The sequence below is a fragment of the Peromyscus eremicus genome, chromosome 8a, assembly GCF_949786415.1.
Source record: "Peromyscus eremicus chromosome 8a, PerEre_H2_v1, whole genome shotgun sequence".
NCBI lineage: Eukaryota > Metazoa > Chordata > Mammalia > Rodentia > Cricetidae > Peromyscus > Peromyscus eremicus.
Window position 1 is genome coordinate 42,592,954 of NC_081423.1, and position 70,965 is coordinate 42,663,918.

At 45.9% G+C, this 70,965-nt stretch overlaps 2 protein-coding genes and 1 pseudogene across 7 annotated transcripts; 1 reads left to right on the forward strand and 2 right to left on the reverse strand.

Annotated features, from left to right (window-relative positions):
• Nucleotides 1-373: 373 nt before the first annotated feature.
• On the reverse strand, nt 374-9,775 carry LOC131917146 (zinc finger protein 709-like). Its single transcript, XM_059270783.1, has 4 exons — nt 9,555-9,775; nt 3,816-3,942; nt 3,559-3,616; nt 374-2,830 (listed from the first exon to the last, which is right to left on the reverse strand). Exons 1-4 carry the CDS (start codon nt 9,555-9,557, stop codon nt 1,627-1,629), a joined length of 1,392 nt encoding a protein of 463 aa, XP_059126766.1. The 5' UTR covers nt 9,558-9,775; the 3' UTR covers nt 374-1,626.
• A 9,077-nt stretch (nt 9,776-18,852) lies between these two features.
• LOC131916983 (large ribosomal subunit protein eL18-like) lies at nt 18,853-21,292 on the forward strand (annotated as a pseudogene).
• A 6,715-nt stretch (nt 21,293-28,007) lies between these two features.
• Znf496 (zinc finger protein 496) lies at nt 28,008-51,606 on the reverse strand. 6 transcript variants are annotated; one of them, XM_059270779.1, is made up of 11 exons: nt 51,371-51,606; nt 50,971-51,169; nt 49,109-49,211; nt 48,920-49,005; nt 48,344-48,770; nt 47,893-48,070; nt 44,074-44,150; nt 37,428-37,560; nt 36,799-36,912; nt 35,663-35,773; nt 28,008-30,314 (listed from the first exon to the last, which is right to left on the reverse strand). In XM_059270779.1, exons 5-11 carry the CDS (start codon nt 48,731-48,733, stop codon nt 29,566-29,568), a joined length of 1,752 nt encoding a protein of 583 aa, XP_059126762.1. In that variant the 5' UTR covers nt 48,734-48,770; nt 48,920-49,005; nt 49,109-49,211; nt 50,971-51,169; nt 51,371-51,606; the 3' UTR covers nt 28,008-29,565. The 6 variants fall into 6 exon arrangements, with proteins under 6 accessions (XP_059126762.1, XP_059126765.1, XP_059126760.1 ...); XM_059270782.1 differs by lacking the exon at nt 48,920-49,005 and having other exon boundaries at nt 48,344-48,723; nt 51,034-51,169; XM_059270777.1 differs by lacking the exon at nt 48,920-49,005 and having other exon boundaries at nt 51,034-51,169.
• Between the last annotated feature and the right edge of the window lie 19,359 nt (nt 51,607-70,965).

Below are 70,965 nucleotides of genomic sequence, written 5' to 3' on the forward strand. Positions count from 1 at the left end.
CTAGCCTGGTCTACAGATCGAGATCCAAGACAGGCACCAAAACTACACAGAGAAACCCTGTCTGTGAAAACAAAACAAAACAATAAAAGGGGGCGGGGTAGGACTTTCCTTTGTCTGCTGAATTTTTTTTTTTTTTTTTAATATCCCTCAATGTCATGGAACTCACTGTGTAGACCAGGCTGGCCTCAAACTCAGAGACCCTTCTGTGTCTGTCTCCCCAGTTTGGGGATTAAAGGTGTGCACCACCACACCCAGTTGATGCTGAGGATTTTGATAACATCTGGAGTCTCAGGCCATGGAATGCTGATGCTAAATATTGGGGATCCTGGTAACCATGCTCCTGGAGCAAGAAGTAGCTGGGGATGGGGAGTGGTGTGGATAACTGAAATGCTTTATTCTACACATTGATAAGATTCCAATAGCATAACCAATGTAGTATGCTACTATGTAGTAAAATAGCGGTTACATATATTTTAATTACATATCATATGAACTAGTTATATAATATATACTACTCATGTACAAACTATACGTATCCTACAGATACACATATACACATGCATACACTGTATGTACTAAATAATACTATATTATATATTATACCAAGATACACAAATCTCTTTGAATACAATTGTAAAAAGTCTCAACAAAATACTACAAAATTGTATAATATAAAGACACATTCCATGCTTTAACCCAGAAAAGCAATGTTTTCACATTGTAAAGTCAGTGTAATGCATGTCCATCTCCAGTGTGCATTATCACGTATCTTTCCATGAGAAATGAAGTCGGGAGACTTTCTGCATCCCTGACAGTCTTTTTCTAAAACGAGTTCTTTCATATCATTGAATGAAAATGGAAAAATTGAAGGCCTTCTGACATTTCTTACACTCAGCCTTTTCTCCAGAGTTCTTCCATGGTTTTCAAAAAGAACTATAAAAATTGAAAGCCTAACCACATTGCTTAGAGCTACAGGCTTTTTTCCCCCTCTACTTAATGTCTTTTAAGAAAACTGAAAACTTGAATAATTCCCCCACATTCCTATTCATAGTGTTTTATCTGGTACGTATTCTTTCATATAATCTAAAAGAACTGGGGCATCTGAAGCCTTAACCATTTTTCTCACATACACAGGGTTATTATCCAGTGTCAATCTTTCTGTGTCCTTTAAAAGAATCAAGAAAACTTTTTTTCATATTCCTTACAATCACTTTCTGATGACTTGTTGTCCAATGAATATTTTAGTTTCTTTGAAGGCAAATGGGAAAATGTGATATTTACCATATTTATTTGTACTCAAAGTAGGTTTCTCCAGTACAAGTTCATTCATGTTTATAAAGGCAATTTGTAATAGATGATTCTCCATTGCTTTCATCAGTAGGAATACTCTCCAACATGAATTCTTTTATGGTTTTGAGGATACCCAGAAGAAGTGAAGGATTTACCACATTTTTTACATTCACTTTGTTTCTTTCCTGCATGAGTTATTTGATGTGCTCTAAATATCCTGGGACTGTGAAAGGCTTTTGACATACCTCACATTTAAAAGGTCCATTTCCAGTGTATTTATTCAAAAGCCTGTGAGAGAACTTGAGGGTTTACCAGAATTTACATTCATAAGACTATTTAGTAATCAATTTCAACTGGAAGTGAAGACTTTCCCACATTATATTCATAGGGTTTCTCCCCTGTATGAGTTTGTTCATGTTTTCGAATGGAAGTGGACCGACTGAATGCTCTACCACATTGTTTACATTTATAGGGCTTTTCTCCAGTATGAATTCTTTCATGTATTTGAAGAGAACTGGATGCACTAAACCACTTGCCACATTGTTTACATGGATAGGATTTTTCCCCAGTATGAGTTCGCTCATGTTTTCGAATGTAACTGGGACAACTGAATGCTTTACCACATTGCTTACACACAAAGGGTTTTTCCCCATTATGTGTTCTTTCATGTATTTGAAGTGAAGTAGAAGAACTAAACCATTTACTACATTGTTTACATTCATAGGGCTTCTCTCCAGCATGAGATGTTTGATGTCTCCTAAATACACTAGAAAAAGGAAACACTTCCTCACATACATTGCATTTAAAAGGCCCATTGCCAGTGTGCTTTATCATGTGTGTTCGGACACTTGTGAGAGAAAAGAAGGCCTTACCACACTGTTTGCATTCATAGGGCTTCTCCCCAGTATGAGTTCGTTCATGCTTTCGAAAGGAACTGGAACAACTGAAGGCTTTACCACACTGTTTACATTCATAAGGCTTCTCTCCAGTATGAGTTCTTTCATGTTTTCGAAGGGAACTGGAACAACTGAATGTCTTATCACACTGTTTACATTCATAGGGCTTCTCTCCAGTGTGACTTCTTTCATGAATTTGAAGATAACTGGGACAATTGAAGGCTTTTCCACACTGTTTACATTCATAGGGCTTCTCTCCGGTATGAGTTCTTTCATGTTTTCGGATGGAACCAGAACAATTAAAGGCTTTCCCACATTGTTTACATACATAGGGCCTCTCTCCTGTATGAGTTCTCTCATGTTTTCTAAAGGAACTGGAATGACTGAAAGCTTTCCCACATCGTTTACATTCATAAGGCTTCTCTCCTGTATGAGTTCTTAGATGTATTCTAAATTCACTGGGGAAATGAAAGGCTTTCCCACATAGCATACATTTATAAGGTTTACTTCCAGTGTCCATTGTCATATGTCTTTGAATGCTCATAAGAGAAATGAAAGAGTTCCTATATTGTGTAAATTTATATGGCTTCTCTGAATAGTCTTGATTTTCATATAGGTTGTATCCAGAGTCAGTTATGATGTACCTATTAAGGAATGAACAACATATGAAGACTTTTCCAGACAAGTCACATTTACATGGTTTTACGCAACTGTGAACTCTTTTTTTTTTTTTTTTTCCCCAGAATCTTAGCCAGGCAGTGGTAGCACACACTTGGAATGCAGAGGCAGGAGGATCTCTGAGTTTGAAGCTAGCCTGGTCTACAGCAGAAGTCCCAGAACAGCCAGGGCTACACAGCGAAACCTGTCTCCAAATACAAAACAAACAAAAGATTTGGAATTCTCACTGAAAGTTTGCCCACATTGACTTTTACAATCTTTACTTTTACAGAATCTATCATATGTCTTCTGTACAAAAAGAGACAAGCACATCATTGATGGTTTATTACTGATTTTCTATTCAATAATGTCTTAGACCTACATTATAACCAATATCAGAGGAAGTCCAGGTGTCTTGGCATGTCTTAATTATTAGAAAATAAATGGAATAATCTCTCTGAAACATTGCTTCCCCAAATCCAGTATCAAAACAATGATATTCATATAGTTTCTTAGTACTATGTGGAAGTCAACTACCTTGAAAATATAAAACTCTGTTAAACTGAAGAGAGAGAGACAGAGACAGAGAGCACGCAAACAAACTAGTAATAAATGTTTAAAGTTGTGCTTATTTCTTTAGTTTGTTTACCAAAGTTTACATGACATGCTAACGTTCCCTCAAGGAACATCATACCCTTTTGTGAATACAAATTACCTTAGATTTATCTCAGGATTTTTGTCCTCCTCAATGTTCTGGTCTTCCCACCCGTTCTCTAAAATATAGACCGAGGAAAAGCACTATTAATTATGAACTTCAAAAAATTAATAGCAGCTTTGAAGTTCACTGTACACTGAAAATATGCCCATTTATTCATAAAAAAAAATTAGTCCCTTTCCACATTTCAAATTGATAAAAAATTCCTAGGGTTTTTTTTTTTTTTAAATTAAGTAAAGAAATGTTATCATTCTTACCTATATAATTCAGGTTCCTAAAGACTTCTTGCATCACATCTGTGTAGAGATTCTTCTGGGAAGTATCCAGCAAAGCCCACTCTTCCTGGGTGAAGTTTATAGCCACATCGTCAAAGGCCACTGAGTTCTAAAATATCCCACAATGTGTATTGGAGGCTGGGTAAAATTTATACCACTAGGAATCTATACTCTGTGTGTAGATGTTCACATGATTTTGTGATTTCCAAATATTCGTTCCATGATTTGGTCATCTAAAAGTTTATGTACTTAGTTGTTCACATACAGCTGTATTAATATTATAATTCAATTGAAGCACTCAGAAAGCAATAGCAGAGTAAAAACACCCTTCTCATTGGTAAATCCAGGGAGTAAGATATTTCTTGGTTATCCCTAATTTATCATTGTATAGTATATCTCCAATACATGTTACTAATAAACCCTACTGTCTGCTCTACAAAACAATGCTAATATTTGTCCTGTGGGAGTTCTTATTGTTAGAAGTGACTACTCACAAAATTGGACCTTTGCTGGTGTTTATCAGGGACCTCAGGATTGGGAGGAATTCTAAAAACAAGTATTAGAGTAACTAAGAACAATTAGAATCCTGGGTAACTAACTTAGAGGAATTGCAAAATTAATGCAAATTTTCATATGAAATTATTCAGCACTACAAGAATCCTGAGAAAGAACACAGTAAGACTAGGGCTTCTTAATGTCAAAACTTGCCTCTTAAAGCAACAGTAATCAAGATCATTATGTAATAACACATAAGTAACGACACAAAGAACATCATTATGTAAATGAACATCCACAGATTCCAGGGAGAATGAGGTCAGGAAAATGGCTGTGGGATGCTCCAAACACACATGCCTCCACAGATACATGAAAGTACAAGCAGAACCATTGAAACAACTTTGTTAAAAATTAAATATTCTCAAAATTCAACCCTGTGAATGTAAACCTATAAAAACGTGCAAATGGCAAGAAAGCCTTGTGTAGCTTCTCATCCTTGGTTTAACCTGTCTCTGATATGCTAACAGTCTTAAGACAACAGCCTAAGTTCCCAGTGCAGGAGCAGAGTGGACCGTATTTTGCATCAAGTAAACAAAAAGCCTACATCTACCTGGAAAAATAAATTGCTGCTTATATCCACAACATGTACATTAACATCTAAATAAACTCTGGGGGAAAAGTCGCAGTGAAAATTTCATTCAGAAGTTATTCAAAAGTACCCAAGTATAATGTGAAATTGAGAAAGCTCCATGCATCCCAAGAAATTTTAAGGACAAAAAAACCCCAACCTGATTATGTGTTAAAGGAATGTCCTCTTACACCCCTTCCCCAAAGAAAAACTGAAAGAGGTGACCTTTTCCTGTTTCTTCTAATTTTTCTGTTTTAGTATACGACATTCACAGAAATATGTCAAAATACTGGTTGAATAAATAATAAAGGACAATAGAACAAACTGACTACACATAAGCAATACAGTCTCTGCAATATTTTGGAAATGGCGGCTGGAGAAATAGCTAAGCACTTCAAAAGCACTTGTGGCTCTTGCAAAGGACCCAGGTTCAATTCCTAGTACCCACATGTCAGCTAACAGTTAACCATCTATAATTCCAGTTCTAGAATTCCTAATGTCCTCTTCTGGCCTCCAAGGGCACTGCATGCATGTGGTACACAAACATACCTGCAGTCAAAAAAAATACCCATTCACATAAAATAAAAGTAATTTTTTGCTGGGCAGTGGTGGTGCACACCCTTTAATCCTAGCACTTGGGAGGTAGAGGCAGGTGGAGCTCTGTGGGTTTGAGGCCAGCCAGGTCTACAAAGTGAGTTCCAGGACAGCCAGGACTGTTTACATAGAGAAACCCTGTCTCAAAAAACCAAGCACTCAGGAGACAGAGACAGACAGATCTCTATGAGCTTCAGGCCAACCTGGTCTACATAGTGAGTTCCAGCCAGAAAGGCTACATAGTGAGACCTTGTCTTTAAAAAAATGAAAATTAGAGCCGGGCGGTGGTGGTGCGTGCCTTTAATCCCAACACTGGGGAGGCAGAGGCAGGTGGATCTCTGTGGGTTCGAGGCCAGCCAGGTCTACAAAGTGAGTTCCAGGACAGGCTCTAAAAGCTATACAGAGAAACCCTGTCTCAAATAAATAAATAAATAAATAAATAAATAATAAATAATAAAAACAAAAAAGGAAAGAAAAAATGAAAAATAAAAAATTTAAAAGAAAATGTTTTGGACAGTATTTTCATTACATAAATGGACACAGCCTTCAATAAATAAGAACAGCTAACAGAGAAAGTGGGGAAACTGATTTTCAGTTATCCCATATTATAATTTTCAAATGTCTATTTTTCAGTTAAGGAAAAAAATACCGCCGGGCGGTGGTGGCGCACGCCTTTAATCCCAGCACTCGGGAGGCAGAGCCAGGCGGATCTCTGTGAGTTCGAGGCCAGCCTGGGCTACCAAGTGAGTCCCAGGAAAGGCGCAAAGCTACACAGAGAAACCCTGTCTCGAAAAACCAAAAAAAAAAAAAAAAAAATACCAAGTACAGAGAAACAATGGGAAAAAATTTGAGACAAACTATCTTTGATAAACATTTGACACTACAGTCAATAAATGCTATACTCACTAAATAAGACTTTTTAAATAATCAGCTGTCTTTAATACATGTAACATAAAATAAGATGTCAAATTACATAGGGAACACTTCTGGAATTTGAAATGCAAAATGGAGAAATTCATAATTACAGTTAAAAACACCAAAATACTCCTTATCAGTAATTGACAGATCCAGTAGCCAGAAAAAGCAGTAATAGTAATATTGTTATTGAACAACATCAACCAGAAGGATTTCATTGATATTTCTAGAACACTTCAGTCCACAGCAAAACTAAATGGTAGATCACATTCTGAGTGATCAAACATACCCTAACAAGCAAGTACATAAAGTATATTCTAAAAATACGTAAGCATTAAATAGAAATCAGTAACAAATACAGTAAGAAAGCCTCTAAACTGGAAATAAAATCACAAAGTACAAAATCACATGTGAATCAGATAGTCATCTGAAGGAACCTGAATAGTTCAAGGAAAAGAAACTTAAGTTCGTCATATGAAAATCTGTGGAATATAGTACAGGAAAAGTTTAAAGCATCAAATCTATACATTCTTGAAGATTTAAAGTCAATCACTTAACCTTTCACTTTGAAGAGTAAGGTAGCCTGTATCAACCCAGAGAAACTGAGGAGGCAACAATGGATTTGTAATGAAGTAATCAATGAGGGGCTGGAGCAATGGCTGAGCAGTGAAGAGTGTATACTATTCTTGTAAGTTCGATTTCTAGCACACCAGAGAGCTCAGAACCACCTGTAACTCCAGTTCAGGAGGATCTAATACCTTCTGGCCTCCACAGGCACTGTACTCATACAGAAACTCACACATACACATAATCAAGAAGTAAAATAAAAGGCTGGGCATGGTAGTGTACACCTTGAACCCCATGGTAAGATCCAGGACAGACATGGCTACATAGTGAGACCATGTCTTAAAATAAAAAAATAAATAAATAAACCAAATGATTGGGCTAGCAAGATGGTTCCGCAGGTAAGACACTTCCTCTAAACCTGATGGTATGAGTTCAATTTCTAACTTCCACAGATGTCTTCTGATCTCCACACCCACACCTTGACATGAGATCTCAGGAATTTTTCTATATATGCTCAGGGGAAGCAAAGAATTAAAAAAAAAAAATCAGTGGAAATGAAACTCTACTTTTTTATGAAATCTGCTTCTTTCTAGCTTCAAGAATAGTTTACTAGGGGAGGGGGACGGGAGGGGGGAGAACAAGGGAATCCGTGGCTGATATGTAGAACTAAATTATATTGTAAAATAAAATAAAATTTAAAAAAAAAAGTTTACTTTGCCAGGGGGTGGGGGGGTGAGGAAGGGGTGGGGGGATGCACACCTCTAATCCCAGCACTCAGAGGCAGACAGATCTCTAAGACTGAGGCCAGCCTGGTCTACAGAGTTCCAGGACAGCCAGGGATGTACAGAGAGACCATGTCTCAGAAAAAACAAACAAAAATTTTTACCGTATTCAGCTCTGAGTACATTTCATACTTAAAGCTGAAGTTCAAATAAATGAACAAATATTTCAGGCTGATGAACATGGGGAAGGGGCAGTTCTGAAGACGACACAGACCTGTCAGGATCAAGTGTCAAGTAAGGCCATTCTCTCAGCCGAGTGCTGCTGAAATACTCAACAGTCCCCCTCCTCGGGAGGCTCCAGACTGTGACCCATGCACACTTACTCTGCACGTCTCTGCCCCACTGCGCTGTAGTGGAGTTGTCTTTCTAATCCCTTGGGAGAAAGTTTCCTCTGTGAACAACTGAGAGACTCAAGAGGGCAGGAAATACTACTCTGCAGACCCTCATTCACCAGCATCTAACTAAACAATGTGTCCTAGGACTCCAACTAAGCTTAGGGGGAGAGAATGTCTCTAAAAATTAACTATTGAGATGGGGACGACTCTGGGAGATTCCTCCAGCCCCAGGGCTTCCAGCTGCTCCCCTGAGAGGTTTCACCCAAGACCTCGGACTGGTGTCTAAGAGGACATAAGGCAGCTCTAAGAAACTTGTCAGCCCCTGGGACCATTACTAAGAGGACATGAAAAACATTGTGTCCAGTTCTACTTATTTAGCAAGGAAAATAAACAGCAATGGTTGTCACTTTTTAATCCTCCTGGACTAGAAGTTGGCATTTGAGAATACTGCGAGTGAAGCCGGCACTTAGAAACTGCTTTGGGGGGCTGCAGCAGAGATGGCTCAGGGGTTAAGAGCATTTGCTGCTCTTGCACAGAACTGGGGTTCAATTTCCAGTAGCCACTTCGGGCAATTCGTAACTGCCTACGTCTTTAGCTCCAGGGAATCTGAGACCCTCCTCCGACCCCACACACCCACCACACACGTGTGCAAACATATACACATGGATGAAAGCCTGACATCTCTGCCTTCACTCTGGGCCTACTACCTCCTGTTTTGGTTCAACCTAAGCATGTAATCTTTCAAGCAGTGTCTGTCTAACCTACTTCATCTTCAAGGCTGAAGGAAGAAGAAACCTCACAGAAGCAGAAGTTATCTCCAGCGAGCCACCTAGTCCCCTAGAGGTCTAAAGTGAGCCGAGACAATGATGGGCGGAGCCACACTTGGGATGAGGCTGCTGTTTAAGCTTTGCTTCTGGTCTGGCCTTCCTCTGTTTAAGCCTGAAGCTCCTGGTGAAGATAAACCGGGACAGCAGATGTCACTGGACCCTTCATCTGTCCCGACGAAATCTCCACTCCCGGCTTTCCCCCACTACCCATCTCTCTAACCGGCATACTGGGACGGGGGGCCAAGACGAGCTGGGGTTTGCCCTACAGACTCTTGAAACAGGAAGGAGCTGGAATTTGGGGGGTTCACTGTGAACCCCGGGAGCAGCCAGACTGACAGAAAGTGGACTGATGCCCTGCTTCCCATGCCTCAGGAAAGCACAACGAGAAGCCAGCGCCCCAAGTCCTGAGGTGGGTCGGCCAGGACGCCGCGGGGGCCGATGGGACGCGCGGGGACCCGCCGCCCAGGCCACTCAGGACCGGGGGACAGCAGCGGGATCGGGCCGCGGGCTCCAGCTACGGAGGCCTTCCCCGAGGCTGGCTCTGGTTGGATGTGGCCAGCGTCGGCCAGAACGCTCACCATTTCCGAATTTCGGGCGTCCCGCGTCGTCTGCACCTCACGGGGACACTAGCTCCAGAGGAGCCACCTTAGACTACGGTGAGCTAAAGACACAGAAGCTGAAGAAACAGAACCCAAGCCAAGACTGAGCAGTGAAAAGAACCAAACACCGCGAGAGTGCAGCAACCTGCCCCGCCCCTCTCCTCCAGCTGCAGCCTGATTGGACAATTCTACTCTAATAGACAGGGCCTAGGACACGCCCCCAAGTCTTGAGTGACAAAGGGTGTATGTAACCCAACCCCTGACTAAACTGGGGGACAGGTCTCCTCTGCACACTAGTGATGGCCCTGCCAGGACACGCTTGCTCTTGACCTATAGAAGGAATAGCCATGAGTTAATAACGTAAATATACACATGCTATTCACAACTGGAAATTACTAATATGACAACGGTTTAAAATTTTTCTTCTAAATACTTTGAGACAGGGTCTCATGTAGCTTGCCTCAAATACAGTTCAGGCCAACCTTGAACCCTCAACGGTTGCTCCATCTTTTGAATGCTAGGATGGCACATGTGCCGCTATGAATGATTATGCAGCACCAGGGACCAGCTGAGGGCTTCTCGCATGCTAGGCATGGACTCTGCCAACCGAGCCACAGCCCTCATTTTAGAAATTTAGATGTTATAATCTTCCTAGTTTGAGGAGTGTGATGGCTAATCTTGGTTGTCAACTTGACACATCAACTAAAACTCAAGCAGCTGGGCATGCCTGCGAGGGAATTTTTCTTGACTGGATCCTTTGAGGTCAGAAGACCTACCCTAAATCTGAGCCACACCTTGGTGGCAGCCTGTATAAAAGGACACGAAATAAGGAAACGTTTGTCTTTTGCCTGCTTGCCCTCAATCTCACTGGCAAGTTCCTCTACCCTGCTGCTGAGGCATTTAGACCCTACTTCTTTGGGATTCCAATGTATACTGAAGACCACTGAGACATCCAGCCTCATGGGTTGCACAGCTATTGGATTCTTGGACTTTCTTTTGGGAGACAGCCATTGTCGAACTTGTCTGTAAACCACAAGCCACTTTAATAAATTATCTATACTATCAGTTCTGTTCCTGGAGAGCAGTGGTTCTCAACCTCCTTAATGTTGCGGCCCTTTAATACAGTTTCTCATGTTGTGCTGAGAAACAATAAATAAACACCACCCCAACAATGAAACTATTTCCTTGCTACTTCATAACTGGAATTTTGCTACTGTTATGAATTATAATGTAAATATCTGATATGCAACCCCAAAGAAGTCTCGACACACAGGTTGAGAATCAGTGTTCTTGAGAACCCTGGCAAATACAAGGAGTTAGCCTAGGCTTTGAAAGGAAGGCCGTCCTTTAAGACTAATAGAAACAATAATAAATAACAATAATAGCTAATAGAAATGAATGAAGGGTCACATCTGTAACTTTAAATTTTCTAGAAACCACATGAGAACATTAAAAGGAACAGATAAAGTTCATGGGTGGTAGTGATGGAGTGTTTGGGAGCAGATCTTCATTCAGGACTCTAAAACAAACCAAAGAAACATAAACAACAAATGGATATGAGTAAAATTCCTATAACATGATTCTGCAGAATATACATACAAGTATATTTTCATTTTTATTAACAAAATACTTATTTATTTGCTGCTAATTTCTTTGAAATTTACTCTGCATTTTAACATTCCTGAACATCGCTGTATCAGCCACATTCCAGGTGTTCAGTAAACCCCATCTTGCCTGGGCAGCCACAGGAAAATACATCTCTCGTGCCTCCCAGTCTCTTCAACACACACACACACACACACACACACACACATACACACATACACACATACACACACAAAATGCCAAGCCTGAACCACCACCCCTTTTGTTTTGTTTTTTCAAGAGAGGATTTCTGTGTATAGCCCCAGCTATCCTGGAAACTTGCTCTGTAGACCAGGCTGGCCTTTGTAGCTGGAGAGCTTCTCTCCAGGTCCCACCAAGCCCCGGCAGTCCAACAGCCCACTTATAAAATAAACACACAGACACTTATATTATTTAAACTGTTTGGCCTAATGGCTCAGTCTTCTAGCTATCTAGTTCTCACATCTTAAATTAACCCATTTCTATAAATCTATACTTTGCCATGTGGCTCGTGGCTTACCGGCATCTTCACATGCTACATGTCATGGCAGCGGCTGGCAGTGTCTCCTCCCACCTTCCTGGTCTCTCAATTCTCCGCTCTGTTAGTCCCGCCTATACTTCCTGCCCAGCCACTGGCCAATCAGTCTTCCATTTATTGACAAATCAGAGCACATACAGACCATCCCACAGCAGGCCTCGACCTCAGAGATGCACCTGCTGCTGCCTCCCAAGTCCTGGGATTAAAGGTGTGCACCACCACTGACCACTCCCCCCACTTGTGTGTCAGAAAAAAGAGAACATCTTTCCCTGCTAACCTTTGTCTTCAGGCAGAGACAAATCCCAAGAAAGCAGAGCATGCAAATGGCAAGTCTCCATTCCCACACTGCATGATGGTGCCCATTCCCTTCCTACTGATCAGACCGCAAAGGAAGGATGATCGGTCAACAGATGGGAGGGAACCTCTGACTATAGATTCATTACAGAACCATTCACAGCTTTGACTTCCAGAGATCAAATAAAGGAAAACAAACTCATTCTCTCTCTCTCTCTCTCTCTCTCTCTCTCTCTCTCTCTCTCTCTCTCTCTCTTTCTGTGTGTATGTGTGTCTCTGTCTCTGTGTGTGGGGGAGAGAGGTGAGAGAGACGGGGCTCGGGGAGTAGCTTAGAAACCATTTTGTGCAACCCAAAAGCCATTTGGTGTGACTTGGAATAATGCGATGCCTAAGCTTGCCCCCAGGCAGCTCTGGTAAGAGCTAGGCTTCAGAAGCAAGCTCCAGACAGGCCACTGGTAGTCCAGGACAAGCCTTGATATTAATGAACTAACTCCAAGATGGCATTGATTTGCTAGTGAACCAGCCCCAAGCTGTGAGCCCTGAGGGCACAAAGCTACTGTCAATGAAATGATACAAAAGCTGGAACTTTGAGTCTAACAGGCCCCCAGACCTTACACAACTGATGAAGAACCACCCTGCCTCCATCTTAGGCTTAAAAGCCATCTTATAGTAAAGACAAACTAAGTTCATTTCTGTTTATGATTAAATCTCTGTTTCTCAAGGATTGAGCAATGTCCCACCTGTAACCTTAACTCCAAATGGTTCTGGACTGCCTATTCCAGGAACGACAATCATGCCTTCATTTCAAAAAGTTGTTTATAACCATCTTGCACCCCTACCTCTGCTTCAAAAGGCTTGTTATAGCTGCCTTGTTATGACTACCTGTTGTTATGTCCGCCTTTGGAACCATGTCTTTGTTTCAGGAGGGACTAACTTGTTATGCTCATGTCCTGCTCCTGTAACCCCGCCTATTTTGCCCACCAAATCCCCCATTTGGAAACCCCCTACCCCTGAGCTCTATAAAAACCTGGTCTTCCTCACATCCAATGCTGACCTCTCAAACCCTGTCTTGGAGGCAGCCTGTGTAAACAAAATTAAAAAAACTTGCTTTAATTAATTGCTTTTTGTGCCTTTTTAAAAGGCAAAGACCGGTGAGACTCAGAGCTGTACGCTTTGAGCAAATTCCCCGTGTAGCCCACCAGCCGGCAAAATAAAGAACTTTCTAGTGGCTTTAAGAGTCCCTGTGTTCTCTGAAGGAGTTACCTCACAACATGGGAATGGTCTCTAGATTCTCACTGCTGGGCTTACCTGACACCACTTCTCTAGCCTGTTTTGATTGGCAAGAGGACTTGAGACTCTGTGTGAGGCCCGGGCCTCAATGGCTGTTGAACTTCTGCACTGTTGCCGGCCCACACAAGCCAGCCTGTCAGCCCTGGCTGTTGGCCTACGCTCTCTCAAGGACCTCCTGGACCTCCTCCATCAATGCCATCCTTCCAGCCTACCACAGCTGAAGGACTTCACAGCTGACGGACTTGACATTTGACATGGGTCGGGCCTGCAAGCTTCTGAAGTGTCCTCACAGAGAAGAGTCCCCTGTGGAACCCTGCAGTAGCAGTTCTGCCCAAACAACTGTTTCCCATTTGGTGAGATGCCTGTTTAACTTTTATATTAACCTGATATTTTAAGGAAGGTTTATGTGAATAAACCTAGCATACTTGAAAGGCAAATTTTGTGTGGACATCCTAATTGCTGAGCGTCTTACAGCCCATAGGCCATGTTCTCTATGAGTTCTCTTTCTCTTTCTCTCCTCCTTCCTTCCCACTCTCCCATCCTCTCTCTCTAAGATATGGTGAATCCCAGGCTGGCCTTGAATCTGCTATGAGCCCAAGAATGACCTCGACCTTTTGATCCTCTGCTGCTGGAACATAGTCCAAGAATGGAGTCCTGGGAGATTTCTGAGGGCTAGTGAGAAAACTCCAAGAAACTAAGACAAGACTCTTGTGACCTCAGTTTCTTCAAAAACACAGGATTGTTCTTGGATTATATTTTCATGCTTCTTATGGGTGTAGCAGATAGGAGTGAATTTACTTCAGGTTATTCATTACAACAGGCTATTGTTAGTAGTTTATATGCCTCTATGGAAAAACATATTTGTGCCAAGTGTGGCTTGCTTATTACATGCGGCTCACCCTCGTGATTGGACAATTTACTCATGTGACTCCTCTTTAACCCTCAGAGTATACATTGTCTGATGCTCTGAATAAAGTTGGTTATTGCATGAGACTTTAGTCTGCCTCATTTCTCGGCTCCATTCTCCCAGGTCGCACTGCCTCTAGAGCAGTAACACTCTGCCTCAACCTCCCAAGTGTTGGGCTCAATACCACCCAGTGTAGGCAATTTTGGTGATTCAACCTAAGACTCTGTTCATGCCAGACAAGTACTTCTCCAAGTGAACCACATCCTCAGCTCCAAACAAAGGCAAGGTTTTTATTATGTTATTGGCTTTGGGACTCACATTCAGGCTTTGATCATCTGTCTCTTGTGAGATGTCAGGTAACTACTGAGTCTAAGCACATGCCAGTATATCTACATGCATTTTTGTATAAGTCAATGCCACCAAACAAGAAATTCATCCTTAAACAAGGGGGAAAGAAAGTAAGTCCGTGCTTGTTGAATCCTGATAGCCTGTCTGTTCTGGGTCAATTAATGATCTCATGATCTAGGTAACCCTGAAACCATTGAAGAGTCAGCTTAAAGCCCTAAAACATTTTGGGCATCTCTGGCCTCTGGCAAGAATGAAGCTACCAAGAGGACCAAAGATCTTCTAGCTTTAGCCCAGAAATAAACTGATTACTTTTCTTTGGAGACTTTTCGGTTTTGTTTCGTTTTGGTTTGGTTTGGTTTTCAAGACAGGGTTTCTCTGTGTGTAGCTTTGGCTGTCCTAGAACTCGCTCTGTAGATCAGGCTGGGCTCAAACTCACAGAGATCTCCCTGCCTCAGCTGGAATTAAAGACATGTGCCACCACTGCCTGGCTTTCTTTGGAGACTTTTCATCCTGAACTGTCTAGACAATTTCTACCTCCTGTTCTCATCATTGTGGGTGACCGGGCCATTGACTGGGACATCCTGCTTCTCTCTATGGCATTTCACCCCTCTGTTCTCATGTAGATGCCCGGTTCTATTTTAAAACAAGCAAACAAACAAACCAGAAGCATTCAAGACTTTGGATCCCACATGCAGAGCTAGCCCACTGCCAAATTCACTGAAGTCCATCAGCCACAGTAAGACTTGTCCTAATCTAAGGTTTGGATGGAAGCAACTGTAAAAGAACATTACCAAAATTCTTGATACAAGGAGCAATGAAGAAATGCTTGGGTCTGCAATCATCATGCATTACTTAAAGATCAGGTTCATGTAGACACTCAAGTCAAGGAACACGCTCATAGTCCTGCAGCTACCCCGAGGATGGGTACTTTTAGAAAATTTTTCAGACAGGGTCTCTTGTAACCCAGCCTCAACGTGAAAGCATTATGTAGCCACTATGACTTTGAACCTCTGGCCTCCTGCCTCTACTTTCCAGTGCTGAGGTTACAAGCTTGAGCGACCATGCCCAGCAGGCAGGATGACCTCAGACAAGTCCCCAGGCCTCAATGGTTCTCAACCTGCCTAACATTGGCAACCTTTAATGCAGTTCTTCATGTTGTGGTGACCCCAATAAAATTATTCATGCTATTTTATAGCTATAATTTGGCTACTGTTACAAATCATAATGTAAACATCTGATAGGCAACCCCTGTGAAAAGACCATTCGTTTCTTCCCCTCCCCCAGAGATTGAGACCCACAGATTGAGACCCACAGGTTGAGAACCACATTGCCTTAGAGGCTGTGGAATGGTGCCCTTCTCCCACAGTACAGCATTATTTTGAGGTTCATGTTTGTTTGAGGTAGGATAGAAGGACAAGGGAAGGGGTTAGAGAGATGGCTCAGTGGTTAAGAGCACTGGCTGCTCTTCCAGAGGACCCAGGTTCAATTCCCAGTACCCACATGACAGCTCACAACTGTCTGTAACTCTAGTTCCAGGGGATCCGATACCCTACACACAATATACTCAGGCAAACACCAATGCACATAAAATAAAAATTTTTAAATAAAAAAAGAAAGACATGGACATTACAGTGATGTGGGAAAGGAAATAGCCTGTTGTCCTGGCATGCTGGCTTGCCTTTTCTGCTGAAAACAAAAAAACAAACAAACAAAACAAAAACAAACAGAAAATTTTAGACACCACTGATGACACCCAAATGGCCTATAAAGACATTATGTGTTTTCCAAAAGGCATCTTGTCAAAAACAATAAATAAATTGTGCTTCTTTGTAACTAGATGATACTTTCCTTTTTTTGTTTGTTTGTTTTTTTGAGACAGGGTTTCTCTGTGTAGCTTTGCGCCTTTCCTGGAACTCACTTGGTAGCCCAGACTGGTCTCAAACTCACAGAGATCCACCTGGCTCTGCCTCCTGAATGCTGAGATTAAAGGCCTGCACCACCACCGCCCGGCCGATGATACTTTCATAAATATATTTCAATAAAGGATATCAAGCAATAAATAAACTGTGTTTACTTAGGGTAAAAAAAAATTGTAACCTTAAGTGTCTACTATTCTTCCCCAAACCTAAAAAACAATACCCCTCATAAATCCACCTTACAACTTTATATGCAAAAGAAATTCTTTAAGCCTTTTTAAAGATTTTTTAAAAGTTTTTAACTATGCGTGTGTGTGTACTACTATGTGCACATGTGTGCAGATGCCCAAAGAGGACCAAACTTTCAACCTCGTGAACTCTCTTCTTACACTGTTAAAGAGAAGAAGGGGCTTCTAACAACCTTTGGAGATGTAAGTAATTGGAAAGATACTTAATTATGACCCTTTCTTTTTCTTTTTCCCCCCCAAGACAGGGTTTCTCTGTGTAGCCCACCGCTGCCCGGCTTAACTGATTCTTGAGACACCCATACCCATGCTTTTGGGTGTGCTTATTTATTCCTAGAGCATCTTTCTGTGTGTTTTTTTTAATCCAGAGAAGCTATTTATTTATTTATTTATTTATTTATTTATTTATTTATTTTATGCATATGGGTGCTTTGTCTGAATGTACCTCTGCACACCTGAAGAGGACATCAGAACTCAGCATAGACAGATGTGCGCTGCCACATGAGTGCTGGGAATTGAACTCAGGACCCCTGGAAGAGCAACCAGTGCCCTTGACTGCTGAGCCCTCTCTCCAGCCTTATATATGTATATATGTACGTATGTGTGTATGTGTGTACACACCACATGTGTGTAGTGCCCAGGGAAGCCAGAAGAGGACTAGTTGTGAGCTGTACATTGTGAGGGCTGAGCTGGGCGGTGGTGCTACACATCTTTAATCCCAGCACTCAGGAGGCAGAGCCCGGCGAATCTCTGTGAATTCGAGGCCAGCCTAGTCTACAAAAATGAGTTCCAGGATAGGCTACAAAGCTACACAGAGAAACCTTATCTTGAAAAAAAACAAAAACAAAAACAAACAAACAAACAAACAAACAAACAATAGTGAGTGCTGAGAACTGATCCCAGGTCCTCTGTGAGAGCAGCAAGTGCTCTTAACCTCTGAGCCATCTCTCCAGCCCCTCTTTCTGCTTTTAATAAATCCAACTGTGCTTCATATTGGCTGTCCCTGAAATCTTTTTCTTCATCAAAACTATGAATCCTGGTTTCATGGTTTTGCCTGGGAGGAAACCTCTGAAAAAAATAAAGTCACAGCTGGGCATGGTGGTGCACACCTTTAATCTCAGGACTTGGGAGGTAGAGGCAGGTAGATCTCTGTGAGTTCAAGATGATCCTGGTCTATAGAGTGAGTTCCCATCCAAAACTACACAGTAAGACCCTAAAAGAGAAGAAAGAGGGAGAGGGAGAGGGAGAGGGAGAGGGAGAGGGAGAGGGAGAGGGAGAGAGAGAGAGAGAGAGAGAGAGAGAGAGAGAGAGAGAGAGAGAGAGGTCTTTCTAGTTAGTAAAGAGAAATATTTTTAGACACTCATAGTGTTTATGTGTTTGAGGTTATCAGTTTTTCTACTTATGTATATTTGAGTTCTTCACTGTTTGTGGTTGACTGAGGGGGCTATGAACATTTTGAAGTACTTTTTTTTTAATTCAATTCCATTTTTGTTTTGTTTTGTTTTGTTTTGTTTTTCGAGACAGGGTTTCTCTGTGTAGCTTTGCGCCTTTCCTGGAACTCACTTGGTAGTCCAGGCTGGCCTCGAACTCACAGAGATCCGCCTGGCTCTGCCTCCCGAGTGCTGGGATTAAAGGCGTGCGCCACCACCGCCCGGCCCAATTCCATTTTTTACTAGCATTTTTTTTTCTTGAGGAGATGTGAAATTACCATCACAGGGCTCAGCAAAGCTCTTAATGCCTGGCTAAGAAGAAATTGTCGATTTCCTTCTGGGAATAGTTTTTTTTTTTTTTCGGGGGGGGGGACACTAAGAACCTTTTCTAGAGAGATGAAAAGCTATTAAACCCCTAAACCAGTCCCATAGTCCCTGCTGAGTCAATGTTTTTCTGAATTTTCCTGTGAATATCACCTTTTCCGGCCCAGTGAACTGGGTATCAAACCCTGCCTCTCTCATACCCTCCCTTCTCGGTAGTGGTCCTTTCTCCTCTACAATCCTCATGAGGACTTCACCCACCTATTAACCAGAGAACGATGACTACCCCGGGACTTCCCTCAGTGGCATTCTAGTCTCAGATGGCTTGGCCTTGGTTGCCTATGCTGCCGCCCATCACATAGAGCATGGGACCCCCACTACAGCAAGGAGGCACATTGTCAAAAAGGTAGGGGAAAGGTAGCCATGTCAGGAATGGTCCCCTGTGATCCTCCACCATCAATCACATGGATCAGCCTCAGTTGTGTGTCTCAGCACCCACTGCAGGGGCAGTGCAACCGCTCCTCCAGAACTCATCTTTTTGTTCTGTTGGTCCCCATTTAGACACTCATTGTGTTATGTGACTTTTCCTTCTCTGCAGATAGACAGACATTTACCCACCCCAAACTGGGAATTGACAACAGATCAATGAAACGATTGCACCATAATTCAACTTGGTGAACCAATGAGTTTATTAAGGCTCCCTATAAGAGTATGGATGAGTCGTTATTTACAGGAGCATGGATGATGCAAGGACAGCTCACTGAACAGCATGTCCTAGCCTAGGTGATGATCCATGAAAGTTGCACAATTTCAGGCAGTTTGACAGGTCAGAGATTCTTCACTCCAGCAGTTCTTACTATTTTTATAGCTGTCTAACCTTGGGGAGGGACCTCGGGATCCTTTTAAGTTTGGGGAGTATCCTCAGACTTGAGGGTATTTACTTCCTGAGCCTTGTAAGTTTTGTTTACTTCCCGAGTCTTTTAAAAATTAGTTTATATTATTTTATTTTATGTGTATAGGTGTTTTGCCTGCATGTATGTCTGTGCACCATGTGCCTGATACCTTTGGAGGCCAGTTGAAAGCACCAGATCCCCTAGAACTGGAATTATAGGTGTTTGTGAGCTGCCATGTGGGTGCTGGGAAATGAGCTCAGGTCCTCAGGTTAAGAGCCATCAGCACTCTTAACCACCAAATCATCTCTTCAATTTGTACTTTCCGACTCTTTAAAATTTTTATTTATTTTATTTTAATGTGTATGGGCATTTGCCTGCATGTCTGTCTGTACACCATATGTGTGCCTGGTGCCCTTGGAGGCCAGAAAAGGCCATCGGATCCAAACTGGAGTTACAGACAGTTGTGAGCTGCTATGTGGGCTCTGGGAATCAAACCTGGGTCCTTGGGATGATCAGCCAGTCCTCTTAACTGCTGAGCCATCTCTCCAGCCCCATATTTCCTCTTAATGAGCCTTTCTCCATGATGGAATATTTTAATTAGAAGGAATTGCCACACAACATGTATAAGAATAAAGTTAAGTATCATATATATTCACAAATATATATGCCTTAGTATATGTTTATTTTTACTCATAAATGTTTTATTTTGCTTAACATCTGAAACTCATACACATTCATGGGGGGAGGTTAGTGTCGTTATTCCCACACATGCATACAGCTTATACTCTGTAAATTTGATCTCTCTTTATCCAGCCTCCCCACAACACATCCTTCTCAATTATTATTTTTATTATATTCTATTTTACAGTCAGGTTGACTTTTTAATCTTTCATATATGAGAGATAGTATGCATGCCACCTTCCCCCATTAATACCTAAAAATTGCAAGTATCGTCTAAAAAAATTTTAAAGTAAGTGTGGAATATTCTTTTACACTGTGTGAATATATGTCACTGTGATGGGTTTAATAAAGAAGCTAAATGGCCAGTAGCTAGGCAGGATTTTCAGGGAGGAGAGAATGCTGAGGAGAAGAAGGGCAGAGTCAGGGGGAAATGCCATGAGACACACAGCAAGCAGTCTGGGAAGTATATAGATGAGGTAAATGAGCCTTGGGGCAGCATAGTGATTAATTGAAATGGGTTAATTTAAGTTATAAGAGCTAGCTAAATACAAGCCTAAGCTATCAGTTGAGCACTTATAATTAATAAGATGTCTCTGTGTGGTTATTTGGGAGCGACTGCAGGGACACAAAGAAATTCCGCCTACAAATAAGTTTTCTGAGCTGGAGGCATCATCATGGGAGTTGATGTAGCCACAAGGATTGAAAGGTTCAGCTCAAGGAGCCCAAGAGCAAGGACATCCTCCTATGGCTGCTAGTGAAGCTCTGGGGGTTTCTAGCCAGACACACACCTTCATCTTCAATCAAGTTACACTGGAAAGGTTATCTAGGAGTCACACTAACTGGCCACCTCTGTCCCTGCCCTGGATGATCCAAAAGATGAAGCGTCTTGGCTGATAAAACAAAACAGTTGTGGTTGTGGGGACAGTCACAGATGATGTGTGGATTCTGGAAGTGCCCAAGCTGAAGGTGTATGCACTGCAGGTGAGCAGCCAGCCAGAAGTCGCATCCTCAAGGCTGGAGGTAAGATCCACCATTGGCCAGCTGGCCTGGAGTCTTCCAAGGGCCGTGGCACCGTGCTCCTATCTGGTCCTCGGAAGGTCTGAGAGGTGTACTGGCACTTTGGCAAGGTCCCAGGAACCACATAAAGCCCCACCAAACCCTATGTCTGCTCCAAGTGCCGGAAGTTTGAGTGTGCCAGAGGCTAAGGGCCAGCCTTGGTTACAAAAACTAACCCTGGATCTTACTGTTATTAAAAAAAGTTTTGGATGTTGCAGGGGGAGGAGAGTAGAATGAAAATAATTCCAAGGTAGCTGGAGAGATGACTCATTGGTTAAGAGCAGTTGTTGCTCTTGTAGAGACCTGGGTTTAATTGGGTTTGAGTCCTGGCACCCACATAATGGTTCACAACCATCCATAACTCCAGTTCCAGGGGATCCAATGACATCTTCTGCCCTCTCCACCAGGTACCAAGCACACAGGTGGTTCATATACATACATACAGTCAAAACACTCACACATAAAATAAAATGCATAAATCCAATTTCTAAATTAATAATAATAATAATAATAATAATAATAATAATAATAATAAAACTCCCAGATGTCCTTGTTATAGGCTAAAGGATGGAGGGAAGGAGATGAAGGAGGTGGGTCAGATTCACACTCTTGGGCTAAACAGAGAAAAGAAAACTGTTCCCTGTAAGGCAGAGGTCTGCCATCATGAGAACTCTACACTCTGCTAGCAAAGACCAGCCAACTGAGAAGCAGCAGCACTTGGCTTTACACCATCCCATTCACACTTTATCCTATCCCAAGACTTTGGTTTACACCATCCCATTCACACTTTATCCTATCCCAAGACTTCGGTTTACACCATCCCATTCACACTTTATCCTATCCCAAGACTTCAGTTTACACCATCCCATTCACACTTTATCCTATCCCAAGACTTCGGTTTACACCATCCCATTCACACTTTATCCTATCTCAAGACTTTGGTTTACACCATCCCATTCACACTTTATCCTATCCCAAGACTTTGGTTTACAACTTCCCATCTACACTTTATCCTATCCCAAGGCTTTGTCCAGTGTCTTGACTCTCTTAACGACAGACAATAGAGACTCACTGTAAGCTGTTTATGTGCTCAACTTTTCCTGATGAAATGTGAACATGCGAACACTTTTCCACGCTGTTGGTGATTACAGAGTAGCTGCAGAACCATTCCCCTCCACCTAGCATTTGTTATAGCTAAGCAAATATGGGTTGTTGTTTTTTAAATTATATCTCCTGGTCTCTAAAACTTTGATTTGACATATTTGCTGTCCTCGGCAAGAGGCCCCACCCTGTTCTGGGAGTTCCAACATAGGACCTGGCCCTCAAAGTAGGGAAAAGGGGGCCCTTTCCCTCAGCAGCAATCATTGCTCCTCAACACAGGACTGTTTGAGACAGCTAGAACCAAGAATACAGCCTCCCCTACCACCCTTCTAAGGCCCTGAAACCAAGTATCAAGATGTTGAGGCTGTCACAGTGAGAAATTATTGGGTAATCTGTTCCGATTTCTGGTTTCTGGATCCATCCATCAGGGACTCACCAGGACTTCCAGGACAAACTGTCCAATTTGGAGGCGGTTGGTTGAGAGAGTTCTTTCAAGTCTGATATCATCATTTTCCATGTTTGACAATTTTTTTTCTTTTCAATCTAGAGTACTGGTTGTTTGAGCTCATGGTGACATCGTGTGGTTGTTTGTGTAACTGCAAGTTGGGTCTTGGCGACTCCCAGTTTGATCAACGGCATTAGTTATGCTAATGAATTGAATTTTTTCCCCCCAGGAGCTAAAGAGATAGCTTAGTGGTTACGAACACACACCTCTTTTGAGGAGAACTTGTAGAAGTAACCGTCTTATTCAATAAGAAACACAGAACCAATGCAGAGAAGAAAGCCAAGAGGTCAGAGCTAAGACCTCTCCAAAGGTCCTACCTCTCCCAAAGAGACCTACTTCCTGTGTGTCTGTCTTTATAAAGACTTTCTGTTCTGCCTTCTCATTGGTTGTAAACCCAACCACATGACCACCTCGTCACTGCCTTTCTGTACAGACCTCCAGGTCTTCTATGGTTGGTATTGAGATTAAAGGCGTGTGTCTCCATGCTGGCTGTATCCTTGAATACATAGAGATCTACCTAGCTCTGCCTACCAAGTGCTGGGATTAAAGGCGTGCACCACCACCGCCCAGCTTCTGCGATGGCTTGCTATTAGCTCTGACCCCTGCACAACTTTATTCATTAACATACAAATCACATTTCAGTACAAATAAAATACCACCATAAGAACTGGAGTTCAGTTTGCAGCACCAGTGTCAGGCCGCTCATACAGACATCTCTAGGTGGATCCAAATCCCTGGGACCTCCTCGGGCATTTACATTCAGGGGCACAGCCCACACACAAACACACATGCATATATATCTAATCTTGCATTTTTCAGTTAAAAATAATTGAAAACAAAAGAGATAAAATTCCCTTTCAGTTTGTGGGGTAGTTTCTAGTTGACTGGAAACCTCCTTAGTCCAGCACAGGTAGTATAAGACATCCGACTGAAGAACATCCCCATCACCTGATTAGATGGAACATCACTGGCTCATCCAGGAAGGGAGAAACCAGTTCTCCCTCATCTTTGACTACCTCAGCTCTCAGAGTTCAGGCCTCTGTGAGAGAAAGAATAGTCTTCTGTCGAAACTTTGTTTTGGTGGTGGTTGTGTTTTTGTTTTTGTTTTTTTTGAGACAGGGTCTCTCTACTCACTATGTAGACCAGGCTGACCTCAAACACACAGAAATTCCCTGCCCCCCTTCCTCCAACAGGGGAAAGGAAACAGAAAAATCCAGAGTTCGATGCTGGAGAAACGGCAGGAGACTGACAGCTACCTAAGGGTCTAATGGACAGTCTTACGTAGTGCCTGAAACAGCACACCCAGGGTGGATACAGAAACACAGCTCTCACCTCAAATGGGAACAACAGTTTATTCTAGAGCTAAATATGAGTAGTCATGGTCCAGAAATAGGTTTAGGTTACCCCAAACTCCATGTTCCAACATGAGAGGAGTTTCATGAATGTTTTTTATAGTAATAGAACAAAGAAAGCAATAGGCACTTTAAAAATACATAGAAGGAAAGGTTAACTAGGTGGTACACAAAGCAGAGGAATCTCAGCTGTGGGCATAGACAGGCCTTAGAGGATGCAATGACACTGAGCCCTTTGATTGGTGGAAAGCTAGGACGTGGCTAAGTTAATAGATTCAATAAGTTTTGTCTTGTTTTCATCATCTGTTAGGACTTTAGGTTCTGCTTTATCTGTTAGTTACAGGATGTTAAGTCCTACACAGTAGGGCGAGGAATGGCTGTTTAGTAGGTCAAAATGGAGGAAGGGGAGAAAGAACTTACGGGATAGTAAAGGGAAGGTTAAGAGGACAGTCAGGTAGAAAAGTAGAGTGTTGAGTGGGGGCTGAGAGGAAGGATAGGATGTTTGAAAATGCCATATGGAGACCTACTATTGTGGTAAGTTTTTTGGTTTCTCTGTATAGCTTTGGAGTCTGTCCTGGAACTCACTCTGTAGCCCAGGCTGGCCTCGAACTCACAGAGATACATCTGGTTCTGTCTCCTGAGTGCTGGGATTAAAAGCGAACGCCACCGCCGCCGCCACCACCACCACCACCGACCGCCTCATTTGTTTTTGTTTTGAGACAGGGTTTCTCTGTGTAGTTCTGGCTGTCCTGGAACTCACTCAAAAACCTTGAACTCAGAGATCTGCCTACCTCTGCCTCCTGAGTGCTGGGATTAAGGGCATGCACCACCACTGCCTGGCTTTGTGTAAGCTTTCTAAAAACATATTTTAAAAAAATTAATTGGGGGGCTGGAGAGATGGCTCGGCAGTTAAGAACACTAGCTGCTCTTCCAGAGGACCAGGGTTCACTTCCCATCATCAACATAGCAATGTACAATCATCTGTAACTCTAGATACATGGGATCCAACACCATCTTCTGACCTCTGTGAGCACCAGGTACATACACAATACACAGACATATACACAGACAAAACACCCAAACCCATAAAAAAGTAAATCAATTTTTTTTTAAAGTTTAATTGAAATTACTCCACCTGGGGGACAATGCTTCTCCCAGAAACTACAAACTATCAAAAAAAACTCAATCCCAGGTGTGGGACATGTCCCTTTAAGTTGCTGGTCAGGGAAGTCTAAGAAACCCCAAAACAATACAGGCTATCGCCACGGCCTTTGCTTGCCCATCGGAACTTGGAAGTATCTCCCTGTTGATGAAGGTCCCAGGCAGAACTTGGAGAAATGGAGCTGGTATCGGACAGGACACCTCCTCTCTGGTGGTCAGCTTCAAGGAACAGTCTTACTCAGCTGTGAATCCGGTGATCTACATTGATGACTTACCCAGCAAGGTATGCTCATGGGTGCAGCAGTGGTACAAACGTCTTGGGCAACCAACAGCTCTCTGGTTAGGTTTAAGGCCCACTCAACAGGAGAGAATTCAAGCCTGGTGTTATAAACCTGCCAAGAACTTGCGGCTAGAGAGAGCATAAATCTTCGGGAAGAACCTACTATGATTATTTTTTTTTTTCTTTTTTTTTTTTTGGTTTTTCGAGACAGGGTTTCTCTGTGTAGCTTTGCGCCTTTCCTGGGACTCACTTGGTAGTCCAGGCTGGCCTCGAACTCACAGAGATCCGCCTGGCTCTGCCTCCCGAGTGCTGGGATTAAAGGCGTGCGCCACCACCGCCCGGCTGATTATTTTGTTGAACTGATAGATCTCTTATCCAACTGGCTCCTACTTATCCTTTTTTTTTTTTAAAAAAAAAAAAAAGATTTATTTATTGATTATGTATACAGTATTCTGTCTGCATGTATGCCTGCAGGCCAGGAAAGGGTGCCAGGTCTCATTACGGATGGCTGTGAGCCACCATGTGGGTGCTGGGAATTGAACTCAGGACCTCTGGAAAAACAGCTAATGCTCTTAACCGCTGAGCCATCTCTCCAGCTCCCCTACTTATCCTTATACCCATAAATTACACTAGCTCACAAGACCCCACTCCCAGAAGCTAAAGCTGCCGGGGCGGGGCAGGGTGCAGGGGCGGGAGGAAAGCTGGTTTTCTTTAGGGGTGGAACTCCTCATAGTTTGTCCACACTCCAGTGGACAGCCTTACATCCACAGGAATTCAAGCAATGCAAACAACACTAATTAGGCTCTCTCTCATACACACACACACACACACACACACACACACACACACACACACACAGGCAAAATACCCATATATGGAAAACAAAATATTTAAAAGTTAAACCTAAAAAGAGGGAGTCTGAGCTGGGTGTGGTGGCCTGTGTCTTTAATCCCAGCACTTGGGAGGCAGAGGCCGAAGGATATCTATGAGTTTGAGGCCAGCTTGGTCCAGGACAGGCAGGAATGTATAGAAAAGACCCTCTCTTAAAGTCCAGGCTTCTCAAGAGAGAGCTCTATCATGGGGAGACTGGATAGCTCATCCTATGAACAAACCCAAAGCAGGCTGACAATCCAGCTACTCAGGAAGTTTAGGAGGCAGTTCACAAGTTCAAAGCCAGCCTGGGCAACTTAGCTGGTAAAAGTGAACACACGGCTAGGGATATACTGATAGGGTAATTGTCTAGCAAGCAGGAGGCCCTGGGTTTAATGGTGGTGGTGGTGGTGTGTGGAGAATAAGTGTCTGGGCTTTGATGGAACTGGCAAGGTGATAGACATTATCCTCCTACTGCCTGATCTCAGTTCTGCTTTTGATTGAGGGGGACCATGGAGCAGAAGTGACTTGGCCCAGATCTACACAAACGTGGGCGTACCTCCTTCTTACCCCCTGTGCCACAATGACAGAGACCTCTGGGCCATTGTTCTCACCTCTTTCCAGGCTAGGGCGAGTTGGGGAGATAAAGAGCAGGAGAACAATGGAGGCTGAGCAGAACCTCTGCTGTGTGGTTGGGAATGGAACCACCTCCCCTAACCCCAGAAACAGTGACTTCCCTTCTCCTAAGGACTCCTAAAGGCCACTTACCTGACTACCACTCACCACTATGGCTACGCTTCTGGGGACTGAGGTCCGTGCCTAGCACATCAGGAAACTGTTTATCAAGCTACATCCACCACCATTTAAAAACTTGTTTGAGACATGGTCTCCCCAGCTTGTGTAGGTGATTGCTTCCAATTCATGAATTGCTGGGATCACAAACCTATGTTGCCATGACCAGCTTCACACTATTTTTAGTGAAGTTGAACACAAATCTCAATTCAGTGAGTTTTTATTATGCACCTGCACCAACTGTGGGAAGCCAAGGAATTGGGGGAGCACGGAAGGAGGCTTCTCAGATGTAGGGTCTCCATCTGCAGCCTTCTATGGGCTACTGTGAGAAGACCCGGAGGAGTAAGTGGCTCTTCTCAGCTGAGGCTACAGACATCAGCAGCCAGAGGGAGACAAAGACCAATGCGGTCCAGTAAGGACGGGATGTTTAGAGGAGGTCTGCCACTGTTCCTCACAGGTAACTCCTACTAACGACTGAGGGGAAACTGTGGGATTTGAGCTGCATCCCCGGGCTTCTAAGACAGGTGAAAGTGACCTTCCAGTTACGGCGATGCCCTGGAAGGCTTTGGACCAGCAAGAGGGCACCCTGGCAGTATCTGCAGTATACCTGGGATATCTCCGTTACTGTCCCCTGTATTTTTTAGCTGATTGTCATATACACAAGGGAACAGCACCACGTTCCCCCTTTAGGTAATTGTGAGCTTCAGGCAAGAGTGCAGGGGTAGACAGGGCGAATACAAAGACCCTGGCCTCCATGTGGAAGTCTCCCCTCCCTTGACCATAAGACCCAGCTTCTCCCTTTCCCCGACACAAGGATAGAAGAGAACTATTTAGAAACTAGGACTTCCGACAGTTTATTTCTTGTTCAAGATGTGACCAAATGGTTTTATTGCATTTACTATTTCTGGGTGATGTACTGAGCAGAAAAAGAAAGCCTCATAATTCTTTGATTGGGTCTGGATTAGAGGCTTTTTGATGTGAAAATCAGGAGAGAGCACCAGAGGCCTTGAATTCATTTTCCCAGGTTTCCTGACAGCTGAGAGCTGGTACAGCCTACAGAACCAGCCTGGCTGCAGCTCTCAAGTCCAGTCAGAGTCACACTGAGGCCAACACCCTCACGGCTGAGCCCAGCCAGTAAGACCACATTTTTGATGGCTTGAGGTCTCCTGCCAGGGGCCAACCCCAGAATGCCAGGCTCTGAACTTAAAGGCCATGGATGAAGATTCTTCCTTGTAGATACCAGCAGCTCTGAGAGCAGACAACTGGGATCAAACCCAGCATTCAAAGATGGCAAGCAAGCTACCTCAAGCTCCAACTGGTTCATCTGAGGCAAAATAACAGCACCACAGAATTATCTGGAGTTTGCCTATGTCCACTCAAACCCCATTGTTGAAGTCCTTACTCCTAGTACCTCAAGATAGGACTTTATTTGGAAATGGCCGCTCCAGATGTAGATGGGGTTCTGCTGCAGCAGACAGGGTGAGCCCCAACCCCAAAACTGGGATCCTTGTACAAAAGGTAAGTTTGGAGACCCGACACACTGGAGATGAAGGCAAAATGGAGAGACATTTGTACAAGCCCAGGGCTGCAGACAAGTGTTAGTGACCATCAGACCCAGGGAGACTCCCTCCTTCCAGCCTCAGAAAGGACCAATCCTGCTGACACCAGACCTCAGCCTTGTGCTGTTAGCAGAGCCTATTTAGTACTAGTTAGAACCACGCTAGGAAACTAAACAAACTGCCTTGGAGTCAACATCCTTGAAGGACACGGCTTCACAGAAGCTTCTGTCGCAGGGTTTGGCTTGCCCGGCAGAGGAGACTTCAGGGGCTGAACTCTCAATTCCCAGACAGAAAGGGGAGGAATCTGAGTGGTGACAGGCAGTTTCCACCACACATTTATGAATGATCTTTGGGGGAAAACGAAGACCTGCTGGGATAGGTGCACACACTTTTAAAATGTGAGCTCCTGATCCCCATATGGTCAGTGGCCTGGCCTAATCAGGCCTCATGACAATCCCCAATAGATCCTAAAGGCCCTCCTGGCCATCTGTGGATCTGTGGGACGCTCTCCTGTACACAATAATCTCAGGCTGACTTCTGAGGACAGCTCCCCACTATCCACACCCCACCCCTAGAAGCCATTGGATTGGGGCAGCCCAGCCCCTTTGAGGGCTGGAGCAAGTGGCTGGAGGTCTCTAAGATGCAGCTCTGGAGGCTGGAGCTGCCTCGCCTCCCTGGGTTTGGCACAGTAGAAAGACTGCTCAGGTGGCTACTTTATCTGGGGAGGAAGAGGCACGGCACCAGAAGTTGAACACTACCTGAGAGCAAAGGGCAGGTGGTTCGGGCTTTGTGCTCGGGCAGGGACTAGCTCACGGGGCCACACCCTGCTCAGTATGAGTTCAGAGCCTGCTTGGAGCGACGCTTCATGTGTATGCGCTCGTGGCGGAGAAGATCGTAATTCTGCCGGAAAGTTTTGACACAGTACCGACACTGGAGGGGATGGGCCTCGCTCTTCAGGTGACAGTGGCTACGGTGTCTCACCAGATGGTCGTGTCGCTGGAAGCTCTTCCCACAGTTCCCGCACTGGAAGCCCAGCTTGGCCTTGCTCTTCTCCACCAGGGCATGGGCACCTGTACCCTCCGTTTCCGACGCGTCCTCCTCACTCTTCTTCACCGGCTGCTGCCTGTCGGGCTGCAAGTGGATCCGTCGGTGGGAGAGCAGGTGGGAGTTGAGGCGGAAGCTCTTCCCGCAGACAGTGCACCTGTAGGGCTTCTGGACCTCATGGGTCTCCAGGTGTCCATCCAGGTCCTCGCTGTCACTGAATAACTCCCCACACACGGAGCACTTGTGTGGCTTCTGCTCCCTGCGGCTGCGCATGTGCCGGATGAAGTTGACCCTCCAGCGGAAGCTCTTCCCACAGCTCGGACACATATAAGACTTTTGTGAGGTCTGTACCTCACCCCCAACCTCAGTGCTGCCCCGGTGGGTCGGGAGACTGTGGGGCTTTTCTGTAGGGCTCCTCAGCTCCTCTGTGCAGTATGGGCTGTGTTGGGAGTCCTCATCCCCAGAACTGGACAGCACGATCTCAATGGTCACCTCCTGGTCCAGGCTGCTCTTTAGGGGTGGTGGGTCACCTCCTGTTACAGGAAACCAGTATGGTCAGTGGAACAGTCCGGACTACTTCCTGCCCCAGCCCTTAGGAACCCTACTCAGAAAGGCTTAAGTGGGGGTCCAGAGACTCTGGGGTTATAATGTTCCTCAGTAACTCCTGAGGGTCTGGCTTCTATGCATGGGCTGCTGGTGTAGCAAGTGTATCTTTCTTTCCGGCTTTCATGAGCCACTGGGACTTCACATTCTAAGAACTGGCACTTATCTGTGTAAACCTTTGACACACCATTTATATGACTTAACTAGGCACCGTGCCAAGGACCCTGGAGGTTCAGGGACCATGTTAGAGTCATGGTGTGCACAGCCCCCTCTGTTCCTAGACTCTAACAAGTGCTGCGTTACTTCTGCTGCACACTCTCCCAGCCACGGGGACATGGCCCACAAGAGCTGTGTTACTTCTGCTGCACTCTCCCAGCCACGGGGATAAGCCTGAGAAAGAAGCATCGTAGCAGGACTTGACCCTTATTTGTTTTACTCTTTGCTCTTTTGGGGGGCCCGCCACCCAGTTTCCAAGTAAATCATATACAGAGGCTTCTTCTTAATTATTTGCCAGGCCTTAGCTTGGCTCGTTTCTAGCCAGTTTCTTAAATTATCTCGTCTATCTTTTGCCTCTGGGCTTTTTACCTTTCACTATTTCTGTATACCTTACATTACTTTTTACTCCACGGCTTGCTGTGCAGCTGGGTGGCTGGCCCCTAGCATCCTCATCTCCTTGTTCTCTTGCTCTTTCTTCTTCCTCCCATTTTTCTCCTTCTATCTATTCTCTGCCTGCCAGGCCCGCCTAGCCTTTCTCCTGCCTCGCTATTGGATGTTCAACTCAACCACCAGGTGTTTTAGACAGCGAAGTAACACAGCTTCACAGTGTTAAACAAATGCAACATAAAAGAATGCAACACATTTTTACATCATTAAACAAATGTTCCACAGCATAAACAAATGTAACACATCTTAAAATAATATTCTACAACACTCACTGTTTCCCAACCTAAGTCTGCTTGACGGAGCTAGAAGCTGGGCTTCAAAGCTCATCTCTCCTCTGGGTTTACAGCTGAGAGGTCTCTTTCTAGCCAGGAGGCTTTTCTAAGCCCATGCAGCCATATCTACATGACTGAAATGACCACAGCTGCTCTGATCTCCAGGTTGCTGGTGAGACAACTCAAATTGAGAAAGACTTTCTATACCTTAGACTGGACAGGTAGGAAGTGCTACTGAGCTGTTTTTTTTTTTTTTTTTTTTTTTTTGGGGGGGGGGGTTGTTTTGTTTTGTTTTTCCCCCAGAGCTGAGGACCAAACCCAGGGCCTCGTGCTAGGCAAGTACTCTACCACTGAGCTAAATCCCCAACCCCCTACTGAGCTCTTATTACTGACAACTTTCTTCTATTAATCACTGCTAGCTTTCAGCGAAAGAAGTGCTACAGTGGATGACAAAGGTCTCTCCTTTATTCACTAGGAGATGAAATTATGACAGTAGGAAGCCATGAACCGACTGTGCCTTCCAAATGCAGTGTTCAAATGCTGAAGTAACCTCCAGGATGGTAGAACGCCACTGTATTTGGAGACAGTTTCTCAACAGGCAAGTTGACATCTATGTAGAACCTAGTAGTTTAAAAAAGAAGCCTGGAGAGGTGGCTTGCTGCTATTCCAGAACCTGATTTGGTTCCAAGCACCAAGGTCAGGTGGCTTACAACCCGGAACTCCAGCTCCAGCGACTCTGATGCCCTTTTCTGGGTTCCACTAGTACCCACATGAATGTACACACACACACACACATACATACACATACACACACAAATAAAAAGTAAAAATAAATCTTTTTTTTTTTTTTTTTGTTTTTTGTTTTGTTTTGTTTTTTCGAGACAGGGTTTCTCTGTGTAGCTTTGCGCCTTTCCTGGAACTCACTTTGGAGACCAGGCTGGCCTCGAACTCACAGAGATCCGCCTGGCTCTGCCTCCCGAGTGCTGGGATTAAAGGCGTGCGCCACCACCGCCCGGCAAAATAAATCTTTTAAGAAAGAAAAATAAGCCAGCCTGATGGGACATCCTGTAATGCCAGCTGCACAGGAGGCTGAGGCAGGAGGATTGAAAGTTTAAGAATCACCAGGGTTACAGAATGAGTTCAAGGCTCACCTGGCTAACTCAGTATGTGAACTTGCCTAGCACACACACGGCTTCACCTTCAATACTCAATACCTCAAGCAGAGAGGGAGATACTTGCAGCAAGGAAGGGACCAGCAGGAGCAAGAGGGTGACGGGAAAAATGTGAGCAGAACACACAGGAAACTCTACCCCACCGCTGGTCTTTAAATCTGAAAAGACAGAGGTAAGGCCCCAACACAACTGGTGTTTCCACAGAAAGGAACCCTGAGGCGGAGAGAAGATCATGGGAGGGGTGGGGTGGTGCAGAGCTGGGAAGAAGCCCACTCGAGTAAGACCTTGATCCTGCACTAGCGGCCTCTGGAACCGAGAAAAACTTTTATGTGGTTAGAGTATGGTCAGTGTGAGGCCAGAGAGATGGCTCTGTGGTTAAACACTGGCTGCTCTTCCAGAGGACCTGGGTTCAATTCCCAACACCAACATGGCTGCTCACAACAATCTGTAACTCATTTCCAGAGAACTGATGCCCTCTTCTGGCCTCTACCAGCACATCCACACACAGCAAAGGAAAAAAAAAAGCTCCATCTGTGTGTGGTAAGCTACTCTGACAGTCTCAGTCTCACAGCTTTTGGTACCAAATGTATGGGGACAGTTGTAAGAAATATTTCAAAATGTGGAAGCTGCTTCGGAACTGGGAAATGGATAGACTGGGAGAGTGTTAAGGTGCATGTTATTGGCAGATGTGAAGAGGTGGCTGGTAGAAACAGGGATGTGTCTCAGATGAAGCCAGAACAAGGTATTGATGTGTAAGGGAAAGGTGATTCTTGCAAAGTGGCAGTAGAACTTGGCTAAACTGTGTGCTAGGTGTTCTGTGACAAACAGAGCTAAGTGATAGCATGGATATTTAGCTCAAGAGATTTCTAAGGAAACTGTTGGAGACACTGTTTTCTTTCTTCCTGCTGCCTAGGCTACTCTCCCTAGGAGTGAATATATCTTTTGCTTAGACCATACTTCTACAAATTTTTGCTTCCTACGATTCTGGACTCAGTTTCCACATAATAGTGTGGTTGGTCTCTGTGTGTGATATCTGTGTGCTGGTGTGATACATCTGTATTGTGGGCAGTCACCTCAATCAGTTGTCAGCATATTAAGAAAGGGTGTGCACTGGAGACCAAGAGACAAGCTGTGTGTTGGCTATGGACAGCAGAGCTGGAGAGCAGAGCTGCCTAGGTCCCAACGATCATAAGTCCCTGCTTTCAACATTCAACATTGAGTTTTATAGTGCTGGACTTTGGTTTTTATTTGAATGTGCCCTGGTTTTTCTGTCTTGCACTAAGAAAGGATGTAACTTATTTTTCATTTTACAAGAGCCCACAGTTAAGAGACTTTGTAATTGCAGAGACTTTGAACCTTTTTTGGGAGGGGGTATTTCAAGAACGTTTCTCTGTGTAGCTCTGGCTGGAATTGAAGGAGTACACCACCACTGCCTGGCGAGACTTTGTACTTTAAAAGAGACTTTGGACATTTTAAGAATACTGAACATTTTTGTTTGTTTGGTTTGGTTTTTGAGATAGGATCTCACTATATAGCCCTGGTTGTCCTGAAACTCACTCTGTAGACCAGGCTGGACTTGAACTCAGAGATCAGCCTGCCTCTGCCTCCCAAGTGCTGGCATTAAAGTTGTATCCTGGCAAAAAGACTGAACTTTTAAAGTGTTTAAATTTTAAAGACTGTAGAACTTTTAAAAGTTGGAATGTTTTGACCTGAACATGGTGGCGCATGCCTTTAATCCTGACACTCAGGCAGTGGCAGGTGGATCTCTGAGTTCAAGGCCTGCCTGGTCTACAGACAGTTCCAGGACAGCCAGGGCTGTTACACAGAGAAACCGCATCTTGAAAATACAAGATCTTGGGGACAAACAAGAAAGGAAAGTTTATGACTTAATAGTGATGTGTTTTGTATATCAAGTTGACAAGGGTTGTTTGGTTAATTTTATGTCACTTTGACACAAGCTAGAGTCATGTGGGAAGAGGGAATCCTAATTTAGAAAATACCTCCATAGGACTGGCCTGTGGGAAAGTCTGTGGAGCATTTTCTTGATTGATGACTGATTTGGGAGGACTCAGCCCACTTTGGGTGGTATTAACTCTAGGCATTCAGTTCTGAGTTGTGTAAGAAAGCAGACTGGGCAAGTCATGGGAGCAAGCCAGTAGGCAGCACTCCTCTATAGCCTCTGTTTCAGTTTCTGCCTCCAGATTCCTGGCCTGACTTCCCTCAATGATAGAGTGTGACCTAAGAGTTATAAGCTGCAATAAACCCTTTCTTCTCCAAGTTCCTTTTGGTCATGGTGTTTTATTATAGCAAGAGATTCTAAGACTAAGGCCTATTGTGTCATTAGCAAAAGAAAACAGGTTTTTGTTTTTGAGACAGGATTTCTCTGTATACCCTTAGCTGTTTTGGAACTCGCTCTGTAGACCAGGCTGGCCTTGAACTCAGAGATCTACCTGCCTCTGCCTCCCAAGTGCTGGGATTAAAGGTCAGAAAACATTTAAAAATGTTGAATACATATGAATGACAAAATGCAGAAAAGAAAAAGACAAAAGTACTGGCAGAGCGAGGTCTCCTCCTGGCTACACAAGGGGAAGCCTAGCACTAATGGCTGAGTGCCCTGCACTGTACGAAGTGGACACACTAGCCCTCCCTTCAAAAACGTCACGAGTAAAAAAACATGTGACTCTAGACAACTGTAGGAAGCCACTGTGAGTGACATGGGGTGTTCAGCAGTGCCTGCGTGTGCTATGGAGAACATCTGATCCCCGAGGATGTCCAAGGACAGAACACTGTAGTCTGCCTCTGAAGGGGTTACGTTTACCATGACAAGACTCTACTGGGAGGGCAGCAGTAGCTTCCGCATTCTAGAACCGCTCTTTCCAACAAGATCATCTTGGAATTCTGGCCACCCATCATCCCGTAAAAACACGCTCACTACGTATAGAGCAGTGCTACATTAGCCCTCGACAATCTACCCAGGAAAGGCAGCCACTATGGGATGGGGAAACAGCAGGACAAAACCAGAACGAGAGGCCGACAACCCCACAGCAGCAGTCAGCAGGAACAGCTTAATTCCTACTGTCCTAAATCAACGCACACACATGCCCATCATCTCCTCTCCCCCACATTCATACCATGCACCACAGGGTCACACACCACACCCAGGCTCCTCACCTGGACTAGGACTTTGAGTGAGCGCCCCCTGCTGGCAGGACTGGAGCTCTGGCACCTGCAGCTCCTCCCATTTCCTTCCTTCTTCTTGGAATGGCTGGAGACTAGGAAGGTCTTTGCAAAGAAAACGGAGAAAGCATTTATCATATATTGGTATCACTACCCAGAAACAACTAAGGAACAGGCAGGCTATGATCTGCAGGTGCTGCTCCCTCCTGGGGCCTGGCATGAAGGGGTCATTCCACTGAGTGAATGAACCCGAAGGCAAATTAGCAAACACCATGAACTTAGGTTCTGAAGCCAGACAGAATTATGTAGGTTCTAGTTCTGCCCATTTAGCTCTGTGGCCATAGACAAGAGCTTGATTGACCCTAAGGTCACTGCCCTCTTCAAAGATAGGCCCTGTACAGATCTTTAGGCCACAGACCTCCACAAATAGGCTGTGGTCATCCTATGAGACAGAGATGGGAGGGCCCTGTGGGCATGGAGGTCCAGTGTTGCTGCTGATTCTATTAAAGGCTTCTTCCCTTCACAGCACAGGCCACACACACACATATATGCAGGCACGCACACACTCTGGGCACACAGACATGTGGTGCAGATGAATCTTAGCCCATCTCTCCCATGGAATTCTCCCAGAATCTGTGTGTGGGAGTAGGGCACAGGCAAGCAGTGTCTAAAGGAGTTGTGCTTTGTGCCCAGTCCTCAGCCATGAGCATCTGACCACTTTTCTGGAGAGCCTTACACAAACACAAGGCTACTACGGACAGCAGAAGACATTTCCCTTCTCTACTAGTCCTGGTTGAGGAACACAGTCTCAACGGACAGCAAAACCCAGACTTCCCACTCTCTACAAGAAGTCAGAGGCGCGCCGGGCGGTGGTGGCGCACGCCTGTAATCCCAGCACTCGGGAGGCAGACAGGCAGATCTCTGTGTGTTCAAGGCCAGCCTGGGCTACAGAGCGAGTTCCAGGAAAGGCACAAAGCTACACAGAGAAACCTTGTCTCAAAAAACCAAAAGAAGTCAGAGGCGAGGCAAGAAACAGAATGCCAAGAGGGGGGCGGGGAGCTGAGGAGGAATACCGGGGATGCTCTGGCTACAACAGTTTTCTACCTTGTTGCCTCAGGATTGTCACTCACCTAAGCAGGAGATCTGGGGTGCGGCGTCTTTACCCTGGAGGTCTGTCATCTCGGTAACCCGTAGCCCGTTCTCCTCTTCAGGTGAGGGCTGAGCTGGCTGAGCTGCAAGGTCGTCTGTTCACAAAGAGGTAGGATACCTTCAACAGTGACCTGCTGTTGCAGGTGACCAGGGCAGGCCCAGTGAGGTAACCCTTGTCCAGCCCAAGAGACTGAGGAGAGACAGCCACTGAGATCTGACATGGACCACTGGGGCTATAGAGGAGAGCAAGGCCAGGAAACTGGGGAAGGGTGAAAGGCAGCATACGACAGAGTAGGCCAGGGCTTAGGACCGTCCCTCTGAGGCCTACTGAATACATGTGAAGGGGCTATTGAAGCAAGAATGATTGGAAGCTGAGGGAAACACTGAAATAATGTCATGTTTGGTTTGTGGGACAGAGCCTAAGAGCCGAATCTACATGTTAGGACAGCCAAGTCACCCACAAGCTCCCTGTGGTCCTGTACAGATAGCTTCCTGTCAAGGTAAGAGGGTAACGAGAACAGATTCAGCCACACAGGTGGTGTCTCTCACTCAGACTGAGGCCCCCCACCCACCTTACATATACTCGGCTGCATGAAGAGCTAGGTCTTACTTGGCGGCATGGAGACCCCGTAGTCTTCCCCAATGATGAATTCTCCATAGAAACCAGTCTGCGCCGGGTCCAAAAGGGACCAGTCTTCTTCTGAGAAGCATAAGATCATGTCCTTAAATGGAGAAACTCGGCTCTGAAAGTACAGAGCAGGGCTGTCAGCTGGGGAGGAGCAGGGCCTTTGTGTATATCAGCTGTGATAACCAGATGCCAGGGTCAGGTGACATATAACACGAGGCATTTATGGCTGATGACTTCAGAGGCCAGAAATCAAGACCGAGGCATAGCAGATGGGCCCTTGGTAGGAGCCTGCTGTTCTTTTTTTGTTTTTTGTTTTGGTTTAAAGACCGAGGCTCCTTACTGGACAGTGGTGGCACAGGCTTTTAATCCCAACACTCAGGAGACAGAAGCAGGTGGATCTTTGTGAGTTCGAAGCCAGCCTGGTCTACGGAGTAAGTTCCAGGACAGCCAGGGCTGTTATACAGAGAAACCCTGTCTTGCAGGAGGTGGCCAGGGGAGAAGACCCAGGGTCCTCACACGGAGGAAGCGACAAAGAAGCTTTCTGGGGTTCAGTATTATTACATTTTCACCATGCCTACCACCTCTAGCCCTCAGGGTTGGTAAAAAGGACAAATGGAATTAAGACTCAGCTAAATTTATGGGAACTTCCAACATTGCTTGGCCCAAAGCCTGACCTTCAGTTATCTGCAATTTCAGATCCACCCCTTTGGGAAACACAGATGTTTGAGCATCCTCCTCTGGGGCCGGAGGCTCTTTAGCTACTGAAAAGGGAAGTCTTGGGTATTGCCAAGAACTCATTAAGGCTGTTAAGGGAAAACCATCTTTTGTGTCCAGGTTGGTGGTTTCATTTACAGCGAACAGATCTTGGAAGAAACTGCTTACAACCTCCTGGAGAGGAGGTTTCAGATGCTTGGTGAGGACATCTGCAGCCGACCTGACAAGGTCACTGGGATGTTGGCACTAGCTCTGAGCTTCTTTCTGAGCTCAGGGAAATGAGCGCTAGCCTGAGAATGACACTTTTGCCCAAGGTCTGAGTAAGTCTTGAGCTGCTAATTCTTTTTTCTTTTAATAATTTTCTTTTAAATCTATTTTGTGTGTGTGTGTGTGTGTGTGTATGACTGTTTTGCCTGTCTGTGTATATCTGTACCATGAGAGTGCTTGGTGCCCTCAGAGGTCAAGAGGCCATTGGATCCCCTGGAGCTGGTTACAGACAGTTGTGAGTCACCACATGGATGCTGGGAACTGGACCTAGGTCTTCTGAAAGAGTGACAAGTGCTCTTAGCCAGGCGGTGGTGGTGCACACCTTTAATCCCAGCACTCGGGAGGCAGAGCCAGGCGGATCTCTGTGAGTTCGAGGCCAGCCTGGTCTACAAAGCGAGTTCCAGGAAAGGCACAAAGCTACACAGAGAAACCCTGTCTCAAAAAACAAACAAACAAAAAAGTGCTCTTAACCTCTGAGCTATCTCTCCAGCCTCTCATGCTGGACCCCCTTTGCTTACTCTATAGTTACTATGCTAATTTTGATCTTGAGATTATTTTTTATTTTGATTGTAATTTTGATTATGCTATATAAAGCCAGTTAGTGCCCTTGTGTTTTAGATTGCAATTTTAAGCCACTAAAAATAACAAAAGGTTTAATTAAAAAAATTTTTTTGGGGGGGAGGAGCAGTTTTCGAGACAGGGTTTCTCTGTGTAGCTTTGGCATCTTTCCTGGAACTCACTTTGTAGCCCAGGCTAGCCTCGAACTCACAGAGATCCTCCTGGCTGGATTAAAGGCATGTGCCACCACCACCTGGCTAATTAAAAAACTTTAAAAGATTTATTTTATGTTGCAAGTTGATCTGCTTGCAATTCTATGCACCATATGCTTGCAGTGCCTGTAGAGGCCAGAAGAGGGCGTCAGGTCCCTGGGTCTGGTGTTAACAGATAGTTGTCGGCTGCCATGAAGGTCCCCTAGAAGAGCAGTCAGTATTAACCACTGAAGCATCTCTCTAGGCTTTTTTTGTTTTGTTTCTTGTTGTTTGGGACAAGTCTCACTGTGTAGAGCTAATTCGCCTGCCTCAGCCTCCCAAGCACTTGGATTAATGGGGTATGCTACCATGCTGGGTTGTTAAGGTTTTGATGGACAGTTATTCTCATTCCTTTTGCCAAGATACAGAAAGTTGGTTGCTCAATCAGAATCTCACCATCTCCAGCAAATGCTAGGTCTGCCACCCACCCACAAAGCTCTCACAGCAGCCGTCCTCAGTACCTCCTCCTTCTCCTCCTCCTCCTCCTCCTCCTCCTCCTCCTCAGGACCACCAGTCAAACCAAGAGATGCAGGCTCCAACCTCACATCTTCTGCCTAGTCCATCAGTAGATCTAGTCAACCCATGCCAAGTGCTCATACTACACTCTCACTAGCCCCCCAAAACCTACCACAGTATGACCAAACAGGCAGACGCTGAACTGAAAACAAAATGCCTCAACAGACTGTCTAAGATGGAAGTCCAGACAGACTGGATGCTGCAATGTGACCTGCAGCTTAATCACCAAGTCAAACAAAACAAGACAAATCTGTGGTGCTTGGGGAGAAGACTGCCACCCATGGGCCCTGAGACAATCCAGGATGAATCACAAGAGACAGTGCACCTGTATCCATACCTGGCTCAGGAAACCAAGCAATTCATTCTCTGTGGGGACTTGATTTGGCCAAAATCTCTCAAGTATTTACCAGGAACAGGAAGCTGCCTTGAGCTCCTCTGGAAGAGCCCTTTTGCAATGATGATGTGCTACTTCTTCCTGCTTGTTGCAAGGGTGGCCTCTTCAATAGATTAAAAAGCCAATAGCAACTGGGTAGCGGCACAGGCTTTCCATCCCAGCACTTGGGAGGCAGAGGCAGGTGGATCTCTGAGTTCAAGGCCAGCCTGGTCTACAGAGTGAGATCCAGGACAGCCAGGACTACACAGAGAAACCCTGTCTCAGAAAACAAACAAACAAAAAAACCCAGTGGCTAGACAAACAAATTGCCTTGTGGTGTATACATTAACAGAGTAAGGAGGTGCACTGGTTGAGTATCTTGCTGTGTGGGCAACAAATTCCCATGTGGAAAATATTAGATAAGAAACTAAGCAGCTCCCCCAGGTCTCATGGACTTACTCATACTTAGTCTGTTAGTACTTTTTTAAGTTAATTACTAAATATTTTCATTGTTCAGAAAAAACAAACTATTATAGGCTTAGCAGATCTATATTGCAGGTCCTTTGACTGTTAAAAATCTCTAAATGCTGAACAGTTTCTCTCTCCCAACTATGTAAATTGGTAGACCAAATTCCAGGCATATGCTTGCTTAAAAAAATTGAACTACCTTCCTACGCCTTTCCAAAAGAAGCCACTTCTAAAAATACAGAACAGGCCTCATGGTGACTGGATATTCTCTGCCCACCTTCCTCTCTCCTACCACTTGTGGTAACTAGGCTAAAGGATACGTCACAGATCTCGTCTACCAACCATCCTCCTCTATAGAACATGACTTCCTAGGAAAAAGCCTTCCCCAAAGAGGATGAGACTGAACACAGATTGCTTAGAGCCCAGGAAAATACAGTAGTCATCTGGGAGGCTTTCTCTCAGAGTCCAGTGGAAAGGGTGGGGGAGGGCTGGAGAGATGGTTCATCAGATAAGAACAGCTGTTGCTTTTACAGAGGACCCGAATTTGATTCCTAGCACCCCCATGGTACACATGCATACATACAAAATACACCTAAAATTAAACAAATAAAAAGAGGAAATGGTAGAAAAAAAATTCTGAGGTGTTCTGAGCCACAGGCCAGAGAATGGAGAGAAGAGGCTGAATCATTTTTAACTCAGTTTCAGGCTAAACCAGCAAAGAAGAAAACAATCTACCCACGTTGCTTTCCTCTGCCCAAGTTCTATCAAGGTCACAGCATTCTGCTTTTGGAAACAACCAGCCAGGTAGTAGCAAGAGTTAAGAGCCAGACAGGGTGGCACCATATCTTCACACCTGTAATCCTGCTAGCACTTAGGAGCCTGAGGCAGAAAGATGGTCCTGAGTGCAGGGCTAGCCTGGCCTACAGTGTAAGAATCTGCCTCAGGAAAAAAAAAAAAAAAAAAAAAGAGGAAAAAACAAGACCTTCGTCTTCATGGACTAGTGTCCTTCCCGTTGAGAGTGTCCGTCCCTGTAGTCTACAAGCAGTTAAGGCTCAGTATGAACCACTTGCTTCCCTCTCTCAAAATCTCAAGATGGAGTTCCTTAGTCTCAGGTCCTAAGGACACTTTCAGGAATGTATCACAGTCCTCCATCTTCGGTTCCCATTTGGAACCATCTGGTTCTTTTAAAACATTAAAACAACTTTTCAGTTTGTTTTATGCATATGAGAACTTTGCCTGTCTGTGTACTACTTGAGCACCTGGTGCCTAAGAAGGCAGAAGAGGGTCCTGAATACCAGGGAACTGGAGTTACAGATGGCTGTGAGCTGCCATGTGGGTGCAGGGAATCAAATCCAGGTCCTCTGGAAGAACAGTCAGTTCCCTTAACTGCAGCTCCACTTCTTAACTGTCAGGGCCTTTCACTGTGTCCTTCTGAGACAGAAGGGACAAGGCAAGTCTCTGAGGGCTATCTGTGTATGCATGTACAAGCACATACATTTGCATAAGTGTGGGTATGAACAGAGAACAAAGATAACCTCAGTTGTTATTCCCATCTACCTTTATAGTTTTTGGTTGTCATTGTTGTTGATAGATAAGGGCCTCACCCTGGCCTGGAACTCACCAAGTGAACGAAAAGAAAAAGGAAAGTACGTGACTGTTCCAAGGTATGGTGGAGGAAAGTTTATTGTAGCTATGTGGGATAGCCAGAGGCAGGGATATCTGGGAGAGTCCAGAGTGGACATGACCATACTGAGCTGAGCCATGTGGGAGGGAAGGAAGAAGGGAGAGAAGGGAACCAGGTACAGCAGCCAGGAGGCCAAAGGTCCAAAAGGGGGAGGGTACCTAAAATGTCTGGATTATACAGGGAAGAGTCTCTGGGGAAGAGCAGCCCAGACCCTGGGCTGGAGAGTTGAGGGTGGAGGGCGGGTATGCTACAATCCATACCCTGTAACAGGTAGGAACTGAGGGATGCTGGGAGAACCAGGGGGGAGGTCCAGCTTAGATATGTTAAATAGGTACCTCAGCATTTGTTGGGGGGGGGGGAGTTGAAACTTAACACCAAGTAGACTATGGGAGCCCAGGGATCCACCTGTTTTGGCCTCCCTGGTACTGAGATTCAGTGAGTACTACTACTGTGCCTGGCTTTTTATGTGGGTTCTGGGGACTGAGCTCAGGTCCTCACGTCAGCAAGATAACTTTACCAACTAAGCAATCTCCCCAGCCCTATCTGGGGCCTTTTTTGTGAAAGCACCAACTTCATTCTTGAGGACTATGAGCTTATGACCTCATGACCATCCCCAAAGCTCTCCCTTTTAACTCAGAACAGAGGGTACCAAACGCTGAGGCCACGGCACAGGAAAGTGATCTATAGAAAGGGAGGAAGACACAAGCTGGGGCTGTGGATGGAACTCCCAGTCCCAGCTAGCCTCACAATCATTATGACTGATGGTAGGCACAGACAAAAACATGTAATTAAAACTCTTAAAAAAAAAAAAGGCATAAAATGACCTTCAGTTTATTTTTAGATGTATATGACACAAATGAATTACATGCATAAACTTGGGTCTTATTCCAAGTTCTCATTTTGTTTGTTTGTTTGCTTGTTTTGTTTTCCAAGACAGGGTTTCTCTGTGTAATAGCTCTGGCTGTCTTGGAACTCACTTTGTAGACCAGGCTGACCTTGAACTCAGAGATTCGCCTGCCTCCCGGGGTGCTGGGCTGCAATGTCACCACCACCCCAGCCCAAGTTCTCATTTTATGTATGCAACTATTTCAACACCTGCCCCAAACTTAAGGGCCCTAAGCATTTTGGAGAGGGGCTGTCACCTATGCATGTCGTCAGTTCTCAACAGTCTTGTGCTGGTGCAGCCCTATGCCCTGTGGAGGACTCCCTGGGGGAAGGTCACACCATAGTGTCTCACAAGGTAGTAGAAAGGGCAATGAGAAGGGAAAAGCTAAGGTCTGCTGAGCACCTCAGTAAATCAAGAAACCAGGTTGGAGAGAAATGCACTCCACCTGTGAGACCAGATCCTGGCTCCACCCTCTCCGAACACCAGCCCCTCCCCCAACACTGAAGCAAGCAAACGTGACCCAGAACACAGACAGGACACCAAGGCTGCCCATGTGACCTACACGTGGTCACATGATGGTGCTGCAACTGCTCTGCGCTCTTCCGGAAATGTAGCTACTATTTGGAAGATCACCTCATTAAAACACTCTCCTTGTGAAGTAAGGGCAGCTTTCTCTCCTCTTCACTGGAGGAATTTCGAAAAGGAGAGAAGTCTACTCCCGGGGCTCTATATGTACACCTGCAGTTTCCTGGAGTGGCCTGGCAAGCAGGCCTTTGAGCTGCACGAACAGCAGAAGCAATGGGCATCTTAAAGCCCAGTCCTGCTCACCTTGGTCCTTGAGCAAGCAGAACTGTCTACAGAACTGTCCTGTGGGGCAGCTCAGAGATGAGCTTTTTTTGGATATCACTCACCGGGGGCAGCTGGCAGGTGGTCACCGGCTGGGCGTCCCTGATACTTGGCTCCTGAACAAGGAAAACATCTTGCGGAACTGGAAGAGATGAAAAAGATGTCCCAGAGGGAGCCAGGCCTAGGCCCCAACACCTCCTGGACTCTGTGCTGCAGATTGTACGAGGAAAGAAAAGCAGAGAGGGACCAACAGCGAGCATTCCTAGTGCTCGGCATAAACCCCACTCTGCCTTAATTTGCAAAATGTGCACTTTGCAAACCACAAGGGTTCCGGTAGTCTTTTCAAATAGACAATGGGGGCTAGCACAGAGAATGCCTGGGTTTAGGATGGCCTGATCAATTAGCTATTCAACTTTCGTAGATTCAGGGACCTGTTTCAGCATCTAAAATACGCCCAAGAGCCAGGTACGGTATTACATGCCGTAATCCCAGCATTTGGAAGGTGGAGGCAGGAGAATCAGCCAGCCTCAACTATTAAGAAACCATGTCTCAAAAAATAAACACAGGGCCAGTGAGATGGCTCAGTGAGTAAGGGTGCTTGCTGCTAACACAATGACTTGAGTTCAATCCCAGGCACCTACATTACAAAGAACCAGTTGTCCCCTGACCATCACATGTATGCCATAGCATGTTTGCACTGATACGGACGCATATTTAAAAAAGCCCAAATGAAGGCTAAAATTGTGGCACTATGGTTCTTTGAAGGTGAGGACCGATGTGGGACCATATACATTTGTAAGCTTGACACCTGCAAAGCTCCACAAGAAAACTGTTATCCAAGTTAGTGAGGATGCAGAAAGAGAACCATTGTGTCATTACTGAAAATGGGAATTAGCACAGCCTTAGTCTTTTGCCTGTTCTCGGGACCCTTTTCCTCCTACTGGGCTGCCTCATCCAGCCTTGACATGAGGGGATGTACCTAGTCTTATCACATCCTGTTATGCCATGTTTGGTTGATATAGCTGGAAGGCCTGCTCTTTTCTGAAGGAAAATGGAAGAGCAGTGGATGAGGGGAAGGAGCTGGGTGGAGGGAAGGAAGGGAAATTGTGGTAGGGATGTATTGTATGACAGAAGAATAAATTAAAAAAAAAAATCTACATATCTAATGTGTAAGAAAGAAAAGAAAAGAAAAGAAAAGAAAAACAGCCAGGTGGTGGTGGCGCATGCTTTTAATCCCAGCACTTGGGAGGCATAGGCAGGCAGATCTCTGAGTTTGAGGCTAGCCTGGTCTACAGAGTGAGTTCCAGGATAGCCAGGGCTACACAGAGAAACCCTGTCTCTCCCCCCTCACCCCCCCTCCACAAAAAAAGGGTGACATCCTATCACTGGTGCAACATGGTGAACCTGGAATGCATATCCTACGAGAAATAAACCAGGCACAGGATGACAAGCACGGCTCAATTTTGCTCATACACAGAATTAAAAATTTTCGTATGGTACAGTGGTGCTACAAGCCCAGCATTTTGTAGGCTGAGATACAAACATCCAAACTCTGAGGCCAACTTGAGTTATACAGTGAGTTCCAGGCTAATGAGATGTGGTCTCAATAAACAGAGTACACAGTGTATTATTTCCAAGCAAGTTCTAGAGTTCTCTGTGGTATCTGGAGGAAGTTTTAATTCTGCAATGCCCACCACCTATCATGGATGGATCTTATTCTACCCAAACAAAGCCTAGCTTTGGGGGAAGAGCTTCACAATTAGAATATGTATCTCTAGCAAATCCTAGTGTTTAATGTTTTCCCAAATGCTGTGCATCAGGAAATCCTGCACCAGTATTGCTCAAGTAAGCAACCCAAAGCCAGAGTGGATGTTATGTTATCTCAGACAACTGGGATCTAGAAGATTCTTCACAGCAGGCCTCTTCCTGAGCATTCCTCCCCTAGGTCTGCTCACCAGCTTGCACAGTACTGTTGATTTGGGGAAATGGCTCTTTCCTTCTATTTCCTGATATATTTAAACTATGTCCCCTGGAAATTTACATGCTCAAATCCTAACCTAGACACCTCAGAATGTGACTGTATATGGAGGAAGGCTCTCCAAAGAATCAATTAAGTTAAAATGAGATCATGTATGTGCATGGGCCCAAATCCAACATAACTGGTATCACTAAAGAGGGGTAGCCAGAAGACAGTTATACAGACGGGAGGTAACAGCAAGAAGGGCTGTCTATCCGCTAAAGGAAGAACCCACGGCTGACCTGTCCTTCAGTTCAGACCTGCTGTGAAAGAATAAACTGCTGTTAGGTAAGTGATCCAGGTGTGTAGAATACTGGTGGGCATCCCTACCAAATCAACACACCAGCCTTCACTTCGAGCCAAGAGAAACCCAAGAGTTCTGATTTGTGCAGAAGTCAGTAAACGTCTGCAGGCAGAAAAATTATGTATATACAATATATATATTATATATATATATATTACACACACATGCACAGTTTTCTTTAAACAAAGACCATTATTGCCAAGTGTGATCAAGCAGGCCTGTAATCGTGACACTCAGGAGGCTGAGGCAGGAGACTCATGAATTTGAGGCCAACCCGAGGAAGGGAAGCAGAAAAACCAAGAGAAAGGAATGAGAGGAGGAAGGAGAGAAGGAAAAAAGAAAAACCAGAGAAGAGCCTTTGCTTTTAGTTTGGGTGAGGACCTGAAGAGTGAACCTGGGAGTTACACACGCTAGGCAGCGCCCTACCAGAGCTGTACCTCCTGCTCACTCAAAAGATTCAATGCCAGGAACAATGGCTGAAAATCACAAGAATGCACCTTTCCCATTATAATTAGAGTAACATGGCAAGGCCACCCAAACACGTATGAAACTTCAAGGTGCCACAACTTTCCAGGGTCATTAGCCCAACTCAACCACCAGTCAGACAAAAAGAATGAACGGTGCATACGTTTTTCTTGTCCTTTAGCGTTTACAGTGTAGAAGGCATCAAAAAACGAGAAACAAAAGAAAGCACACAGAATATGTCTGAGTTATATAAAAATGCTGTGAACGGAGCTAGCACTTAGGAGGTTAAGGTGGGAGGATTGAGTTTCCGGCTAGACTGGGCGACACAGCTAGATCTCAGAAAATAGAACAAAACCGTGATGCTCTCTTTTGTTCACTTGTTTCTTGAGACAGGGCCTCACCTGCACCTCTAACTGGACTGCAACTTGCTATATAGACCACGCCGGTCTCCAACTAAGAGATTCACCTGACTCTTCCTAAGTGCTGGGATTAAAGGTGTGTACCACCAGGCCACTATGCCAATGTTATATAAGAGGGACACAGGGTCCCTAGGCCTTGAGGGGCTTTGGGGAACTGTCACCTTGAGATCAAACCTCAAGGAACCAAGAGGTCACCTACTGTAGCTCAAGGGAACGGTGGCTCTGGCTTTGTGTGCGACACTCCCCCCTCTATAGCTTTGGATGCTTTGAACAGATACCAAAGCCCTGCCACAAGGCACTGAGACCATCTGCAGGAGAGGCCAGCTCTCTCCCGGGGGATCTTAGATTTTCTTACAGCTGCAGGCTAACCCAGGCAAGACAATGTGGTTTTCAGAGGATGGAAGCTAGAGCCGTGCTCAGATGAGGCCACGGTCCTACAGTGACTATATGTCTCCACTGAGAACACTCTCAAAGAAAGAGGACCATATAACATCACACCATCTGCTCAGAGGCCTTCCCTCTGGGAGGACTCAATACCAGGAAGAGACTCTGGGTCAGCTGCTCTGCAAAGTTCAGAGGAGACAGGAGAAAACCGAATGTAAAGAAGCCATTGCCACAGTCAACACCAGAGCACACAGACGGTAACTCAGCTCCCCAACTCACACGACAGGCTACATACTTGGGTCCTCAGTGGGCTGGCCTGGTGGTCTGCTTAGGAGCCCTAGGCCCTGTGCTAGGGCCACAGGCTGGGCATCAGGGTTGCTCTGGGACTCTGCTGACATTCGCTCCTGTTCCAGGTCCTGAGGCCCAGGTCCATCGCCATCTTCAATTACCACCGGGTCTTCACAGTGCTTGAGCTGCAACCCCAGAGAGAGCAGGTCAGGGCCAGGTGGACAGAAGGATGACAGGGCCCTGCCTGTAGGCTCTGCACAGCTCTGCATAGGCCCCTCTCCCTTTCTGGTCCTGCTGGCCACACACAACAGGTAACAATCATCTCAACTTAGACTTCAGAGAGTAATGTTTGCTTTCTTAGGAAGCCAAATACTGCATCTAGACAGAATTTCTCATCTTGAGCTCAGGGGTCTCACAAGGTCAGCAGGGCTCCCCTCTCCCAGATGCCCGGTGCTCACCCACTGCCAGGGTCTCCCTGGCTCCCGTTCCAGAGCCTCTACAGCAGCCACAGCCTGCTCTCCGCTCTCCGGCTCCTGGGCACGCACCCAGCTCTGGATCTCCCATGGCAGGATGGCCAGGAACTGCTCCAGCACCAGTAGCTCCAGGATCTGCTCCTTCGTGTGCCTTTCAAGCCGCAGCCAGCCCCGGCACAGCTCCCAGAGGCGCTGCAGGGCTTCCCGCGGGCCTGCAGCCTCCTGGTAGCGGAACCGGCGGAAGAGGCGTCGAGAGGACTCTGGGCTGGGAGGCTCACCCTGAGGGCTGGGGTTCTCTCCAGGAGGACTCCGCATTTTCCTGGGCTCCTCACTTTCCTTTGGAGCCAAGACTCGTGGGCACAGGGCTGTGGGCATGATGGGATTTGATGGGGGTCAGCGGCAGAAGACGACCCTATTTCCAAACAGAAATCGCTGGCTTCAATGCTCTGGTCTTCTGTGGTTGTTTCTGGGGGGTGGGGGTGACAGACAGAGCCCACGGGAGACTAGCCCTTTGAGGAATCCCCGGGAAATGTATGAAATGTTGGTGTGGCTGGTCCTTACACATGGGGACAGAAAGAAAGATGGCCCTTCCCACCAGCATCATTCCATGTAGATTCCCCTAACTGGTGGCAATGGAGACAGGAAATCTGGGGAGAAAAGTGGTGGCATTTCAACAGGACACTGGTATTTCCAGCATCCCAGGAGTAAACAAGGCCACATGCAGACACGTGAAAGCAGGACTTGTGATACCTTTGTGGACAGGTCCTCTTGGAGGACAGCCCCAGCAGGCCGCAATCTTGAAGCTCTGAAGCCAAAGTCACTGTCTCTGTTCTTGAGATCTTCACAAATTGATCTGAAAGGAAAAAAAAAAAAAAAAAAAGAAGCGAAGGATGAGTCGTCCAAGACCATCGAGGGGGCACTGCCACTCTGCCAAGGACAGATGGGTGGACAGGCGCCCAACAGAGCCTGCACTCTGTGTGTCCGCGGGGGCAAAAAACTTCCAGGCAGAGGAGGAACTCAGAGACAGCCACAGAGGTTTACCAGAGAGAAAGAGCACTGTATTTAAAAAGCCCGTCCCTAGGCCTAGGGGTGCAGCTCAGTGGCAGAGATGCAAGGTCCTAGGTTAGTGCACCAGAACTGCTCCCCTTCCCCAAACATCAGTGCTTTACCACAAGCCTTACACCAAACTGAGTCCAACGTGGGCTGGAGAGACAACTTAGTGGTTAAGAGCGCACACTACTTTTCCCATCATCCACCTCAGTCAAGTTGTTCACAGAGCCCTTTAATTCCACCAACTCCAGGGTCTCTACCACCTTCTTCTGACCCCCAAGGGCACTGCACTCAAGCGCATATACCTGTACACAGATGTCTACTCAGGTGTACACATAATTTGAAAAATAAAATCTTAAAAATAAAAAGATAAAAATTCTAAGAAGTTACTTGTTAGGCATGCGGGTGTGTGCTTAAGTGTGTGTGTGTGTGTGTGTGCTTAAGTGTGTGCGTGTGTGTGTGTGTGTGTGTGTGTGTGTAAAACAATGTAACAACTAGAGAAAAAGAGGCCAAGATTTTGAGGGGGAGGGGACATGGGATGGGCTGGAGGAAAGGGAAGGAGAAAATGATGTAATTACATTTTAGTATCAAAAAGTGTGATTAAAAAAAAAAAGAAAGAAACTACTTGAATCTCATCCGTTCCTATCTCTTGCTCTTTCCAAATCATGCTCAAGGCAGTAGTACACATTGATTTCACAGACCTTCCTGGTCATGAGGGAAGGTCTCTCGTGACCTTCCGATCTCAGGAACTCTTGGCGCCACAGATTGCCACACACACGTGGTGGAGCTCGGGTTCTCTATCCCCACCCTGGACATCACGTACAAAACAGAGCAAACACACCAGGGACACAGCAAAGCATGGTCACTCCACTTGACCCGTGTTCTCTGACCCACACTTCCGAACAAACGGAGACACACAGGGTTCTGCTCTCAGGACTCTGGGAACCCCAGGCAGGGCCGCTGACCCTTCTTCACACCCTCACCTGGAAGAGAGTCCTAGCAGGGCAGCACCACTCTGCAGGAAGACAAGCGATACCAGAAAAGCCACCAAGCAACCGAACACCACCTGGAACCCCAAGTTTCCTGTATTCCTTTGATTTCCGAAGTAAAGACAAACAGACAGCCGGAGCGAAACTCTGAAAGCAACAGGCTGTGAACCGCGACTACTCTCACATCGTTCTCCGGTATTAAGAACCCAATCTGGGCCCCGCCCGCTCTCTTTCCAGCTTCCTCCGCCCACTATCTCCCACCTGCTGGGCCCTGAATGGCTCAGGCCTAACCCCATGGTGGGGTACCCAGTGTCCCACCCTCAGCACTCAGCTCCGCTGTGGGACTGCCCTGAGAGCCCCTAGGCCAGACAGGCGTCTGCCTCTTTGTCACCCTGGCACCTGGCGCGCAGGAGCCTCGGGAGCGGAAGCTTTATGAATGAACTACCGTTAGTGAGGGGAGGGCTCCCCCAGGGGCGGGGCTTGCCCAAAGCAGTTACTGAAGGAGCAGGATCGGAGGGAAGGAATGAGAAGGGTGTTTTAGGCCAGGAGAACTATGGGGTTTCTGTCGCTTACACTCTTCCAGGTTTGCTGGCTCTTCACCTCGAAGCCCGGGACTGCAGGGCAGCAGGTTCTCACCTTCCAGCCCGGTCTCCCTGGTGTCTCCCCCCGAGGCGGCTCCTCTGCATGGGCCAGATTCCGTTCCTGGCCAGGCCAACCCTGTCTCGGGATCATCTAGAGAGCATCAGCTGGGCTTGGGAGCGAAGGGAGACGCCTGAAACACAATCGTATTGCTTCATCCCCGAGGGCACCGATGAGGACGCAGCGCTGGGAGCAAGGATCAGGGCCAGGGCGCGGGAAGTGGAGAACAGGGAACAGGACCCAGGCGCAGGGCTGGGGATCGGAGCGCAGGAAGTGGGGAGCAGGATCCGGGTTCAGGCAGCAGGACATGGGGAACAGACCACGGTATACTCACCGCTGAGCAGCGTCCCGGTTGGCGGGCCGCGCAGGCCGGGCCGCCGCGGAAAGGAAAGGCCGGAGCCCTCCGGCTCCCTCCCCTGGGACACTTCCTGCACCGCTCTAGGACCGAGGAGGTCTCCTCATCTCAGTGGTTCGCTTCCCCGCCTCCCGGCCGAGGTGTACGCGGGGGGTGACATCCGACACCCCCGGCCCGCGCGGCCCGCCCCGCCCCGCTCTGTGCTCGCCCGGCTTGGGCGCGGGGCCCGGGCTTTGGCTTTGTGGGCCTCCGCAGCTCGTTAGGGATGCGCGCGTCCCGACGGGACCCGGGCGCTGGGGGCCAGTTCGCGCGGCCACTAGCCGGGGAGGCCGGCCTGGGGCGCCGCTCTTCCCGGCTCCTCTCTTGTGGGCGCAGGGAAGGGCCGGTCTGGCGGCGCTGGCGGAATGCCAGAATTGGGAGGAGGAGAGATGAGGTGTAGGGGGATTGCTCTGTGGCCACCCGCATCCAGTCTGTGCCGGTGTGGCCCAACCCCTTCCAGCCAAAATTCCATTTCAAAGCCAGCGCTTCCAGAGCCACCCAGGCCAGCAAGGCTGGATGGAGAAAGGCAGACCCGACGATCCACTAGGCACGCCGAAGCATCGGCCAGCGCCTTCGTGGCGAGGAAATCATCCGCTGTGTCTCTGTTTAAGGAAGGCTGTAGCGTTCTGTGTTCTGTGAGCACTAGGACGGTCCTGGTGAGTACGGAGAGAGAGGGCTGCCAATCTTGAGAGTGAGAGTCAGGGAGCTTGTTGCTGGCTTAGTTTAAAGAGGTTGATACATTGCAGAGAGACAGGACAGACTTTTACTTCATCACGGAGAGTGAGAAGCAACCAAGAACTAGGGTATCTGAACCAATTCCTGCTGTATCTGTCCTGTGCTGAATAGAGTCCAAATCCCCCACATCTGTTCTCCGAGGCTGGACAATGGAACCAGACTGTCAAAGGGAAGAGGCAAAGGAAGTTCTGCCCAGAAGTAAGCGACTGTGCTGATTTTTCTAACGATCCTCTTTCAAGGGTACATGAAGGAAGTCGGTTCCCTTAAAGAAGGTGGCTTGATGGAGACAACCCGTCACTGGCAGACTGTTTTTGTCTTGTGGGTCTGTGTACTTCCATTTCCTTTAATAACTGGGATAACCACTTCCGACTAGTAGGTATCGAGTCAAACGTCCAGATTTTGTGACATTAAGAGATGAACCAAGCGGGTGAGTGAATGGTTTGTTCAAGTGCAGCAAATCCGAGCCAGGGTCACCCAGGGCTGGGACTTGAGACCTGTAGATAGCAGTAGGAGCCACCTTCAACTTGTCTAGATTTACAGTTCATGCCAGTCCCTTCTCAGGAACGTCAGCCAGGAGGCACAGCCTAGACTCTAGGTCCTAGAGCAGTCAGAGACCCCCAAGGGTGGCTGCTGGCTACTGGCTGCTGGGGTTCCTGCGCTTCCTTATTGCAGCCCTCAAGCAGGTAAAATGCAGGGCCAAGAGATGGCTGGTACACTTCATGTGGCTTTTTTCCCCCCACACCCCTCCCCTTCAGTTTCTTCTCTTGGTCTTACACCTGTCAGCATTCAGGTCCCGTCTCCCTGTTTGGTAGCTGCCTAGGGCTCTAACTATGCCTTCCTTTTGTGTTTCTTCTGCATTGAGCCCGGCCTGTGGTCTGGGAGTCAGAACACCTGTGTTAAACCATGCCCATCAAGGCCCCATCAGGTGATCTCAGGCCTGCGTCACCTTTCTGGGCTTCAGGTGCCTCACATAGAAGGCAGGTGATGCTGTCTGCTTCATTTTGTGGTCATTCAGGAAATGTGTACTGAGTGTCTACAAGGCATCTGCAGTTTGAAGCTCCCATCCAGATCCCTGGGCACATCTGGACACACCACCGGCCATCGGGAGAGTAAATGATGAGCAAAGCCAGGTGCTGGTTTGCAGAGCTACAAGAAGAATCCAGAGCAGAGCGGCAGCCTCAAGACAGGAGTGCTGAGCAGGGCCTAAGAGTTGTTACCTCACTGGATTGAAGATAGGGTGGATCAGACATCCCTGCAAAGGTGACCTCTGAAATGAAGCTGAGGTGTTGGGGCTCTGGGGCAGCACAGGAGGGCATTGTGCTCTATGACAAGCAGGGTTCTGTGAGGAGTTTTGGGTGAAGTACCCGAGGGCACTCTGCCTGTGAACCCTGCTCTGTTGTCACTGGTACATGCTGTGCCACGATCCCCCATCTCTGTTACCACTAGTCAGTCAGGGTGCCAGCTTCGAAGTGAGGAGGACGTTTATTCTTGCCAAGAATGAGAGAGAAATAGACTCAAAAATCAACTTCTCAACCCTTGGGTGTGGGGATGTTGTGGCTGTGTGATAAATGAGGGAAGCTGAGTGCCAGAGTACAAGCCTCTGATCCTACCACTTGGGAGGCCGAGGCAGGAAGATGGAGAGCTGGAGGCCAGCCTGCACTGTGTTGCATAGATCTGGTAGCAGGCCAGACTAGACTACAAGACCAGACTCTGTCTCAAGCGGGGAGAGTGAAGTTGGGAGGGGGACAACTAATAAAATAGGAATGTTAATTTTTTTCTGGGGTTTCTGGAAAATTTCCAGGAATCTGGGTGTCTGGTTTCATTCCTTTTGTGATTCTTGACAATTATTAACCGCCAGGAGATAGGAGGTATTGTTTATCTTGGAGGTGGGATTATAATGAAGGTAGAGCTTCATTGTGTCCTAAGATAGCTGAGATCTGGCCAGTTTCTGCTGGCCCTCCAGAAGAGGGACTTTGGCCTTTAGATACCCAGCTCTGTGAGAGGGTTGGGAAGAGGTAGGTGTTTAGGTAGGCCACTGAAGCAGGACACGAAGAAAACCCAACTTCAAGAAGCTGGAAGGGCAAGGAAATAATAGATGATGTCAGGACTGGGGCTGTAGCGCAGTTGGTAGAGTCCTTGCCTAGCATGCAGAAGGCGCTGGTTCAGTCTCCAGAACCATATAAATGGACAGGATGATGCACACCTATAATCCCAGCATACAAGAATAGAGACAGGAGAATCAAAATTCAGTCCTCAGCTACATAGCTAATTTGAGGAGTGAGGCCCTGTCTTAAAAGACATGGTATGCAGGGCTCACAGGGGCTCACAGAGACTAAACCCACAATCAGGGAGCCTGTATGGGTCTGACCTAGGCCCTCTGCATATATGTTATGGTTGTGTAGCTTGGTGCTCTTGGGGGTCTCCTAACAATGGGAGCGGGGACTGTTTCTGACTCTTTGCCTGCTTTTGAGACCCCTTTCCTCCTACTGGGTTGCCTTGCCCAGCCTTAACATGAGGGGATGTGCCTGGTCTTACTGCAACTTGATATGCCATGTTTGGTTAATGTCCCTGGAGGCCTGCTCTTTTCTGAAGGGAGAAGGAGGAGTGGATTGGAGGGAGTGGGAGTGAGGGGAGGAGGGACTGGAAGAAGAGGAGCAAGGGGAAACTGGTCAGGATGTGATATATAAGAGACAAATAGCCGGGCGGTGGTGACGCACACCTTTAATCCCAGCACTCAGGAGGCAGAGGCAGGTGGATCTCTGTGAGTTTGAGGCCAGCCTGGTCTACAGAGCGAGATCCAGGACAGGCACCAAAACTACACAGAGAAACCCTGTCTCAAAAAAAGAAAAAAAAAAGACAAATAAAAAAATGTTATGACCAAAGGTACTCATGATCCTATAAGCAACCCTAATAAAACTTACTGGGACACACACACACACACACACACACACACACACACACACACACACACACGAATGAATGAAAGTAGAAGGAAGTTGAAAAAAATAAGGGGATCAGTGAGAGGGGCCAAAGAGGGTGACAGAGGCGGATACAATCAAAATACTTTAGAGATGTATAGAAAGTGACAATGAAATCCTTTTTTATAATTAACATGTTTTTAAAAAGTATTCAAATGCCAGTAAGATAATGTCAGAAAGTGATAGATGCCTTAATGAAAAAAAAAAATAGGAAAAAAGCCAAGAAGATGGAGTTTGCTTGCTCAGACAGACTGAACAATGCTAGGCCAAACTCAATAGCGGATTGTCCCCACACCCCAAACATACTAATTACATACATTAAGTGCTGGACACAGTGTTGCACATCTGTAACCCTATACTCGAGGCTGAAGCAGGAGGAACAGACTTTAAGGATAGCCTGGGACATCAGTGGAAGAGGGACTGAGAATGTACTTCAAGTTGGTACAGTGTTTGTCAGTATGCACCAAGCCCTAGATTAAATCCTTGGCATGGCATAAAACCAAGAATGGTATTACATGACTGTAATCTATCAGTGTGCACCAAGCCCTAGATTAAATCCTTGGCGTGGCATAAAACCAAGAATGGTATTACATGACTGTAATCTAGGCACTTGGGAGCTGGGGCCAGGAGGACCAGGCGCTCAAGGTCGTCTCCTATATAGTGAGTTTGGGGTCAGCTTGAATTAGATATCCTGTCTGAAAAATACAAGTTGATGAGCTGCAGAGTGCATTTTCATGTATACATACCTTGAGTAATCTATATACCCGCCCTCTGCACAGCCTTCCTGGTCTTCAGGAAGCTCTAGTTTTCTTTTAGGTTGACTTATTTATCATTGTTTTGAGACAGTCTTACTGTGTAGCCCTGACTGGCCTAGAACTCACAGATCCACTTGCTTCTGCCTCCTGAGCACTGTGATCAAAAGCATGTGCCACCACATCTGGCTCTTAACTTAAAAAAGTTTGATTGCATTTATTTATTTTTGCAGTGTGGGCAGATGTGTGTGCCAAGGCACACTCTGGAGGTCAGTGGACACCTTGCAGGGATCAAATCTTTCCTTCCACTTGGTGGGTCCTGGGGACCAAACTCAGGTCACTAGCCTTCCTAGTTAGTACCTTTACCCACTGACCCATCTCAGCAGGTCGGTTTATTCTTTCTTTTCTTTTCTTTCTTTTTTTTTTTTTTAACCTTTCATGTATGGGAGAGAAGGGAGGGACCATGCAGCGTGTCTTTTTCTTTCTATGCTACCATTTGATGTCTTCCTGTTCTATCCATTTGGCTGTAAGTAACAGAATTACCATCTTTATGCCTGAATAAAACTCCATTTTGTATATTGACCCTATTTTCTGTATACGTTCAGCTGCAGCTGGCTCGTGTACTGATTCCCTATCTTAGTAGACATGAAAGAAGGGAAATGGCTACTCTGTGTCTCAGATGCTGTCTGATGACATTCTTAGCTTTGGGGCTGTTGGAAGTGAGTGGCCTGTTAATACATCCCAAAAGATTCATGTGGATGCTAGATCAGCATTCATAGGATTCATAGGATGCTAGATCAGATACTGAGGTGGCTAATGAATGGCTATTAAGGGGGCTAAAGATAGCCCAAGATAATTTGGCTTTGGATCTGTAACATTCCAACTCTCCACAGTCAAGGAAGTTTTAAATCAGTTTATCAGCATGGCAGAATCTTCAAAACAGATGTGCCCCCCACCCCTACTGCCATCCCCCCATCCCCAAACTTCTGTTGTACTCTGAGAGGTCAGGGAGGTAAGAGGTTGCTGATGGCTCATTGTTGGGGTCACAGAGGTCCTTGTACTCAAAAAGAAGTGCCAAGAGAGCCAGGAATGGAGGAGATACAAATCAAATTCCTGCGTTCCATCCAGAAAGCTGAGAGTGCATTTTATGAATGACCTGGTGACCTTTTGGCTATCTGTGGAGGCAGCCCTCACCCAAATTCTCCAGATGATTATCCTAGACTCTTCCCTTCCTAGACCATTACCCATCCTTAGGGGAGATGTCACACGTACTTTATGGCCGGCTGACCTCTATGCTACTGGCCAGAGACCACACTAGATGCTAGGCCTTTTAGCTACAGAACTCACTCTCACGGTTACATGTCCTGCGTAAAAGAGTCTCTATGTACTCACACCTTAAGCTTTGTTGTGTACTTGGAACTGGACTGACTGTTGCCTGGAAACCTTTTCCCAAATTGTACTGTGCTTTAAATATGCTGACAATGAACAGTCTGATCCAGGTTGACAAAGTCATTCTGCACTGGGTATTCATTCTCATCTCTTCTGCATAGTTTGTTTCCCTGCCTGACACCTGCAGGGACCCCTTCAGTTGTGGGGAGGGATTCCAGACAATGGACCCCATCATAGAGATCCAAACAAGTAACTTAACCAGATGGGTAAGGGTGAAAAGGACCTGGGTTGTGGGGCCTTGTTTCATAGGCTAGGGTACAGCCCACTAGCAAAAGGTGTGATGACCATTACTTGGAGTGTTTCCTTGTGACTGTGTGAGTTTGTCACTGGCCGTAGGGACAGAGGCACAGTTCTATTCTATCCCTGCTAAAGTCCGAAGGGTTCTCTTTCACCTTAGTGACCTTCACTCAGGTCAAATGGGTTAGTGGCTTCAATAAAGAGACGTTTTAAATGTAGATTTATTTATTTTTATTATGTGTATGAGTGTTTTACCTGCATTTATTTCTGTGTATCAAGTGCATGCAGTGTCTATGGAGGTCACAAGAGGGTGTCAGATTCCCTGAGATTAGAGTTACCGAGAGCTGAGTTGCCATGTGGGTACTTAGGATTGAATTTGGGTCCTCTGGAAGAGCAGCTAATGCTCTTTTTTTTTTTTTTTTTTTTTGGTTTTTTGAGACAGGGTTTCTCTGTGTAGCTTTGCGCCTTTCCTGGGACTCACTTGGTAGCCCAGGCTGGCCTCGAACTCACAGAGATCCGCCTGGCTCTGCCTCCCGAGTGCTGGGATTAAAGGCGTGCGCCACCACCGCCCGGCTTAGCTAATGCTCTTAACCACTGGGATGTCTCTCCAGTTGACCTCCCCATTTTGAGACAGGGTCTCACTATGTAGCTCTGGCTGGCCTGGAACTTACTATGTAGACCAAGCTGATCCAACTGCCTCTGCCTCCTAAGTTCTGGTACTAAAGGTGTGTGTCACCACACCTGGCTTTAATATAGATTTTTTTTTTCAGTTTCTCCAGACACGGTTTCTCTGTGTAACCACCGTGGCTATCTTGGAACTCACTCATGTAGACCAGGTTGGCCTTGAACTCATGGAGATCCGCCTGCCTCTTCCTCCTGAGAGCTAGAATTAAAGACATGTGCTACCACTGCCCAGTTTTTTTTTTTTTAAGATTTATTTATTCATTATATATACAGAAGAGGGCGCCAGATCTCATTACAGATGGTTGTGAGCCACCATGTGGTTGCTGGGAATTGAACTCAGGACCTCTGGAAGAACAGTCAGTGCTCTTAGCCTCTGAGCCATCTCTCCAGCCCCCACTGCCCAGTTTTTAATATAGACCATAATCACAGGGATTATTAGAAAGAAAGATACTGAAAAGTGAGGAAGGAGAGACCCCAATAGTATGAGTGTGGGCTTCTCTTGGAGAGTGGAAATTAGATTTCTTTACAATGAGTATAAGATTTTAGTGGCTCTCACAGGGAGGTGGTGGCACACGCCTTTAATCCCAGCACTCGGGAGGCAGAGGCAGGTGGATCTTTGTGAGTTCGAAGCCAGCCTGGTCTACAGAGTGAGATCCAGGAAAGGCACAAAGCTACACAGAGAAACCCTGTCTCGAAAAACCAAAAAAAAAAAAAAAAAAAAAAAAGAGAGAGAGAGAGAGAGATTTTGGTGGCTCTCAACATCTCTATAGGTTGCTAAGGACCTCCCTCCCCTTTTTAAAAACAAAACAAAACAAAAAAACATTGCTCAGAGTTATAGTTTACAAAAAGGTTAAAATTTAAAGAATTTTCTTCTGTAAAAACAAAGTTTTAGGGGCTGGAAAGATGGCTCAGTGGTTAAGAGCATGTACTACTCTTCCAGAGGATCAGAGTTCAATTCCTAGAACCCACATGAGGTTCTATACCTGATGCTCTACCACCTATAACTCCAATTCTAGGAGATCCAACTCCTCTGGCCTCCATGGGCACCTGCACATACATGCACATACCCACACAACACATGCCCATAATTAAAAATAATAAAATTTAAAAAAAAAAGCTGGAGAGATGATTTATGAGGGATTTTTAGAGTTAAGAAAAGAGTTGATGCTAGTAATTGAAGGTAGATATCATTTTGGTCCTGAGTAAGCAGTTGACTGTCTTTTTTGTTCTTTAAGATTTACTTACCAACTTAAAAAGCCCTCTCTTGGAAAGCATACGCCATTTCTGGAAGTAGTTTTGGCCTTATCAGTGGTTCCCAAAGTTTCCCGACAGGCAGCAAGCAGTCCAGACCTTTTTCACACTTTTCCCGCACATACCCCCATCATTTTTAATTCTGGCCTGCCTCAGGTTGAGGTAGAAGTAGCCTTACCTCCCCGTTCCATTGCAGACGGAGTGCTCACGGCTTGCCTCGGGAAGTTAGGATGATTTAAGAAAGTTACAAAGCAGAAGCGGGGTCCCCTCTGCCCTGTTTGCTGTTTACAGATTGGCACAAGAAAAGTGGAGCTGGCTGGAGGTGAGTGTCACTGGCCATCCCCGTTAGTAGCTGGGGGTGTCAGGCAGGCCAGGGAACCCTTGATGAGGACGAGAGATTCATTCCCAGAGTGGCTGCTTTTAACACCGCACAGCTGGTAGATACCGAGTCTGCCCATAGACCCCAGCAAACAGTTCTCTCTCCAGTCCTTCCTGGTTTCCTCCTTGATAGTTTTGAATGAGTCTCTGCAGAGGAAGAAATCTCGATCTTTGCAGTCCTTCATAAGTGTCAGGGAATGGGAACTGCCCCTTATTTCCTTAAATGAGCTGAATTCTCCAATCTGGAATTTCTGGAAGGGAACTGAGGCTTAGAGAGATTCTGGGGTGTGCTTCTGGGGCTGGGCTAAAAGTATAGCTGTGGGGGAGTGAGCCTAGTATGTATGAGGTTGAGTTAAGCAGATATCCCTCCTGATTTCTGTGTGTGTGTGTGTGTGTGTGTGTGTGTGTGTGTGTTGTGTGTGTGTGTGTGTGTATGTATGTGATGTGATGTGATGTAGGGGGGCCTAGCTTGCTGTGGGTGACACCATCACTAGGCAGGTGGATCTGGCTTCTGCTTCAGTTCCTGTCTCCAGGCTCCTGCCTTAGTTAACTTGATGATGAGCCATAACCTGTAAAATGAAATCAATCTTTTCCCTCCAAGTTGATTTTGCTCATGGTGTCTATCACAACAGAAAAATTAGAACAGATGGTCAGAAGGTTAGCTATGTGGGTGTGTGGTGGGAAGGAGGGAGGGGGTGTCTCATACAGCCAAATAAAACCTTCTGACTTACCAGGTAATGATAGCACACACCTTTATTCCTAGCACTCGAGGCAGAGGCAGGTGGATCACTGAGTTTGAGGCCAGCCTGATCTACAGAGTGAGTTCCAGGACAGCCAGGGCTACACAGAGAAACCCTGTCTCAAAACAAAACAAAAATACCTTCCAACTCTTCTGCTTCTACTTTCCAAGTGCTGGGGTCATAACTGTGTACTACTGGGCCTGTTTTTTTTTTTTTTTTTTTTTTTTTTTTTTTTTTTTTTTTTTTTTTTTTTTTTTTGCATTTTTTAAGAAGGAACTCCAGGCTTCATATGCTAGGCACACACACTGAGCTACATATCCACCCTGGCTTTATATTATTGGTTCTGTTTCTCTGCTGAATAGGAACTAATACGAAGACCCAAGCAGAGGTGTATGTGGGGATTCAACTCACTTAAGGAAATACGGAGCAACTCACATCCTGGACACTTAGGAAGGCCTGCAATGATCAGGATTTCTTCTGCAGAGACCCAATCAAGGAGGGAAAGTGTGGAACCGAGGAAGAACTGAAGGGAGAACCCCATTTGCTGCTGATCTGGGGCACGCAGAGGGCATCCACTGTGCAGTATTACAGCAGCCACTCTGGGAATGAGTTGCTTCCTCATTCAGGGTTCCCTGGCCTGCCTGAGAACAACATACACACAATATATATATATATATATATATATAAAGAGTGAGCAAGGCAGGAGGAGATGTTGGCCTCAGTGGTGAACTCCCTCCAAGTAGAGAGGAAGCTTCAGTCCTTGGATTGCTATCTGGAATATAGGGGGCGCTGCAGGCAGAGTGCACACACCAGGAAGGGGGCTGCAGCCTGCCTGGGACTGGCTAGAGAATGACCTTGAACTGACAGCAATTGTTCTGTCTCTGTTTCCCAAGTGTTGACTACTTTTCACTGTTGTTTTTTAATTTGCTGCTTCTATTAGCAGACAATTAACACTGATAAATTACCCACCATCAAGCTTCCTAATTGAGTCGAAATGGGCTACGATAGGTTCAGGACCACATTATCTGGAGGAATTTATGGGACCAAAATACTTGGTCACGACTCCTAGTTTTGTGTCTCTGCTTTTTTGGTGGCGGTAGGTGAAGAAGAAAATAAAAACGGCAAACTAATGTTATAGAGGATTTACCAATAAACTTGCTCAGAAAATGTTGTTACACACAAGTAAAATTCAGCTGAACGAGCATTGTCTCAGATGGAATTGTAAGGCAAGAAGCACCTGACCAGACTTCTTAGAAATTGTAAAAAATAAGGAAACTAGAGATGTGCTTCTAACAGAATTAGAATTCCGATCCACCAAGGATATGTTCCTTTTGGAATTTGCTCACCAGGGCTGCCTGGTCATTCAGCCCTATTCCTCTTACAGGAAGAACCCAAGTCAGCCAGGCCGTTCAAAGACAATGACCCTGACTAACAGCTGCCTAGAAGAGCATCTCTGGTCCGTCTCAAAGATGGCTGCGATAGGATCTCTGCATGTAAATCTTCCCATTTGCCCAAGTAATGACCCAAACTTGCAGTGGGAACCTTTGAAGCCATCTGCAGGTAAAAGCATGTGTCAGACTACAATGTTATAGCTCAAATTATATAAACAATGGAAGATTTCTGTTTGGGGAGAAGCCTCCTTGAGCAACAGGTAGGTTTATCTCTGGGTGCTTGGAGTGACTTTTTTTTTGTTTTTTGTTTTTGTTTTTCGAGGCAGGGTTTCTCTGTGTAGCTTTGGAGGCTGTGCTGGAACTCACTCTGTAGCCCAGGCTGGCCTCGAACTCTCAGAGATCCGCCTGCCTCTGCCTCCTGAGTGCTGGGATTAAAGGCGTGTGCCACCACCGCCCGGCTTGGAGTGACTTCTCTTGCTGGGAGAAATTAATCCGTCATTTCACAGGGAGGAAGGCTAGACCATGGGACCCTTGGCTTGATGCTGAAAGCATCATTTGCTGTTCCATCTGCATAGCTGGAGTGGCTCTGCTGGTCCTCTGGGCTTTGTAAGCATCTGGGGAACTGAGAAGGGCAGACTCTTGGGAAGACAGACATAGAATACCCCTGCCTTTTATCTCTACACCTTCCTGCTGGTCAGTGACAAAGGCAGGCGGATACAGACGGCATACCGATGTCCTCAAGACAAACTGGCTACCGGTTTCAGTCTTCATGAAAAGATGAGATGTCTTTGAACAGTGTCCATCCTGACTAGTACACTCCGGGATGCTGAGCCACTTCAGTACCAGCAGATGTCATTCCTTCCTCCCTTGTGGCACTAACTGATGTCAGTATAGCTCTGCAGTCCCTCTGAGCCTCCTCAACTCCACCAGAATTTTTCCTAGCAATTATTTGGCGTCAGATTTTCTTGACATGGTCATTAGGAAGGGATTTCCCTGTTGTCCTCTTATTGTGACAACTGGCCCAAGCCACTGATGTCTGTAGGTTACCAGTACTACCAAGGTATCGGGGACTATGGGGGGTCCGGGAAGATTCTACAACCAGCTGATAATTAATCTTTGATGAAAAGAAATGAATCTATGTACACGAAACTCCTTAGTCCATACACTTTATTCTGAGTCAGTTCTCTCTCTACACAGCTTCTATTCTGCTCTCGTGTCTAGTTTCTTTCTTGTCTGATTTCTCTATCTACTATTCCCTCTAAGTTCTATCTTGTCTATTCTCTTGTCTAAATTCTGCCTCATCTAGGTCCTTTTCATCTCGTTCTTACCCAGCTAGTACTTCCCCATCTGACTTTTCCTCATCTTCCATCTCGTCCACGTGTACTCTCCTTATCCCTCTCCACTCTCCGTCTCTCCCTTCTCCACATACCACCTAAGTCTCCCAGGAATCCAGTTATAAACCTGAAGAACCAAAGCATGCCCATTTCAAGCAAGCCCCTCACCCCAGCTTGAAACAGGCCTGAGTTTCAAAATTCTCAGAGCTGCTGACACAGGTCCCAGGACAAAGTCAGGATGTTTGAAGGACTATCACCAGGGTATTTGAAAGCACCTTGACAGGGTTTCTCTGTGTAGCTTTGGTGCCTGTCCTGGAACTCACTTTGTAGACTAGGCTGGCCTTGAACTCACAGAGATCCACTTGGCTCTGCCTCCTGAGTGCTGGGATTAAAGGCGTGCACCACCACCGCCCAGCATATGGCTTTCTTTGTTCAGTTACCATAAAAACATCATCTGATAGAGTGCCCCAGTTTCACAAACAGAATTGCTGTGAGATTACAGTTGACCTTGCTCAATCACTATTGGTCAGTCCAGAAAGGGATGTCTGCCGAGACAGCCTGTCTCCCATGATGCTCTGTCTTGCCTTGGGCAGACAATTTCAGTAAGGGGAGACTACAGATCTACAAGTATCCCCCTGAGGTTGTATCAACTCCCAAGACCCCTACCACCTCCATAAAGGGCCCCAGTTAACCTCTTCCCTACACAGAACCCTTCATTCCCTTTGGGAGAGGCTGCCCCTCGCTGTGTGTGCTAATAAACACATTCTGATCTGTTGAGGTCAGACTCTGGCCTCTTTCTGCCTTCTGTCTCTTTCCCTCAGATAAAATAGATAAGCTCAATAATAGACAAAAATTGTTCTTTAGTTTCAGTAACCTTTAAAGCTGGGTGTGGTGCCACATGCCTCTAGTTCTACACTTGGGAGGCAGAAGCAGGAGAATTGCTGCAGGTTCTAGGCCAGTATGGTTTACGTAGTTCCAGGGTGATGTGTTTAAAAAAAAAACAAAACAAAAAACTCCACAAACAAAATAGAAAGTAGACAGAACCACGTTTCAAAGGAGTATGATTCGATTTCCAGTTTTTGGTTGTCAAGTAAATGAGTAGGTAGAGCAAAAGAGAGGTAAGGTCTCCAGGAGGTTCTCACATATACTTACTTCCTTTGCTGAAGGATGCTCTGAATCTGATCTACAACTCAGTGGGCTCCTGTGCTTTAGGGAGGGGACGGGGTTACCCTCCTTTCCTTTCTCTTCCAGATAGCTTGCTGATTCCAGTGTGCCCTGAAGAGAAGTCTCCTTGGGTCAGTGTTTCTGGATGGTTGCCTGCCCAGCAGAACACTGCTCAGGATGGGTAGAGCAGGTTCCTGTGTGTGCCTTTTTTTTCTTTTGCACTTAATGTTTGCAAGCGTTGCTGAGAACAGGAGACCCTCCCACCTTGCACAATTTTATTCGGAGGCTCTCCAGAGGTTGCCCTTATCAGAAAGCAAGCCTTTCTGTTACCTTTGAAAAGTTCTCTAGGTTTAGAGTGTGAGTCAGCCTGAATAGCCAAGAAAATGGCGAAATTTGTATTTGAAAGTACCCCCAAACAGGCACACATATTTTAAAAGGTGTTCAGAACAATAATGGTATCCAGCAACACCCTGAGAAAAGGGTATATGAGGAATTGGAGTCTTTAATTTAGAATGCTCTGCAAAGTTCCCACTACAGATGGCTCCTCACCCCACCCCAGTGGCTTCCTGAAGTGTTTTCTATCCCTGGCATCTACTAAATGTGTTTCCTAAGGCACACACGATGCCACACACCTATAATCCTGGCTCTGAATGCCATACCAACTTGGGTTGCTTAGTGAGACCCTCTATTTTGTTTAAAGTGTTTTTCTTTTCTTTTGGTTCTTTGAGACAGAGTTTCTCTGTGTAGACTGGCTGTCCTGGAACTCTCTCTGTAGACCAGGCTGGCCTCCAGCTCAGAGATTCACCTGCCCCTGCCTCCCAAGTGCTGGGATTAAAGACTGTTAGTCCCACAGATGTGAAGAGAAAGACCACCAACCCAAATCATGCCAAATTAATCAAAGCAAACAATCAAAGCAAGCTTTTTAAATTCATGTACATAGGCTGTGTCTCCCTAAAGGTGGAGTTCAGGAGATCAGCCTTGGATGGGGGAAGATAAGGGTTTTTATAGCTCAGGAGTTTCCAAATGGGGGATTGGCAGGCAAATAGGTGGGGTTCCAGAGGCAGAACATAAGTATTACAAGTTGGTCATAACAACCTCCTGAAACAAAGACATGGTTGCAAGGTGGGCATAACAAGGAGCAAGGTGGTCGTGGTAGTTTGGATGTAATTGGCTCCCATCACCTCAGACAGTGGCACTAGTGGGAGATGTGGCTTTGTTGGACTAGGTGTGGCCTTGTTGGAGGAAGTGTGTCCCTGTCAGGATGTATTTGACTTCCTGTTGCCTGCAAACCAAGATGTAGTCAGTACCACGTCTGCATACTGCCATGTTCCTTGCCATGATGATAATGGACGGAACCCTGAAACTGTAAGAGAGTAACCCCAGTTAAGTATTTTATAGGAGTTGCTGTGGTCATGGTGTCGCTTCATAGCAATAAAAATCCTAAGTAAGGCAGTGGTGTAATGAGGTGGTCATAATAACCTTTGGGCCGGGCGGTGGTGGCACACGCCTTTAGTCCCAGCACTTGGGAGGCAGAGGCAGGCGGATCTCTGTGAGTTCGAGGCCAGCCTGGTCTCCAAAGCGAGTTCTAGGAAAGGCACAAAACTACACAGAGAAACCCTGTCTCGAAAAACCAAATCATAATCATAATCATAATCATAATCATAATAACCTTTGGAAACAAAGGCATGGTTTCTGTTTCCTGGAACAGGCAGTACAGAACCATTTGTAGTTAAACTTCCATAGCCCAATCTTCCAGAAACAGAGGTTTAATTGTAAACAGGAATGAATCTAGTTTGTCTTTACTTAGGCTTTCAAGCCTAAGATGGAGGAAGGTTGGTTTACCAAGGTGTGGCCCACCCAGCCTAAGTTGCACTTCTTTTTTGTGTTTTATTTTTTACTTTATTTATTGCTATTATTTTAATGTTTTTGCTGTTTAGTTTTTTAGATTTATTTATTTTAATTATCTGAATGTTTTGCTTCTTGTATGCATATTTACCATGTGTGTGTCTGGTGCCTGAGGAGGTCAGAAAAAGGCATGGGATCCACTGGAACTGGTTTAAAAAAAATGGCCGTTACTAGCCCAGGCTGGCCTCAAATTCATTACTGGTGACTCTGAACTTCTGATCCTCTTGCCTCCCAGTCTAGTGCTGGGATTACAGGCATGTGCCAACTCACTAGGTTTATGCAATGCTGAGGATTGAATCCAGGGCTTCCAGTATGATAGGCAAGCACTCTATTAACTGAGGTACAGTCCCAACCCCTATGCTTTGAATTTAAAAAGTATGCAACAGTATGATAAAAGATTGGCTGTCCGTGTGTGTGTGTGTGTGTGTGTGTGTGTGTCCCACTGCCACATTGTCTCTCCAAAGCAGCTGTGGAATTTCCATTTTAGCACCAACATTTTAGGTTTTTCCTGAAGTGTAGGGAAGCTCTCCTGTGGCAAAACCCCTTAGTTAAGGCTTGAGAGGTCCTGCAGGCCTGAAACACCTTCCTGTTTCTGTAAGATCCCCTCTGGGTTTGCCTCCTCTCTTCCCCACCTCTCCTTACCCCTCTTTCTGCTTCAGGTCCTGCCCAAGCCCCACTCCCGCCACCCACCAAAATGCTGGCCAAATGCTCAGCTACACCCAAGTCCTGGGTGGGTTTCCTAAACACAAAGCTGGAACACTGCTGCTTTGGGTGACATTGAGATAATGAAAAAGTTCCTCAAGCTCTCTTCTAGGCTCCATTATACTTTAATGTGGAGAAGAAGAAAATGTTGCCATCAAGGAAGGGCTGTCAGCTCTGAGGGACCTCAGCGCCGACATCCAGATTCAGGTGGATGTTCAGCACCCTTGGGCCCCCTTTCATCAGGAATTCCCGGGAAAGCGAAGACACACGTGCGTCTACACTGCAGAAGGACTCGGGCCTTTTTCTTTTTGCTGTGGTGCTGCAATGAAGCCCGATGGAGGTTGGGCGGATGTCTTGAAGAGCTCCACACATAGTGTCCTCACTGACAACTAAAAGTTTGGGTGGGACAGATACAGAGCTAGGGAATGCTCTGCAACCAAGTCTCCCTGGCCCCAGGGCAGGTGATGACCTGGGGATGGTTTACTGGGAAATCCAGGGCAAGCCCGATTGGGTGGTGTGTATTCCTGTGATGCCTGCACCCAGGGGATCTTAAGCAAGAGGGTGGAGTGGGGTAAGGGCAGAGACTGTTTCAAAACACCAAAAGAAAAAAAGGGGAAAAAATAGAGGATACATCTTGGGCTAAGTAAGGCCCAGTGCTTGCTGGGAATATATGGAAGACAGGTCCTGGTGACAGGAGGGAGGCCCTGACCACAGAGGGGCTCCCAGCTCCGGGCAGCTGTGGCGATTTGCTATCCTGTGGAGCTGAACTGCTCCCAAGCACTTTTTCTCATATTTTATTATTCACAGTTTTATATGTTTGAAGTTTATTTTAGCACAAGTAAAACACATTTGAAGATTAAGAGAGTTTGGAACCTGTCATATTTTGACCCAGTTACAAAGGAGAACTCTTCCTAGATGAAACTTATATAAATTTAGAAACTCTGTGAAACACAGCACCTCCCAATTTTATTAACTGAAAAAAAAAAAACAACTTTTATGTGTTTGGGTGGTTTACCTGCATGTATATGTACCATGTGTGTGCAGTGTTGTCAGAGGCCAGAAGAGGGCGTTGGATCTCCTGAGGCTAGAGATGGTTGTAAACTGCCATGTTGATGCTGAGATTGAACCCAGGTTGTCTAGAAGGGCAGCTAGTGTTCTTAATTGCTGTGCCAGCTCTCTAGCACCCCACCTGCCAGGGTTTTTTGTTGTTGTTTTTGTTTGTTTTGTTTACCCGAGACAGGGTTTCTCTGTGTATCCCTTGTTGTCCTGGGAACTCGCTCTGTAGAACCAGGCTGGGATTAACGATGTGTGCCACCATGCCGACTAAGTTTTAAGTTTCTCTAGATGCATAATCCTTAGTAGCTGGTATCCATATAGAGGGAAGTTTGCAAAACCTGAACACCTACCAGTTTTACAGAAAGCCTGACTCAAGAGTTCTTTCCTCTTGTCCATTATTCCTTAGGACAAATACAGAAATACATTCAGATACTGTTAAAGCTGAGTTCTGATGCGGAAAAGTGAAACAAAGCTCACGTGGTGTAAGACATATATATATATATATATATATGGTTTAGTTTTGTGAACTGGCAGATAACCCACCAGAATATGGAACTCAGTCTTAATTTCTTAGACCTAAGTCCTCTTTTACTCAATAAATACATTCTGAAAATAACCATGCAATTAGGAGAAAGTTTGCCCACCAATAGACTAATCTTGTGTTTACTCCTCATTGTGAGTTGAATGGCAAGGTGGAGTAAAGGCAAAGAGCCACTCATAAAATGTTCATGCAAAAGGCCAGTGTCTCCACTGAAAGGCTATGTGCAGCCCAGCAAAGGTTAAGGGTGATCTGTTCCAGTTCTGTTATGCATCCTCTCTACTGTAGTCAATAGGGACCGGTGACTACGGAGAGCGAGCGTTGCTGCCCGGAGCACTCCATCCAGAGCCAGAATGTCGCTGGAAGCAGACCCGAGGGACAAATGTTGGCACAGCTATGATGTAGCTTTGAAACCAGAATGGCGGTTGGTAGCAGGGAATGTGTACCCCTCGCCCCCCAACCTACCCCCTACCCCTTAGCATACCATCCTAGTGTGGGATGGTCCTGGAGGAATGCTGAGACATAAAAGCACATCTAACCGCTGGGGTTCAGAGGAGCAGAGCTTGGTTGGCCTCCTTGGGCACCACAGAGGACATTTGGCCTTAAGAGAGCCGCCATCTTGCTTTTGAGGGCTCAAGGTCATCCCTGCACTTCTAAAAGATGCAGGTTTTGGGCTCCTGTGGGTACTCCTCCCAGAGGAATCAGGAAAATCAAAGCGGCACCACAGAATGCCTCAGGAGACGGTTCCTGGCAGTTCCACTGGTGACCAGCAGAGGGCAGCAAAGACAGTTCCTCTGCTACTCGCGCTGTCCTTCAAAAACCCTGGAAGTCCCTGGTCCAGCACCACATCCGTGCTTCTCCGAGAGAAGTAGCTGTGGAGATGCTCTCCCTGCGCCACCTGGCGGGAGTCACCCCTGCAGTAAGTGCTTTTCTGAGGAGTCGTGAAAGCCACTGTTTTGAATTATCAAGTTTAAGATTGGGAGACTGTTAGAAATTGAATTTGTAGCCAGTTGACTAGAAGCAACATCCAAGGACCTTGGAGTGATACCTGAATCCGGGAAGTCTTGTGAGGCTGAAATTTTAGCCTGTGCCTGGTCTAGAACTCTCTTTGTAACCAAAGATGAAGATAACTCTGGACCTATGAACTTTTTTGGGTGTTTTGTTTTGTTTTTCGAGACAAGGTTCCTCTGTGCAGCCGGGGCAGTCCTAGACCAGGCTGGCCTTGAACTCTTCTGTCTTCACGTATCTGCACACCAGAAGAGGGCATCACATCCCATTATAGATGGTTGTGAACCACCTTGCGGTTGCTGGGAATTGAACGCAAGACCTCTGGAAGAGCAACCAGTGCTCTTAACTGGCTGAGCCATCTCTCCAGCCCCTAACTCTGCACTCTTGGCTGCCTCCACTTCCCAAATGCTGGGATTGCAGGCCTGCACTACTACACTTGGCCGCCTGTGGGGTTTAATGTCAATTCCAGGTGGATAGGATCACATTTGAGTTCTAACATTTGGGAAACTCAGAGCTTCCAGATCCAGAGTTCAGTGAATTAGTCTCACCCTGGGAAAGTTACCCTTGTGAGCATGGCTTCTCCCTGTCTGGTAGCTGTGTGAACTGACCCCCCAGAGCTGGGCTGGGTCAGGCACCCTCCTGCTCCACGGTGGGTCTTTTGAGTGTTAAAGGGACAGATGCCCTCCCTGTGTTGCTCAGGATCTGGCTGCTTTTGCTGGACAGTTGAAAAATTCTCAGGGCATGAGTGAAATGGACAGTTAGGTTCAGGGAGGATCGAGAAGGTCAAAGTTTGTTTGGAAGTCAGGGTTGCAGGCTATTTTGGTCAAGGTTCACCGGAACTGGTGGCTTTCTCCTATCATCCCAGAAATTAAGGAGGAGGCTGAGGCAGGAAGATCATGAGTTTAAGAACAGACAGGGTTCTCCAGAAAAACAGAACCCTACGAAACTTAATGTATTTTAATTTTCTTTTTCTTTTCTCCTCCTCCTCCTCCTCCTCCTCCTCCTCCTCCTCCTCCTCTTCTTCTTCTTCTTCTTCTTCTTTCTTCTCTCTCTCTCTCTCTCTCTCTCTCTCTCTCTCTCTCTCAACACACACACACACACACACACATTTTAGACATGTTCTCATTGTTAGCCATGGTTGGCCCAAAACTCACTATGTAGACCAGGCTGGCCTTAAACTCACAGAAATCCACCTGGCTCTGCCTCCCGAGTGCTGGGATTAAAGGCGTGCGC

What these genes read in the sequence shown, in the direction of transcription:
- LOC131917146 (XM_059270783.1), bottom strand. An exon ending in TAGGAACCTGAATTATATAG is followed by an intron (nt 3,617 to 3,815) that starts GTAAGAATGATA and finishes TCTATATTTTAG; the next exon opens with AGAACGGGTGGGAAGACCAG. An exon ending in AATCCTGAGATAAATCTAAG is followed by an intron (nt 2,831 to 3,558) that starts GTAATTTGTATT and finishes ATTCCTTAATAG; the next exon opens with GTACATCATAACTGACTCTG.
- Znf496 (XM_059270777.1), bottom strand. Translation starts at nt 48,733, where the DNA reads ATGCCCACAGCCCTGTGCCCACGAGTCTTGGCTCCAAAGGAAAGTGAG. An exon ending in CAGGGAGACCCTGGCAGTGG is followed by an intron (nt 48,071 to 48,343) that starts GTGAGCACCGGG and finishes CTGGGGTTGCAG; the next exon opens with CTCAAGCACTGTGAAGACCC. An exon ending in CACTCAAAGTCCTAGTCCAG is followed by an intron (nt 30,315 to 35,662) that starts GTGAGGAGCCTG and finishes TTCCTGTAACAG; the next exon opens with GAGGTGACCCACCACCCCTA.